The following is a 59,345-nucleotide window of genomic DNA, read 5'->3' as shown; positions in this document are numbered from 1 at the left end:
AAGGAAGGAAGGAAGAAAGGAAGAAAGAAAAAAATTAGTTTTATTAAACAAGAAAGGACTTGGGTTGGCTTTAGGATTGGGGGTAGGTGTGGGGGAAACTTATTTTGTTTTTTCTTAAGCCATTTTTCATTATTTCTTTTTTTTTTTTAAACCCTTACCTTCCATCTTAGAATAGATACTGTGTATTGGTTCAAAGGCAGAAGAGTGGCAAGGGTTAAGCAACGGGGGTTAAATAACTTGCCCAGGGTCACACAGCTAGGAAGTGTCAGAGATCAGATTTGAATCCAGGATCTCCCATCTCTAGGCCTGGCTCTCAATCTACTGAGCCACCCAGCTGCCCTCTTTATTTTTAACATGCATACCACTGATATCTAATTTTACAAAGGATTAGTCTTTGCCTTGGAGCAAAGACTCAGGATTGATTCTAAGACTGAAGGTAAGATGGCAATTATTTATATCAAAGTACTGAAGGAAGCATAGGAGAAAGGTGTACTAACCAGATCCACTTAACCAAAGCCACTGCACGGCCCACATGCACACAGAGGGTTGGCTCCAATTTGTGACCTAAAGGGAATGTGACCCTAGTTAAAAGGCGACCTAGTAGTGACACTTTTCCTACTCCTCTACTCTCAAATAGTTATTAGGATTGCTGACCCATTCAACTTGTTAACTTTCCATTCAGTTATGGATCTGAACATTTTATCCTGTTAAACATTTCATTTGGATAAAAATATGTAAATAATCTGGAAGGCTTTTAATGGTCAAAAATAATACTATTTATTCTTTAAAAATACAGACACATCTGCCTGGAAAAGGTTACATAATAAATGGCATTTGGATGCATAATATTAAAGTTAAAAGGTATTATTTAAACTTTATAAAACCAAATAAATATAAAAAATGTAAATGCTTAAAATTTCAAATGTTTTTTATTGTTCATAACATTTATATTTCTGAAGTTATTAAAGCTTAAAATTGCACTAAGACTTTTGGAACAAGCTGTGCAATCTTGGAATTCCCTGCCCTCTAGTAAACAACAATATTATATCAAAGGCCCACAGTCACAGACTTACACTTGGAAAGGACTTTAGTGCAATCTTTACATTTTATAGATGAGGAAGAGGAGGGACAGAGAAGTTAAATTCTTTGTGGAAGAGACTGAATGTTGGAAGATAGAAATGTATGTTGCCAGGTTCCTGAACTCATTACATATATGCACTAACCACTGAAAGTGCCTGTTCTGGACAGAACACTGTTAGTTGCTGAAGAGACAGATAGATATACTTCAATGGATAAATGATAGGTAGAAAAATTGATAACAGACCAATAGATGGACAGATGATAGAGGGCAGCTAGGTGGACAGAGTGCCAGGTCTGCAGTCAGGAAGACTCATCTTCTGAGTTCAAATCTGGCCTCATATACTTGCTAGTTATGTGACCCTGAGCAAGTCACTTAACCCTGGTTTTTTTTTTTTTTTTTTTTTTTGGTTTTGTTTTCTTATCTATAAAATGAGCTAGAGAAGAATATGGAAAATCATTCCAGTATCTTGGACAAGAAAACCCCAAATGGGGTCACAAAGAGCAGGACACAACTGAAAAATAATTGGACAGCAAAAAAAGATAGAAAGGAAGGTAAATAATTAAAAGCTGAGTTGACAGACACTTGAAAGACAGCTAGCAGATGGACTGTGGACCATCATATTTGACATCTCTGTCCTAGAGTTAACTGGCAAGTTAAGTAAGTTGCCCAACCTGACATGGCCAATATGTGACCGAGGTAGGACTTGAACACATCGTCTTCTTTTTTTTTTTTTTTAGAACCCTTGCCTTCCGCCTTAGAATCAATACTGTGTACTGGTTCCAAGGCAGAAGAGTGGTAAGGGCTAGGCAATGGGAGTTAAGTGACTTGCCCAGGGTCACACAGGTAGGAGGTATCTGAGGCCAGATTTGAACCCAGGACCTCCCATCTCTGGATCTGACTCTCAATCCACTGAGCCACCCAGCTGCCCCCTGAACACAAGTCTTCTTAGCTGCAAGGCCAACTCTCTATCTACTCTATCAGGTAGCTTCTCAGAGACAATCATAGCTACTTTTAAGCCCTTCAAACTTGCCATCCATAATTTTTGGCTTTGCAGAATAACTTGAACTCTGCTATATCATGTAGGGGTGGGGGAAAAGGTTTGAAATTTCAGCTGGTGCCAGACTTCCTGGAGTTCCATCATGTTCCCAAAATAGCCATGTTCCAGCAGCTTTCACCTGATACTGCCGCTGAGGCAAGGAGGGAAGAGGATGGATCAGGCCTTTCTAACGGAGCCAAGAAGCTCCTGGAGCAATTGGAACTGGTCACCCTTCAGACCCTCTCAGGTGAGTGTCAACCCCACGGTTTGGATCTTCCCTTGACTGACCCTATTGTGGGTTCAAATCCTAGTCCAGGCAAGGGTGGGGGGCATCCATTTTTTCTCCAACTTGTACCAGTGTGAGGTCCACTGCCCCAAATCATGCAGACAGCTGGCTCTGAGCAGAATGACGTGGTCAAATGTCTAAAGTCAGGGGAGGGCAGATAGACTATATCTAGGGTAGGCATGGCCTCTGAAGGACTGGATGTTACACGCTTAAGGGTTGTTAAATGGTGATGGGGAGAAGGAAGAAGAGGAAGACACAACCCTGTCACAGCTTCAGCAATACAGTCTTGCCTTGGCATAGTCCCACCATGAGGCTGAATTCTCTTTCAGAGCCTCCATCGGGCTAAAGAAATAAGTGGACGGAGCAGTCACATTGCTCCTTCCTGTGAGCCAGACAGTGGTATTTTTCTCTTTGTATACAAGTTTGTGTAATGAAAGAACACCAGCCTAGGAACATGAAAATCTGGGCTTTATTGGGCAATGCTGCTACCCATGTAACACTGGATTAGTCAAGGTCATGACTCTTTGGGACTCAGTCTCCCCATCGATAAAAAAGGGGATAACAATAACACATACCTGTTGCTACTCGGTCATTTTTCGGTCTTGTCCAACTCTTCAGAACCATCTATAAAAAAGGAATAACAATAAAACATGCTTGTTACTGTTCAGTTATTTTTTAGTCTTACCCAACACTTCAGGACCATCTATAAAAAAGGAGTAACAATAAAACACACCTGGTGCTGTTCGGTTATTTTTCAGTCTTGTCGGACTCTTCATGACCCCAGTTGGGGTTTTCTTGGCACAGATACTGGAGTGGTTTGCCATTTCCTTCTCTGGCTCATTCATTCCCTTCTGGAGACTTCTAAGCCAGATCTGACCTCCAGACTCCAAGCCTGGCCCTCTATCCACTGTGCTATCCAGATGCCTCTTTACAAAGCACTTTCTCTTTTTTTGTTAAACCTTTACCTTCTGTGTTAGTGACCGCCTTAAGACAGAAAGGCAAGGACTAACTGGGCCAAAAGAGTTAAGTGATTTGCCCCAAGGAAGAGTCTGAGACTAGATTTGAACTAAGGAAGATGAGTGTACCTGACTCTAGACCCAGCACTTCGAGCCACCTCATGGCCCCCCACATACATCTGTGTATGTGTGTGTACATATACACCCCCCAAAATGCTTTGGGAATATGAGCTAATTATTATCGGTGGACTAACTGGGTCTTTTATCTTCTGTACCTAAGGATCTGGGGGCAGAGGCAAAAGACAGCCAGGGACCTACACCTACGCCTAATTGCTCAAGCTTGTCTGCCTATGGGTGAAGCTTTGTTGTAGGTCTGGTTTAGCTCCATCCCACACTCACATTGCCTCCCCTCCTCCCCAAACACCTTTTAACAGCTCAAGTCAGTAACATCCAATCCAGGTAGTTCTGCTTTCTTGTCTAGAATAACCTAAACGGGGCATACCTAGGATTATAGAATCACAGGATTTAGAGCCCCGAAGGGATTCTGTATAGTCTAACTCCCTCATTTTGCACATGAGGAAACTGAGGCCCAGAAAGATGATGTTTCCCTAAGGGCTTGACTTTCCCAAGGTCACACAGATAATAAACAGTAGAGCTGGGATTTGAACTCAGGTCCTCTGATTCCAAATCACATGCTGGTTCTACTATATAGCCCTCAGCTTCCCTCTCCTCCTTACAAAAGCCTGGCATTCTTTATCAGCTACTCCCTAATCAAACAAAACCTTTCTTTCTTTTTTTTATTTTAATTTTGAATATTTTCCCCTAGTTACATGTTTTATCAAACAACACCTTTCATTATTGAGTACCCAGGAGATATATATATAAGGTAATTTACTCCTGAGGAGAATGAATATGGATTCAGCATAGTCTCAAATCCAGGTTCTGACACTGGTTAGTTGTGTGACCTTGGCCAAGTCAATTAGCTCATGGTGATAATAATAGTGTCTACCTCAAAGGGCTGTTATGAGGATAAAATGAGATAATATTTGCTGAATACTAAGAAACTCTCAAAGTGCTATATAAAATGTAGTTATTATCAAGAACATTTTTGTTCTATTTTCTTCACAGGTTATTTGTGAGGAAAGTGCTTTGTAAAGGGGGAGCTAGGAAGCACAGTGGATAGCCTGCCAGACCTGGAGTCGGGAGGACCTGGGTTCAAATCTGACTTCAGATACTTCTTCACTGGGTGACTCTGGACGAGTTATTTTATCCCATTTGCCCAGTCCTTGTCTTTTTGCCTTAAAGTCGTAACTAAGAGAGAGAGTAAAGATTTTTGAAAAAGAAAGTGCTTTGTAAAGAGGTAGTTAGGCGGCACAGTGGATAGAGGACCTGGGTTCAAATTAAGCACTTCCCATTGTGAAGTAAGTAAAAAACTCGTCAGCCTGACCTCAGAAGTTCTCCAAGATCTGATTCCAACCAGTCCTACATCTGGTTTATGCCCTATTTCTTCCACTTCTTGGTAGCCTAGCTAGCTATTAACTCCTGAAAAGCTTTTGATTATTCCCTGAACCCCACTCCCCATATCTCCCCCTCAAACACACCCATTTACACACCTGCTATATAATCTCATTCATCTGTCTCTGAGCTGGAAGATCCTTATGGATCGCATCTGGTTCAATCCCCTCTTTTTACAAATGAGGAAGTTCAGGCTCATAGCAGTTAAGGAACTTTTCTTCAGGGTCTCACATGATGCATACCAGGTCCCCAGGGTCCCATAGCCACTGCTGGAAGCAGATCTTCTTGACTTTTAAGGCCAACTTTTTGTTTCCCCACCCTACTGTGCCTTTCACTGGGCACACAGTAGGTACTTAGTAAATGTTTTTTGAATCAAATATGTGGGGGAGGACGTGTACTAAGTGGAAAGAGCTCTGGTTTTGGAGGCTGGGAACCTGATATGCATCATGTGAGACCCTGAAGAAACGTTCCTTAACTGCTAAGAGCCTGAACTTCCTCATTTGTAAAATGAGGGGATTAAACCAGATGCGATCCATAAGGATCTTCCAGCTCAGAGACAGACTCTTGGGTAGATTATCCACCTCAGGTTCCTATCAGCAAATGGCAGAGGAAGCTCTTCACTGGCAGTCTCCTAAGCCAATGGGATAACTGAGAGTCCTATTTCCTACCTCTCCCCGCTTGGGAGAGACAACGGGAACATGTGTAGCTACAGAAGATGCATTCAGAGCAGATACGACATAACCTTAGAAGGGAAAGTGCTGGCAGCTGCATGGACTCGGAAGGATTTCCTAAGGAACGACACAATAAAACTGTCTTTTTTTTTTTTTTTAAGCCCACATCATCTGTCTTGGAATGGGGATTAAGTGATTCGTCCAGGGTCACCCATCTAGGAAGTGCCTGAGGTCAAATTTGAACCCAGGACTTCCCATCTCCAGAGTCACATAGGTACCCAGAAGTGAGACTTGAAGGAAGTCAGAGAGCTCTCCCGGAGCTCCTGAAGACAGCCAAGAAAAGGCACAGAATAATAGCCCAAAACAATAATAATAGCTAGCGACTAGGTAGTGCTTTACACCTATTATCTCATTCTTTTCTCACAGAAATCCTGGCAGCTTTGTGCTATTGTTATCTATATTTTACAGATGAGAAAAATGAGGCAAATAGCGGGGATAGGTGACTTTGCTCATGGTCATCCATCTAGTAAGTTAGCTTAGTCTGAGGTCAAATTTGAACTCATGTCTTCCCAACTCTAGACAGAGCCAGGCTCTACCTACTGTGCCCACTTAGCTGCCTCTGAGGAGAGGTAGAATGCCATGTGTGAAGAGAAGCAAGTAAGCCAGTATTGGCTAGAACATATTGTACAGTAAGCCTTAAAAAGTAGGCTTAAGCCAGATTGCAGCAGGCTTTAAATGCCAAACAGAGGAGTTTATATTTGATCCTGGAATAAGGAGGCATTGGAGTTTATTGAGTAGATGAATGACCTAGGAAAACTTTCACTGTAGGAAAATCACTTTGGTGTCTGGATAGAAGATGGATTAGAGTCAGAAGAGACTGGTGGGAGGAAGGTCAGTTATGAGCTTTATTGCATTAGGCCAGACAAGAAGTGAGAAAGATCTGAATGAGAACAGGGTGTATATTAGATTGTGGAGATAGAAATGACAGATTGTGTTGTACTAGACAATAATACTGTTGTTATTCAGTTGTTTTACAGTCCTGTCTGACTCTTCATAACCTCATTTAGGGTTTTCTTGGCAAAGATACTAGAGTGCTTTGCCATTTCCTTCTCCAGCTCATTTTTACATATGAGGAACTGAGGCAAACAAGGTTAAGGGACTTCCCCCACCCACATAGTAGGTGTCTGAGACTATATTTGAACTCAAGATGAGTCTTCCTGACTTCAGGTCCATCACTCTATGCATTGCACTGTTCAGGGAAATGCAAAAGAGAGTTAGGTTTAGGAGGAAAGAGAATAGTTCTGTTTTGGACATGTTGAGTTTGAGATGCCTATGGGAAAACCAGTTGGAAATGTCTAATAGGCAGCCAGTGACGGGATCCTGGAGTTCAGGAGACTAGTTGGATATGCAGATCTGAGGATCATCTGCATGATGATAATTCAACTCTTGAGAGCCAATGAGTTCATCATGTGAGACATCTAGAGGGAAAGTAGAGAGAAGCCAGGATAGAGCCTTGGAGGCACCCACAGTTAGTGAGTATGACTTGGCTGATGAGAAGGAATGATCAGACTGGTAGGAGAAATAAGAGAAAGAATTATCATTAAAATTCAGAAAGGAGTGAAAGTTTAAGAGGACAAGATGGTCAACAGTGGCAAATCCTGAGACTGCAAATGCTGAGAGGTCTAACTGGATGAGGATTGAAAAAAACATTAGATTCAGCAACTGAAACCATTAGTAACTTTGGAGTGTACAGTTTTAGCTGAAGGATGAGATCAGAAGCCAGATTTGGGGGTATTTAAAGGGAATATGAGGAAAGGAAGTAGAAGTAACAAAAATAAGTGGGGTTTTTTTTCAGAGTTTATCTGAGAAGGAGAAGAGAGATATAGAATTATATAGGGCAGTGATGGCGAACCTATGGCATGGGTGCCAAAGATGGCACACAGCAAGTTCTCTGTGGGCATGCATGCCGCCCTCCACTCTACTCAGTGTTTGTTACTAGAGAAGCAGAGGAACTTGGGTGGAGCTGCTCCCTTCCCCCTGTCCACACATGCCTGAGGACATTTTTTAATATTTGCACAGCAACTTAATGGGAGTGATTTGTGATTTCCCCTTCCCCTATCTGGGATAAAGTGGGGGGGGTGAGGCACTTGGTCTGGGGGGCAAGGGGGTCTGGAACTCCCTCTCTAAAAGATTCACCATCACTGATAAAGGCGATAGTGGGATCAAAGAAGGGTTATTCTTTGTTGTTTTAAAAATGGCTGAGTCTAGAGTTGGAGTTGGGGAGGAGGTCCTGGGTTCAGGATCTCATCTCAGACATTTCTTAGCTATGTGACCTTGGGAGAGTTACTTTACTCCCATTTCCTAACCCTTACCACTCTTCCAACTTGGAACCAATACTTACTATTGCTTCTAAGAAGGAAGGTAAGGGTTTAAATTTAAAAAAAAAAAAAAAGCTGAGATAAGGACATATATTAGGTATAGAATGGAAGGAAGGGACCATAGAGAGACTGAAGATAACAAGTAGAGAGATTATAGTAGGGGAACCTGTTGGAGAAGACAGAAGAAAATGGGATCAACATGTAGAGGAGTTATTTTGGAAAGGAAAAAAGGAAATCTCTTCATGCGAGTCAGGGCTAAAGGAGGAGGTAGGAGGGATATGAGATGAGAAGTAAAGAAGCAGAAGTTTAAGGTGATAGGCCTCCATTTTTTTCAGTAAAGTATGAGGTAAGGTCTTCTGCTAAATGGGTGGAGGAAGTGGGAAGCTTGAGGGTTGAAGAAAATATTTGGAAGAGCCTATGTGGTTTGCAGGATAGAGAAATAATTAGAGGAAATAACAAGATTGCCTTTCATCAATGAGGGTCCAGTTGAAATTAGATAATACAAATTTGTAAAGAATCCAGTGAGCATAGCTTTATGAATTCTAATTCTATCCAGCAGCATGTGAATGGGAACAAAGGAGGTGTAGGATAGAAGTAATCTAGGGTTGGAATTTGGCAAAGTGTAAGTGACAAATAGTCTAGAGTAACAAGATTTCTTTTTCTAATCACTATCATTTTATTTCATTTTTTCATATTTCCATATTATTCATTTCTGCAAGAAAGTAATATTATAAAACCAAAATCCCAAAACACACATCCAAATAAACAAGTGAAAAATCATATGCTTTCATCTACATTTCTACTTCAATGGTTTTTTCTCTAGAGGTGGACAGCATTCTTTTTCACAAGTCCTCAGTATTGTCCTAGATCAGTGATGGTGAACCTTTTAGAGATGGAATGCCAGGAGTGGAGTGCAAGTCCCCACCCCACCCCCCAGATGGAGTGTCATGCCCACCTCTCCCAGAGACCTAGTACTGGGCAACCCCCATTTTACCCCACACAGGGGAAGAAGAAAGTACTCCTACTGGGCTGCTGGGCAGAGGGGTGGATGAAATTAGGAATGTCCTCAGAGAATATAGAGAGGAGGAGGGGAGTGTCCCAAGGGCTCCACTCCCCTCCATCTTTGCCACCTGTCAGCTCCCCACTTTACCCCCTGTGCACTCCCATTGGGCTGCAAGGCAGAGGGGAAGGTGATGTGAAAAAATATCCACGGGCACAATGGAGAGGGGGAAGGGAGCACTTCCTCCTGAGGTCCTCTCTCTGCCTTTCTAATTATGAATTCGGAGCTGGGGGGATGGGGAGTAGAAGGAGGGCAGCATGCATGCCCACAGAGAGTGCTTGGCATGGCATTTTTGGCACTTATACCACAGGTTCACCATCACTGCCCTAGATAATTGTATTGCTGTTAGTAGCAAAGCCTATCACATTTGATCATTCCACAATATTTTTTAACATTTATTAATATTCATTTTTTAGAAAAGTTAACATGGTTACATGATTCATGCTCCTACTTTCCCCTTCACCCCTCGCCCTCCCCGCTGATGCACATTTCCACTGGTTCATTCCACAATATTGCAGTAACTGTGTATAATATTCTCCTGGTTCTGCTTATTTCACTCCACATCAGTTCATGTAGGTCTTTCTAGTTCTTTCTGAAATCATCCTGTTCGTCATTCTTTATAGCATAATAGTATTCTGTCATCATCATAAACCACAATTTGTTCAGCCATTCCCCAATTGGTGGACATCTCTTTAACTTCCAATTCTTTGCCACCACAAAAAGTGCAGCTATAAATATTTTTGTATAAATAGGTCCTTTCCCATTTTTTTCAAAAGAGTACATAAGATTGAAAGGTATAGGATAGTATAGCCAGAATAGAAGCTAGGAAGGTGATCTTTGGAGATCACATTGAGGGCAAAAAAAAAAAAAAAGATTTAAGAGTAAGTATAAGGAGAGATAGAATGATAAAATATGATTGGATAAAGAGTCCTTAAAGAAGAAAGTGGAGCACTTGTGAATGATGGCAAGATCAAGGGGATAATCATCCTTGCATGTAGCTTGAATAGAATGGTAATGGGAATAGTAAGTAATGAGAATTGAGTAGGCTAAAAAGACTGAGAATTTTTATGGGTATAGAATTTGGGGTTTTGGTTTTTAAAAGATTACTCTATTACAAAAATGAATAATATGGAAATAGGGTATTACATGATAATACATGTATAACCAAGTGGAATTGTGTGTTGGCTCCAGGAGGAGTGAAGGGAAAAGGGGAGGGAAAGAACATTAATCATGTAACCATGGAAAAATACTTATAAATAAAAAAATAAACAATAATTAAATATTTTTAAAAACTAAGAATTTTGTGTTTTTGAAGAATCATTAATATGTATGTTGAAGGAGTTAAGATGGAGAGGGAGCCTGAGGCAAACTCATTGAGAAAGGAAAGGGAAAGTCCTGGAGATCAGTAAAAAATAATATAAGGATGATCTGGATTGTGTAATAAATTTGGAGAAAGTCAGCTTCAGAGGAGGATATGATAAGTGGTGGCAGGAGGAGCAGCTAGAAGTGACAATGGGGAACAAGAAGGAATTTGACTTTCCTACTAAGACTAATGTAAGATTGAGCCACTATTTGGAAAGGATGGCTGGGATACAATGTCATGGTTGGGGAGGGGAGTACCAGGTCTCAGTGAGCACCAGAAAATAGAAGAAACAAAGAGATCCCAGAAAAGTACTTTGCTAATTATATATCCAGAGAGCCCAGGTAAAAGCCTTGGAGACCTGGAATGGGATATTAAGTGAGTAGGATTCAAGAGGATGGAAATGAAGGAACATTACTTCCCTTTACCACCTCAGCCACATAAAGGGATGGTCACACCTCTGATCTTGCCATTACCTGAAGCATTATATTTTTGTGTTTCAAAACCTCTGAAATTTTTTTGTTATCCAGCCATGTCAGATTCTTCATGACTGCATTTTTGGGTTTTCTTGGTAGAGATACTGCAGTGGGTTGCCATTTCCTTTTGCAGTTCATCTAACAGATAAAGAAACTCAAGCAAACAGGTTTCAATGACTTGTCCAGGGTCTTGCAGCTAATAAATATCTGAGGCTGGATTTGAACTCATGAAAATGAGTCTTCCTGATTCTAAGCTGTGTGCTCCATCTCTTCCTATGCCTTATTCTTTTTTTTTTCTCCAAACCCTTACCTTCTGTTTTAGAATTGATACTAATATTAACTCCAAGGCAGAAGAATGGTAAGAGCTAAGCAATGGGGGTTAAGTGACTTGTCCAGAGTCACATAGCTAGGAGGTGTCTGAATTCAGATTTGAACCCAGGACTTCCCAACTCCAGGCCTGGTTCCTTATCCACTGAGCCATCTAGCTATCCCCTAAGCCTTATTCTTATATATATATGTATATACATATATATATATATAATATTTATTTATTTATTTCGAATGTTTTTCCATGGTTACATGATTCATGATTTTTCCCACTCCCAGAGCTGACAAGCAATTCCACTGGGTTATATATGTATCATTGTTCAAAACCTATTTACATATTATTCATTTTTGCAATAGAGTGATCATTTAACCCCAATACCCTAATCACATCCCCATCAAACCATGTGATTGATCATGTTTTTCTTCTGCATTTCTACTTCCACAGTTCTTCCTCTGGATGTGGATAACATTCTTTCTCATACTATGCCTTATTCTTAAAACTATTTCTTGTCCTCACTGTGACCAACAACCCCTGTAACCCCGCAGTCTTTCGCTGGGTCATTAGCCCTGCTTTGGTTATACTAACCTATGCTCTTGAAAGCTCGGCACCTTTGTGTAGGAGTTATGGGAATGGGGTGTTCTTCGATATCTTTCATTCAGTATCACTGGGATGGGGAATGAAAGGAATATACTCACGTTTGGGGAACATAGGGACAATTAGTGGATAGAGTGAAATAACAGTGGAAACTACTGGGGTTGAATTAAGGCCTTTGACTGAAATATGGTCTTGGAGGACACAAAGGAGATGGAAACAGAGGTCCCCAAGAGCAAAAAAAGGCAAGAAGAAGATGAAGTCAGTGAATAGAGATTGTTACATTTCTAAGATGTTCCTGCAGGGGAATTTGATCATAGTGGTCCTCAGAAACCCACTCATCGCTGGCAAGTAACAGAGCTGGAGGCTTCCCTTTCAACACTTCACTTGGCCCAATAAAGTACTCCAGGGATTCCCTTTTGTGAATAAAGTCTGGGGGAGAGAGACAGACACACAGACAGATAGACAGAGACAAAGAGAGAGAGACAGAAAGACAGAGAGACAGAGAGAGAAAGAGAGAGAGAGACAGAGAGAGAGCCATGCCTGGAGTCAGAAAGAGACTGGAATTCAAATCTGTTCTCAGACACTTACTGTATGTCCCTAGACAAATCACTTAACCCTCTTTGCCTCAGTTTCCTCAACTTTAAAAGAAGATGGGAAAGGAAATGGCAAATCACTCTAGTATCTATAACAAGAAAATCCCAAATGGGGTCAAGAAGAGCCAGACACTACTAAAAGGACTTAGCAACAACAAAATTGGGGAACAAGTATAGGCAGAGAATGAATGGCAGGGTATAGTACTGATGAAAGCAGGAGATTGAAAAGTTCAAAGTCTTTCAACCTTGGCCCCTGAAGTAGTGTTACTATGCCATTGGGTGTTGAAGCTCAGTCTTAAGGCAAGGTTAAGGAAAAGGTGGCTAGTTGTGTCCTGTAGTTTTTCTGAAGCAAGGACAGGAGTTATGTCCATATAGGCTATGGTGACATTCTAACTTGTATCTTACTTATTTGTGTACATCTTATCATCTTATTGTCTATAAGATATTATAAGCTTCTGGAGGGCAGGGACTGTGCCAGTTCCCCCCAAGTCCCATCTTTATCTCAACTCCTATCACCTGCCATAGTGCCCTAGTTAGTACTCTGCACATAGTAGCTAATTCATAAAAAATTCTAGAGGGAAAAGGCAGCAATAACATGCTCTCTTCAATGCTTTTCTCAGTGTTCTGGCATTCTACAGAACTGCCTAGTCAACTTGGTGGTGGTTGTCACCCAAACTTATGCCTTAGGCTCGGCCATCCGGTGGAAAGTCCAGTTCTCTCTATTCTCAATGGTTTAGTTTCTTGCCTGTGGATTACCAGTGGCTGGGATAAGTTAGTGTGTTGTAGCTGTGGGTAGAGGGGAGGAGGGAGAGAGGAGGAGAGGAAGTGTACAGATTCTGCCAAAGGTTTCAGCTCTGCTCATCAGGTGACATTCCTTGCAGGCTCTGCCCAGCACCCTCCTCTGGCGTACATTTCCAAAGGCTTCAGCCATGGGCGGCTGGTTGCACTGAATGTATGTTTAACTGGAACCGCCCCTGGCCCCTGGCTTCCTGGTTCTTAAGGAGCCAAGGCCCACCCGAGTAGCTGAACTCTCGTAAACACCCAGGAGGTAGGTGCCCATTGCTGGCCAGGTGCCTAGTTCCTCCTAAGGAGTCTTGCTGACCCTTATATGATGCCTGAAGACAAGGCCATTTATTTATTTAGGACACTAGCCTCGACAGTAACAGGTTAATGGTGATAAGGCAGGTGACTGGGAGCCAGGAGAGGTCAAATGCAAAATCTGTTTACTAGACCAGCTCTTAGCTCCTGCTTGGCACAAAGATCCAAGCTAAGCAGAAAGATATCTGGGAACCAGAGGCTTAGTTGATTCAGCTCCACAGTGTCAAAATCTGGGCTATGGCTGTAGTCAAAGGAGGGCTTGAACCCCACCAGAGGAGTTTCTTCTCTTGACAGAGGAACTGGCTTAAGGAAGATCATACGGTCCCTTCTGGCTAGAAATCTCTGAACCTATGCAAGCAGTCAGTGACACAACTGAGACTGTAACCTAGCCTCCCAAATAAATATTAATACTACCTTTTTTAAGGGGTATATAACCTCTAAGGCACCTAATGGCCAGCAATAGGGAGACTGGATTTCTAAATTCTAGTCATAGAATTCTGTTGTTGTTCAGTCATTTCAGTTGCGTCTGACTCTTCATGATCCCCATGATCCTATTTGGGTTTGGGGGGAAGGGCTTGGCAAAGATACTGAAGGGGTTTGCCATTTCCTTCTCTAGCTCATTTTACAGATGAGGAAATCAAGGCAAACAGGGTTAAATGACTTGCTCAGGCTAACAAAGGCTAAATTGGAAATCATGAAGATGAGACTTTCTGGTCTCCAGGCCCTGGTACTCTATCCACTGTGCCATCTGGCTGCCCCACATAGACTCCTAGATAGTTGGAAAGAATAAGTATTTAGCACCTATTACGTACAGACACTGTGCTAAGCATTTTTTAAATAACCCTTACCCTCTGTCTTAGAATTGATACTAAATACTGGTTCTAAGGCAGAAGAGCTGGTAATGGCTGGGCAACTGGAGTTAACTGACTTGCCCAGGGTCACATGGCTAGAAAGTATCTGAGGCCAGATCTGAACCCAGGTCCTCCCAACTTCAGGTCTGGCACTGTATCTACTGAGCCACCTAGCTGTCTGTAAGCACTTAAAAAAAAAACCTCCAAATATCTTATTTGATCCTCAAATCAACCTTTGAAGATAAGTGCTATTATTATCATCGTTGACAACTGAGGAAACTAAAGCAAACAGTAACTAAGCCAGGGTAAGATAGCTAGTAAGCATGTAAAGGCACATTTGAACCCAGGTCTTCCTGGCTCCAGGCCTAGTGCTCTAGCCACTGCACATTTTACAGAAGAATCAAGGTCTAAGGAAAAGAGAAAGACTTGCCCAAGGTAACAGTGAATTACCAAGGCACATGACTGCCAGATCTGGGAGTTTCTGTTCAGAATTCTGAAGGCAGAATCTTGACTTTGCCTCTTAATGGCTATGTAACCTTGGATAAATCACCTCCTATCTGGGACTCTGGAGTTTCCTCAGTAAGATTTGGAGGGTCACTGCTTGCTCAGCTCAATACTAGACACAATGGAAGGATTCAGAAGAAAAAAAAGATCCATTCTTTGGAAGATGAATAGCAAAACTATGTAACCCTATAAGGTGGTAAAGATTCAAGAATCAATGAGGCAAGCTTATTTGATGAGCAACTCATCATAGGCTAGTTAGGGAGAAGGCGGTATCTGGGGAATAGATCCCTAATTTATAAGGCAACAATCAGGAATATTAAAATGTCCTTATGAAATTTCCCATCACTCCATGGCAGATACTATACTGGACTAAATAAAACAAGTCTTACCCATTGTGGCTAGTTTCATATGTCTTACGGGTTGTTTTTTTTGTTTTTTTTTTTATAATACCCATAACTTCTATCTTAGAATCAATACTGTGTACTAATTATAATAAGTCAGAAGTATGGTTAATGCTAGGCAATAGGATTTAAGTGATTGCCCAAGGTCATCTAGCTAGGAAGTGTTTGAGATCAAATTTGAATCCAGGACCTCCTGTTTCTAGACTTGGCTTTCGATCCACTGAGGCACTTGGGTACCCCTCCCCACCAAAAATTTATTTTTATATACTATATTATTCCTATATAAGAGTCCTGGATTAGGGCATCCTCTCAGTCTGTAGACTTTTATATTTCCTTCTAAGCAACTTCAAAGAATGTTTCTATTCCATAAAACCATAAAACCTAATAGAAAAGGCTCTGATATGACTGCACCCCTCCCCCTAATCATCTATGGATGACCTGACTAACTATTGACCAATCAGAGATATCTTGGGATGTCCAAGGGAGGAAGTGAATAATGAGTTTCCAAACTGTATTTATAGGTCAGCATGAAGGGACTTCCTGCTCTTTGATTATTGAAAGCATCACTGATATTAATCTAGTTAAATGCTAGCCTAATCAATAAACTGATATTCTTACCCCCAAACCAATCTCTCAAATATTTTAATTGTAACAGGTGGCAACTCTGAGACCTCAATGTTACTTGATTGAGGGATTATGGTTGTCCTGAAGAGAATCCTGTTTCAGAAGTGATATGATGAAATGAATTAGGGAAGAGAAAGGACAGGAAGCAGTTATCATCAGTATGGGCCCCACTTTTCAATAGTTCTGTTCACAAGAATCTGCTAAGGGATGGGCAGGGAAGAGAGAATTAATGGTTCAGTTCAATGAACATTAAGGCTACTACGTGCAAGGCCCCGGGCATTAGAGACATTGGGCATAAAGTCTGTTTTCAAGAAGCTTATACTCTACTTCTTATCTTTCTCCTTAATTCCAGAACCTCAGTGGTCCATATCTTGAATTCAACAGTTTAATTATTATTTATTAAGCACCCACTGTGTGTCAGGTACTGTACTAGGTACCAGGGACATAAAGACAAAAAGGAAAAACCCAAGCATTTTCTCTCAAGGTTCTCAGATTCTAATGTGGGTATATGGCCCAATACTCAAGTAAGAAAGGAGTTATACCTGTCATTACATTGGCCTAGGGAACTCCAGAGTGCTAGTTGGCTCCTTCTCTGCAATTTATAGCCTCAGAGAGTTGCTGCCCTAGAGAATTGAGAATGACTTACAAAGGCAGTATGTGTTAGAGGCAGGACTTCAAATGGGTCTTCCAAGCTCCAATACCAGCTCTCTATATACTACTCTAAACTACCTCTGCTTACTCAAGAAAAATAACTAAATAATAGTTAACCATAGTAACCTCAAGAGGAAGAGATAAGGAAAGGACTCATCTGAATTAGATTCTCAAGGATGAGAAGGGTTCTATAACTTAAAGGTAAGGAGGGGCAAAGTGTTGAGCAAATCCTTCTTCTATCTTGAGTCGGGGACCAGGTCTATCCAAAAGGAAAAAAAGGTGGTACTCATCTAAAATAGTTTAAAAACAAATGGAGATACCCTGGGCAAATCACTTGTTTGCCTAATCCTTGCCTTTCTGTCTTAAAAGTTGTTACTAAGACAGAAAAGTAGGGGAGAGAGAGAGAGAGAGAGAGAGAGAGAGAGAGAGAGAGAGAGAGAGAGAGATAGGGGAGAAAGAAATGGAGATAGGCCAGCTAATTCAATAACTCATTTCTGGGTATCCTGAAAACATTTATTTATATTTGTCCTATCTTCTACCTACTTCCCTATTTTTCTCATCTCTTACACTGATGGTCATATAACTTCTTTAAATTGTTTTTTCACATATATTATTGAAAGACTCCCTTTGTCAGTGGCCAAAAACATAAGCTGGCAGGGTCATTCCAACATTATTCATCCTAGTTAATGAATAAATACAGAGGGCATTGTGATGGAAAGGGATTTCAGAGTCAGAAAATCTAGGCCCAAGTCCCAGTGTCCTTTACTGTTTTAATACTGCAACTGACTTCCCCTTTCTGGCTTCAATTTCCTCATCTATAAAATGAGAGCTTGAACTAAATTATCTTCAAAGTCCCTTCTGGCTGTAAATCCTATGACCAGTGCTCAATTTATTTTCCCCCCTCTATTTTAAAAATAAATTTTATTGATATTTTTTGTTTTAACATCACCTAAATTTCTCCCAATATCCCTTCCCCTTCCCTTTTCAAAGAATTATCCCATATAATTAGACTGTTTGAAAAAGAAAAAGTAGAGGAAAAAAATGAGCAAAAAACAATCAATACATTGAAAGGTCTAAAAATATATGCAATGTTCCACCTTTGCAAAGTAGGGGGTGGGAGGGAAGGTGTGTCTTCTCATATCCCCTTAGTCATGTTTATTCTTAGTAATTTTGCAACATTCATTTCCAATTGTTTTGTGATTTTTTTTTCCATTTACATTGTTGTAGTCACAATGCATACAGTTTGGTTTTTTGGCTCTATTTACTTCATATTGCTTCAATACAAAGGGCTTTTAAATGCCCTCCATGCTTCTCAGCATTCATATTCTTTGTTTCTTTGAAACACCATAATATTCCTCTACATTCCAGTAGGGCAATTTGTTTAGCCATTCTCCCAAGTCATAGACATTTACTTTGTTTCTAGTTCTTTGCTACCACAAAAAAAAAGAAATGCTGTAAAAGAATTATGGTACATATTGGGACTTTCTTCTTATCAATAACCTCCCAGAGGTATGGATTAGGAGTAGACTCTGAGGCAGAGTACAGTCATTTTACTAATTTTATTTGAATATTTTCAAATTGCCTTCCTAAAAAGGTTGATTCACAGCTCCCCCAACCATGCACTACTGTGCTATCTTCCCACTACCCTTACAACACTATTTCCGTCTTTTTGATATCTTGGCCAATTTACTAGATGTGCTGTCAAATCTCAGGGTTGTTTTGACTGCGAGGTTTATTTTTAAAGCAGCTACCTGTTCGTTCCTTTGTATGGAGGTTTGGCTGGCTTTTGCATACATACAAGGACAAGTAGGCATAAGCCCTAGAGAGAGTAGAAATGTTTGCATACGTGCATGCCTCTATAGAGGACCCCAAGTTTGGGGCAGATGTGGGAATTAGAGAAGCTGAGGCATACTTTGCAAAAGAAACGTATTTCCCTGGAGATTCCCAAGAACTTCAAAACGATTCAGTCTTTCCTCCAACTCTACCCCAAAAAACTTCATCTACCCTCTTTGCCTTCGGATTTCATTTTGGGGAAAAGCAGGGTTTGGGGAGGTTGGGCCCCTCATAGCCGGGCTCTGGCCGGTAAGCAAACATTTCCTCTCTCCAGGAGACAGCAAAGCAGCTCTTACATGGTGTGCAGGGAAGAGGCCAGGCTGAGGTTTATCGCTCCAGCAACCCGGGGTGATTCATTTGAGTTTTGACTCCTGGTTGTCATAGATAGGGGCAAGCAAACAAACAAGCTGCCACACTATCCCCTTACCCCTTTCCTTCCCGGTCCCCTCCTCCTCCCTCCAGCCTAGTTCCCGCCCATTCCCCCCACCCCCGGCCTCGACCAGCTGCTTTCTCCCCTCCCCCCATGCCTGCGGTCAGAGTTGAGCAAACACGCCCCACCGGCCCGTTGGCTCCGAGTGCGCTTTGCTGGCGATTCCCGGGGCAACCAGGAGTCTGGAGAGCTGGCGCCCCAGAGACCTACCTCTCCCCTTCCCAGTTCCCCATGGGCCCCTCTAGGTCCCAACACCATCTCTCTTCTCAGCAGCGATTGGGCTCCTCTGGGTCTTCTATGCCTTATTAACAAGGTCTCCTTGCTCCGTCACTGACTGCGCGTCCTACACCTTTCCCCAGCCGGGCCCCAAAGCTCCTGTGGGGAAGGCAGCCGGAAAAATCTCCCCTTGTTTACATGTCCGAGAGGGTGGAATTGGAGGCAGGTTCACGATTTCGTTTCCCCTTCCTTTGGTTTTCTTTGGTTCCTGGAGTGTGAAAAGGGTTTGTAAACGTCCTCCAAACCTCCCCCCACCCCCCATCATCCTCTGGAAGTGCCGGGGAGGACCAGGACTAAAAAGGATTCCAGCTCGAGAGGGAAGGAGAGATAAAAGGAGTCAAGGAAAGTCCTTGAAACGTGCGGTCGGCCCTTTTAAATGATCCTCTAGCAAAAACAGACACCTTAGGGCAGGTCGGCCCAGAGGAGAACGAGCGCGGGGGAAAGGTTTGGGGAATGGGAAGGATATCGGGTCCACTTTTCCGGGGAAATGGGGGAACTCTCCGATCTATTTCGGGAGGAGTAACCTAAGGGAAGTTTGGAGGGCAGTCCATTGTGTATGTGTGAGTGTGTTTGGGGGGAGGGTTGGAACCCTACGATCACTACGCATGCAACACACCGAGTTTGGAGCGGCCACCGTAGCTAAGTCTAGCGTTCTCTTGGAAAGGGGTGTCAGAGAAGGGAGGGAGGCAGACGAGGGGGGTGTGTTTGGGCGCGTGTGGGACGGGAGAGACCCGCCGAAGCGACAAAGAAAGCCTTTATGTGCAGCTGCCCCAAGAAAGCGGGTGTGGAAGTGTGTATACGTAAGTGTGTATACAAGTGACAAAGACTGTCTTTAAAGGGAATACAAAAGGGGAGCGCAACAGGGAAATAATGACTGAAGGATGATAAGGGACCTCGGCTAGGTTGGGTGGGCTTCTACTACACAGACACGTGTGCCAGGTAGAAAGTATAGAGTGTTTGCCCACGTGTTGGTGGGGGAGGGGGCGGGGAGAAAGGAGGGTTGTGAACAGTAACAACCCACAAACTAGCTTTTCCAGAAACTCGATCCCTCCCCCCCCCCCCCCATTTGCCCCAAAGCTAGCCTCTGGAAGGGGTGGAAATGAGTCCAGGGGGCGGCGGCCCTCGGGCAAGGTTTGGTGAAGGCGTAAACTGATTGCACATACCTGGGAGCGCGGAGGAGAGCTCGATAAGGGCCCCGAATGGAGGTGATGTCACGCTGATGCAGAAGCCGGCCCACCCTCTAGGAAGAGAAAGAAAGACGAGAGTGGGGCTGGGACAGAGAGCGGGAGGGAAGCAGATAAGCCAACCCCTCTCTCCAGTCTGGGCCTCGGGTTGAGACCGGCAACCCCTGACCCTCCCGCGTCCCAGCTCTGCACCCTCCTCCCTAATTCCCAGCGCCAGTGTGCCCGGGGATCCGGCGCTGGGACCTGCGCCCACACCCCGCTGAGAGTCCCTCCTCCTTCTCCTCCCTCTCTCCAATCCTTCCACTTGCGCCTAGCCCGGGGCCGCTGCTGGCCCCGATCTCCCTGCTGCGGTCCAGGAGGGAAAGGCGTCCCAGGTAAGTATGGCTTCCTTTCCGTTGGCTTCATTGGAGAGCAGTGGGGCGAGAGAGCGGGGAGCTCGGAGTCGAGGGTCGCAGGGTGAGAATGCACTGGCACTTCTTTCTCCCGGGGTTTAGGTGATTTCCCTGGGGCAGTTTCCTGGAGCGCTCGCTGTCCATTGGAGGGGCCAGGGAGGGAGCATTCAGGGAGAGGGGTATTCCTACGGTAGTTCGGGGGTAGAAGGTACTCTCAGCGGCTCCCCTGGCTGCTGCTTCTAGGGAGCCTCTCAGTCAATATTGACTCTTGTGGGTAGGATTTCTCTGGGCCGCCCGCTACCGGAGAGGGCCGATTCCCGTGCCTAAAAGACTGCCTGAGAAATCTGGCTGCCACACTGCATGCAGTAGCCCCGGTTTCTTCAGTTTGGGAACTGTAGAGATAGACCCCAGAAGCTAGAGAGAAACACTTAGGAGGGAAGACGGTAGCAAGCTTCCCCCCACCTCTCTAAGCCATTTGGTTTTTTGTCCTCTGGCCATCCTCTCTCACTCCGCCCCCCCACCCTTGGTGTCTTTGCTTTCCAAATTCCCTTACCAGCCGCAAACCACCCGAAGCTTCTCCCCGACCCCAGCTCTTGTATGGAAGAGTCACAGAAAAACAAAACAAAATTCTTTAAACTTTCTCTAGGAAACTACTGGCACAAGATGTGGCATCTTCCCCTTCAAAACAGTCGCAGTATCAGGAGTTGTGACTATGGCCCAGTGCAAAAGGCATGCGGGTCTCGGAAGTTTGGGAACTTCTGAGACTATTTAGATGCCCACCTTTGAAACCTGTTTCGTGTTCCTTGTTGACTTGACTGTCCCTTGTTTAATTTTGCTTCTTTCTTTTTATGGGGGTGGAAGGAAGTGTGGAAACAACTCTGGAGCCCTCCAGAATGAGAAATCTGACTACTGGGCTAAAAGCTACCCTAGGGATAGGAAGAGGTTGGCACAAATGGGATTAGAGTAGGAGGAAATGGTAAAGCTGTCGATATATCAATAGATCTGATTGGCTACTTAAGTGGTAGAGTGAGGAGGGGAAGGAATGGATAGAAAGAGATCCAGGATGGAGAGGAAGGAGAGAAAGGATGCTTCAGACTCAGACTTTCTAGACCTATCTATCCTTTGCTTTCCTCCTGTTGCCCTATTGTGTTGGAGGAAAGCTGGAGAAAAGGCTAAGGTGTGGAGGCTATCTCTGGGTGGTGTCTAGAATTTAAACTTTACAGATATTGGGATAAGGTGAGTAATAATAAACATCCCATTTGAAGGGGGAGTAGTCACAGAGAAATTAAGTGACTTCCTCATAGTCACACAACTAGTGAGTTTCAAGGTGCAGAATCCAAACTTAAGACTCCTGAGTTCCGGTCCAGCATTCTTTTTGACTGTATATTATGCTGACCCTCCTGGGTTTTTGTAATGGCTAGTGTTCTTTGAAATCATCCTTTTCCCTATGGGTTTTCTGAGTTTAAGGCAATGATGAGGCATGTAGTGACCTGAGTAGGTACTACAAATCCCAAAGATTGGGGATAAGATGGAATAAAGAACCTTTGCAGCTCTTGCACTAAAAAAAGTCTCAACAAAGCTAGTCTGGTCTGGTTTGAGTCTTGAGATGACTCCATCTCCTCTATTCTCCCCTCCTCCCTCAATTCCCTCCCTGGTTCCATTTACCTCCCTTAAGATGAGAGGAGGAAGGGAACTAGATTGGACTGGACTGACCAGGACTTATGTTGGGGAGCTGGGTGGCTTGATCTGAGATCAGCTTGATTTAAAAAGTGATTGAAAGCCCTTTGGTCAATTAGAAGCCACAGAAAGGAAAGCTACATCTATATAACTTCTGCATCATAATAAGAGAGGATGTCAGAGGGGTAGAAAAGATTTCTTCAATTCTCTTCTCTTGAGGTTTGGATTAATCAGTCTCAGTATCCTACTCTGAGCCCCAAAGCAAAAGCTCCAGGCTTGGAGTTCTTATCTCTTGGTCCCTTTTAGCAGTCCAATGAAGCCTATAAAGATGTAATTTTTTCCTATCCAATCCCTGAAGCCTGTCTCGTGGATCCCAGGTTAAGAATCCCAGCACCAGGCCTAGGTCTGGGGAGTCCCTTACAAAACACAAGAAACAGATCATATTAGCAATGAAAAGAGAATGCGTATCCCTATACTTCACCTTGGATTGCACAGTACAACCTGTTTTGTCTTCTCCAGCACCTCTTGTTGAAGGGAGAAATGGCCATAACTGAATTTGAATTCCTAGTTTCAATACCACAAACTGAACTACTCACTGTAGAGCTACCAGATCCTTACGGATGAGCTTCAGGTTGTCCCCTTTCTAGACATATTTAGTTAGAGCACAGCAACTCAGAAAACTTTCATTCTTTCACCTTGTGGAAATGGGCGACTCCCTCTGGCCCTCTTACCCCTCCCTGGTTTATTAGGGCTGAGTACTAGCGCTTGATGGGGTGAGCCATTTCTCTTAAAGGCCTCATCCTTCATACTTTCCTGGACACTTCCATAGTGATGAAGACAACAGTTAGGAAGACATTCCATTGGGAAGGCTGCTGGAGCTCCAGATGGGAGCAAAGGTCAAGGACCGGGAGAATTGCTTGATAACAGCCTGTAAGAAAATGGATGACTGTGGACTGAGGCTTCTTATCTTTCCTGTGGGTTCTTATGCAGAATTCAAAGAAGGTTCTAATCAGGTATTTTCCTGGGAGGTGACCGAGGCTAAGGGGACAGAAAGGATTGTCTTGTTATATAGGTCATCTTCAGTGTGGACAAAAGGATGGCCTGACTTGATATCCACCAAGTACTGGCTCTATGCAAAAAAACAACTTGGAGTGGGAGAGGACCAGTAAAGGTGCTCAGAGGTTCTCTGAAGGAGAAGCATTCTCCAACTCCTGCTTCACCTTCCCCAGCTCCATCCTGGTGTCCCATTCCCTATGGCTCACAAAAGCCCCTGTTAGGGATGACTATGAAGAAACCCTGCAAGAAATTTACCTTTACTTTGTTTTAAAAACCCTTCCCTTCCCTCTTCAAATCAATACTGTGTATTGGTTCCAAGGCAGAAAAGCGGTAAGGGCTAGGCAATAGGAGTTAAGTGACATACCCAGGGTCATACTCAGCTAGGAAGTGTCTGAGGTCAAATTTGAACCCAGGACCTCTCATCTCTAGTTTTGCATCTCAATCCACTGAGCCACCTATCTGCTCCCAAGAAATTTACCTGAATGGATAGGTTATTCTCTCTGTATGGGTTCTCCCTTCATGAGTATAGATCACAGCTCATCCTCATCTTTCATCCTGTGATCTATGTGTTCTCCCCTAAATTCTCTTTGTTTTTAATTTTTTTTTAATCCTTATCCTCTCTCTAGGAATTTTTATTAAGTATAGGTTCCAAAGTTGAAGAGAAGGGCTAACCAGTTGGGCTTAAGTCATTTGCCCAGGGTCACACCTAGGAAAAGTCTGAGATCACATTTGAACCCAGGATTTCCATCTCCAAGCCTAGATCTCTAACCACTGGGCAACCTAGCCACCCCTTGGTAAAATCCTTTACTTTAACATATTGTGGAAAGAATAGCTATATCAAGTTATTTCAGAGAGACCCAATTAACTTGTGCCAGAGACCAGGAAAGGTCTTAGGTAGGAAGTGTCATTGAAATTATACTTTGGAGGAAGCTTGGAGTTATGAGATGGGAAAGTAAGAAAGCTAAGTATGTAATCAGCTCTGCAAAGACTTGGAGCCAGGAGATCCGAAGGTTGTACCCGGTGAATAGTGAGGAGAACATTTTGATTTTTGTTTTTTTTTGTTTTTTTTTTTAAACTTTACCTTTTTTTGTTTTGGAATAATGAAGTTTATTTTTTTAAACTATGTAATAAAGACTATAACTCATCACATAGCATTTTCTAAACTTTGCTGTTATTTTTCCACACGTAAACTAATACATTAAATTAAGCCAAGGTTCTTTTTTAAACCCTTACCTTCCGTCTTGGAGTCAATACTGTCTATCAGCTCCAAGGCAGAAGGGCGGTCAGGGCTAGGCAATGGGGGTCAAGTGACTTGCCCAGGGTCACACAGCTGGGAAGTGTCTGAAGTTAGATTTGAACCCAGGATCTTAAGCTAAGGTTGTTAAAGATTCACAATAGTTTAGCATTCTATTAAGTGTTTTAAAACCAAAAAAATAAACCAAAAAAACCCTAGGTTAGTTGCATCATATCACATCTAGAATTCATAGCCCATGCATGAAATGCTTTCTTTCTATCTACAGGAATGGTGTTCTTTATATCACAATTGCAATTAATTACTGCTAGATGCCCAAAATTTCACAGGACAGTGACTGGAATCTGTTGATAGTGAAGTCTTGTGGTTTTTCTGGGTTTCAACATAAAAGATGTATCCCAGGTCCTAGGATCATGTCAGGGGTAGTGGGGAAAGGGAATCATTGATCATAGATACCAAGTATGATTTCAAGGCAGAAGAGCTGTAAGGGTTAGGGCAATCGGGGTTAAGTGACTTGCCCAGGGTAGCACAGCTAGGCACGATTAGGATTGATTAGAGAGGAGAGTGTAAGCAGGGGAGTTATCTAAAATAAGTCTGGAGAAATAGGTAGAAGCCAAGAGTGGAGAAGGCTTTTAAGTGCCAGGCTGAGGATTTTGTGTGTAGGGGTACATCAAAGATGTTCGAGTCAAGCTATGTTTTGGGAATATTAATTTGCAGATTGTGGAAACTGAACTGGGACTGGAAGCTAGCACACCAGTTAGAAAGTTATTGCAATACTTTAGGTTAGCAGTTCCCATTTAATGAGGCCATTGTCCAAGGGGTTCAAAGTAAACATTTCTTAATGGGACCTTAAGCAGTAGCTCCTGGTAGAATATTACCCTAAGGGGTCACAACACATTTTGTTGTTGTTAAAAAGGAGTTTCTGGAATCACTGGTTTAGGTGAAATGTGAAAATAGGAATGGGTTATGGTAAAGACTGAAAGGGGAGTTGTTTCTTGGGCATGCCTCTTTGTGACTCCCATTTGGTGTTTTCTTGGCAAAGGTACTGGAGTGGTTTGCTATTTCCTTCTCCAGCTCATTTTACAGATGAGGAAACTGAGACAAGCAGGGTTAAGTGACTTGTCTAGGGTCATACATCTGGGGGGGGGGAAGCACAAATGTGTGAGAAGTTATAGGTATATAATTGATATAAATTGATGCCTGGTTTGATGTGGGACTGTGGAAGAAGGAAGAATCAAGATTACTTCTAAAATTGAGAAAGTAGACATTTGATACTTTAATCAGGAACAGAGAAATTTAAAAGAATTTTGGAAGTTTGGAAGAAGCATAGTTTATAGTTTAGGAGGCAGCTGGTGACTCAGTGGATTGAGGGCACTGACTTGGAGTCAGAAAGACCTGAATTCAAATCCAATATCAGAACTAGTTGAGAGACCCTGGACAAGTCACTTAATTTCTTTTTGCTTTAATATACTTGAGAAGGAAATAGAATGCTCCTGGTGTCAGAAAACACAATCAGACATGCCTGAACAGCAACAACATAGTTTAGGAAATGTTGAGTTTGAGATGGCTGTCCTAGTGCTGGTGGCCAGCAAGGAGAAGTTGATAACAGGTACTAGAGAGATTAGGGCAAAACCTATGTATTTGGGATTCATCTGCAGATAGACAGATGAATCCCAGGTGGATTGATGAGGTTATCAAAGCTGAGAGAATAGAGAGAAAAGAGGGCCCCAGGCACAGACCCTGGAAGCATGTCTACTATTAGGGGTCAGAAAAAAAGATGACACATTGATCACAGCAAAGGAAGGAAGGGCCAGACAGACCAGGGACAAGGTGGGAGAACCAAAGCTGTCCACTGCTGCTTAGGTGCTCTCTGGAATAGGTACATGAGCAGGTACAGTTTCGGTGGGAAGACATTAGCAGAACACCCCCAGCTTTCTTGGGGATTGGCAGTATGCAGCTGGTCTTGCCCATCACCTTTTGGAATTGTTTGCAAGGCAAATGATGTTCATGCCTAAAAGAGTCAGTGTTTTCTAGAAATTGTGGGTTGCATTGTAGTTATTCCTTTTTTTTTTTTTTTTTTAACCCCTTCTATCAGTTCTAAGGAAGAAGAGTGGCAAGAGCTAGCCAGTCAGGGTTGTGACTTACCCAGGATCACACAGCTAGGAAGAATTTTAGGCCAGATACGAACCCAGGTACTCCTAACTCTGGGGGTGGCATTCTATCCACTATACTACCTAACTGTATCAAGGTGGTTATTCTTAAGATTTTTATATGTATGTGTTCTGTCTCCGTGTAAGTTTTCAGGTTGAATTCCCCAAATGAGGCTTGATTTCTTGAGTGTCTACTAACTATATCAAACAGGGCAACCTCAATGTTGTGATGTTTCGTTGTTCAGTCGTTTCATTGTTTCTCACTCTTTGTGACCCCATTTGGAGTTTTGTTGGCAAAGATACGGGGCTGGTTTCCATTTCCTTCTCCACCTTTTTTTTTTTTTAAAACAGTTGAAGGGACCCAGGCAAATAGGGTTAAGTGACTTGCCCAGGGTCACCTCCTGTTAGTATCTGATGCCACATTCTCCCTCCAGTGTAAATGTTCAAGGAACATATTTTGTTTTCTAATTATCTTTATTTTCTTTTTTGAAACATTTACCTTCTGTTTTAGAATCAATTTTGGTATCTATTCCAAGGCAGAAGAACAGTAAGGGTTAGGCATTGGGGGTTAAATGACTTAACCAGAGTCACATAGCTCCAAAGTATATCTGAGGCCATTTCTAATTCTTTTTTGAATTGCCTTCCTAGCCATATCAGACAGTACTGAACACAGCTGACCACACACATGGGAGAATAGAATTTAATTTGTGGGGTTCCAAGGCTGCAAAAATAACTCACTAATATCCCTCCATTGTGCACGAAGTCCTACGATCAAGAGTTATCATAGATCATATGTTGGGAGGGAACTTAGATCATCTAGTGTAGCCCTATCATTTTACAGATGAAAATGCCAGCTCAGAGTTTAAGCATCCCTCTCCTTTTATAGTTAAGGAAACTAAAGCCTAGAGGTTCAGCAGGCTTTCATTATAAAGATGAAGATATAAAGCCCACAGAGACTATGATTTACCCAAGGTCAAACCTACTAGGGCAGTTAGGTGGCACGGTGGATAGAGTGCCTGACCTAGAATTAGGAAAACCTACATTCAGGTCTGGCTCAGACACTTACTAGCTGTGTGACCCTGGGCAAGTCACTTCACCCTGTTTACCTCATTTTCCTCATCTGTAAAATGGCCCAGGGAAGGAAATGGCAAATCACTCCATTATCTTTGCCAAGAAAATTCCAAATGGAGTGACAAAGAGTCAGACACAATTGGAATTACTGAACATCAACAACTTTAATTTCTTTGGGCTGTTGTTTGAAGTTAGTTATTTTTTTCCTTCTGGTTACTTCTTTTGAGGGTCTTCTAATCCACAGTGTATATTACTGAACTGGAGACTTTCTCTATTCTAGCTTGTTTATTTCCTTTTTCTTTATCTGAAAAGGTATTCTCTTTAAGTTACCAACTCAATGAGTTGGACATGACTGAAAAATGACTCAAGAGACTTAGTAATAAAGGGCAGAAGCACGATTCCAACCCAGGTCCTAGGACTTGAAAATCAAGAGATTTTCCCACTATCCCATGTTGTCCTCTAGGCAAAGTCATTGAAATCTCAGCATGAATCTATTTATCTTATACATTCTGTAATTGACCGGAAGAATACGAATATTAGATGCCTACGAAGGTGGTAGGTATCCAAAGTGGAGAGACTTAAGAAGGGGACTGCTAAAGATCCATCTTGTTTAGTAGGATTTTTCTATAGTCTGGCCCCATTTTTGTCCACTGTAATTGCTTGATAAATATTTGATGAATGATTGCTTCTGGGTTGAAGGTTTTACAGGAAGAGGGTTTAGGGTAGTTCTGAGTACTAGTGCCAGAGGAGTTCTCTGAAAGAATCTGAAGGGAAAGAAGAAATGCTGAGTGAACAGTTTGGTTGTCGATAATGTCTCCAGCCAGACTGAGGTTAGTGAGTCTGCGTCCAATGTGGGCTGTACTATGTGATGAGCAATGATAGCTCCAGGTTGGGGGTAGGCAGGGAGGAAGAAGCTGCAAGGCAGGCAGTCATTCATCGAATGCCCCTGTCTGTGCTGTGCCAGCCCCCACTCCAGCTGGAACCTCGACAGCAGCAGGCTCTGTATGCTGCTGCGACATCCAGGGCATCCGGGCTTGTGGGAAGGAGGCAGATCCTGCCTCCCCAGGAGTAGGAATCCTCTTCCAGGGCTTAATCTTTAGAGAATGATAATTAATAATAATAATAATAATAGCTAACTTTTTTTTAGCCCTTAGTCTGAGCAAGGCGCTGTACCTGGGATGGATGGAACATGTTCCATCATTATCCAAGACAGATAAAGGTACACCACAATGAATAAAGGGAGTCTCTGGGAGTCCAAGTGGCCAGGAAGTGAGGAAAGTACTTCCCTGGCCTTGGAGCTTTTTAGTACCCACCCAGGATCTTCTTTAGCAGGAGAGCAAAGGAGGTTCAACTCACTGGATGGGGTGAAATGTGCTGGCAAGGAGAACCTGAGAGGATCAAGTATAGACAGATGGCCAAAGTGGGCCATGACATAAAAAAGGTTAAGAACCCCCTGGTGAATTTGAATCAAAATTGCTGGGTGGGATTGAATGAGGTACCTTTTTTAAAAATTTAACCCTTACTTTCTGTCTTCCATCTATACTAAGTATTAGTTCCAAGGCAGGAGAAGTAAAAGCTCTAGGCAATTGGGGTTAAGTGACTTTCTTTGTACAACAGAGCTAGGGAGTATCTTGAGGCCAGTTGTGAACCCAGGACCTGGTACTTCATCCACTGAGCCATCTAGCTGCTGTCCTGATACTCTTCTTAGTAAGAATAATAGTTGTTTAGTCGTTTTCTGTCATGACCAAATGTCCAGCTCTTCATGACTCCATTTATGGTTTTCTCGTCTAAAATAATAGAATGGTTTGCCATTATAATGATAGCTTGCACTTATATATAATACCTACTATGTGCCGAGCACTGTGCTAATAAGTGCTTTACAAATCTGGTCTCACAGTCACCACAAGAATTTGACAGTTGAGGAAACTGAGGCAGAAACCAGTGTCTTGAGGCTAGATTTAAACTCAAGTCTTCCCCAATGGCAGCCCTAGCACTGTATTCACCATGGCACTCCTTGGCTTCTTCCATTTTGGTCCCTGTATCTTCATAAGTGATCTTTTTCTACAGAAGCTTTGAAGTAACCTGAACTTAGATGCAGACCTTCAGTCACTGTATCAGCAAGTGCTAAACCAATCATTTTTTTAAAAAGTCATATATATATAGTCACATTATTCTCATTAAGACACATTTTGTGACATTTTCAGTGACGTTTTTGTCATTCGTAAATAAAATGAAGTATTTAAAAAGAGTATTTCATTATTCTTTCATCATAATTTCTTTTGCATATGGTTTACATACAGTAGCTCATGCATATACTTCATGTAAATCTATTGTAAATGGAAATCCATCTATCGAGAGTGGACTCTCGAATGTTTTCTATGGAGGAGTATAGTTGTCAGGGAGACTGTATCCAGCCCTGGGGGGATTTATTTTATGGAAATAGATTTAGGCTGAAAACTTTCTGCTGCATAGAAATCAGGGACAGTTCATTTTTGTTTGTGGTTTTTGCATTTTTACACTGAGAATATTAAAGGAATAATCATTGCTAAAAAAGTTGTTTTGTCATTAATATGTGCATGTGTATCTTTTCTTTAAAAGTTTTTTTCAACTAACAAGCATTTATTTTCTCTCCTTCTGGGAAAAAAAAAACAAACTCTTGTAAGAAGTCTGTATAGACATGTAAAACATTCTTACCTTGCCCATAAATGTATATTATTCTACATAAATTCTTGTATGTGGATGACCTTTGAGGAATTTATTCTTTCTCTACTTTTCTCTTTTCCAGGTTTCTTCCGGGACCCAGTCTGGACTGGCTCCAGAGCCACAATGGCTACCCCCCAGGCCCTCCTGTCCTGCCTGGGTACCTTGCTGCTACTCCTCCCCAGGAATCAAGCCCAGGTCCATGCCCCACCTGGATGCAGCCCGGACCTCAACCCCCTCTACTACAATCTGTGTGACCGCTCAGGGGCTTGGGGCATTGTCCTGGAGGCTTTGGCAGGGGCTGGGGTTATCTCCACCTTTGTCCTCACCATCATCCTGGTGGCCAGCCTTCCCTTTGTGCAGGACAGCAAGAAACGGAGCCTGCTAGGGACCCAGGTGTTCTTCCTGCTGGGGACTCTGGGCCTCTTCTGCCTCGTGTTTGCTTGTGTGGTCAAGCCTGATTTCTCCACTTGTGCCTCAAGGCGTTTTCTCTTTGGTGTCCTTTTTGGCATCTGTTTCTCCTGTCTTGGTGCCCACGTCTTTGCCCTCAACTTCCTGGCTCGGAAGAACCAGGGCCCTCGGGGCTGGGTGATCTTTGCTGTGGCTCTGTTGCTGGCCCTGGTGGAGGTTATCATCAACACAGAGTGGCTGATCATCACGCTGGTCAGGGGTGGGCATGGAGGGGGAGGCGGTCTCCATGGCAACAGCAGTACCAGCTGGGGTGAGGCATCCCCCTGTGCCATTGCCAATATGGACTTCGTCATGGCCCTCATATATGTTATGCTCCTGCTGTTGACTGCTTTTGTCGGGGCTTGGCCCATCCTATGTGGCCGCTTCAAGCGTTGGCGGAAACACGGGGTCTTTGTGCTGCTGACCACGGCCACTTCCATTGCTATCTGGGTGGTATGGATTGTTATGTACACCTATGGCAATGAACAGCGGAACAGCCCTACCTGGGATGACCCCACCTTGGCCATAGCCTTGGCTGCCAATGCCTGGGCTTTTGTTCTCTTCTATATAATCCCAGAAGTCTCCCAGGTGACCAAGGCCAGTCCCGAACAGAGCTACCAGGGGGATATCTATCCCACCCGGGGTGTGGGCTATGAAACCATTCTGAAGGAGAAGGGACAGAGCATGTTTGTGGAAAACAAGGCTTTCTCAATGGATGAGCCATCTTCAGGTATGTTGGGAGGCTATTGGGTCCTTAATTCTCTTTAATAATTAACACCTCTCATTGGGGGAATGAGTGAAGTGATGTACTTTTGTGGGCAGGACAAAAAGGATATATTGCTTTGTGGAAAATGAGGGATTCCTTGCAATTCCGTGAAATGTTGGCTACATGGCAGTCACTGTGCCTGTAGGTGCTGGATGGAATGGAGGAGTGGTCTAGAATGTCTTAGAATGTTGTGCTCTCCATGTAAGGCATTTTTTCTTTTTTACAAGTCATGGGGACAGTGGAATCAAGGAGCCAACTCCCTAATAGATCTAGGGTTTGAGCCTATTAAAGAATTAGTCAACCCTTTGACTGAACTTTGAACTCTGTGTACCCCCACACACACCTTGGGCACTTCTTTATGGAGAAAGTAAATAATGACAAAGGAGGTGAAAGAAGGCTTGATCTGAAGACTAGGCATCTAAAATTCCACCCCTAGGACTGTAGAGAAAGAATTTGTTTTGTACTTCACCTTCTTTTAAATATTTTTTTGGCAATCATCCACCTGATTTATCCCTCTTCTACATTCAAAGCTAAGAAATGTGAACTCCTGAAAATACTTTACTGCATTCCAGGAGGACAGGGATTGAAGGCCATTTTATTTTATTTCAAGTTAAAAATAAATCAATTCACCTAAGAAAAAATGGTGGCCCATCTTTTGACCACCTTGGTCATCACCCTTAGCCCCTAATGTTCTCTCTGTTCATGCTTGCCTTGACTCTAGGTCCTGTGATTCAAGGCTGCCTCTGGGCTTCTACTGATCTGTGAACTAAGGATAGAGGGATTAGTCAGGAGGAATTTGGGAGAATAAAGGGAGATTCCATAAATCCAAACCAAATCTTTAGTGGGTAAGGGGAAGGCAGCATCTTCTTAAGAGTCTTGGTCAGGGAAGATCTCAATGAAACCAGCTTGACTCACCCCATATAGCTAACCTTTTATCTGAAGAAGTTAATATAGAATGATCCATAAGACCCAAATTCTAAACTTCCTTATTATAGGAACTAGGACAGGGACTTCTGAACCTGATTCTTGAAGGAGTAATACTTTTAGCCTCATGGCCAAAGGACCCTTGGGAATCCCTGATTTGTAGATCTCTTTCCTGTCCCTTCACCAAAGGCCATAATCACCCTACAATCCTCAAGGGGAATGAACCATGATCCATGTCCATCCAACTATTTGACCTTTAACCCTTGTACCCCCTAGGCTGCAATACAGGCTCTTCAGGAGTTCACATTTCTCAGCTTTGAATGTAGAATGTGGAATAGATCCAGTGGGGGATTGGAAGTTGGCAGGGAATGATGGGAAATGCCATGGAGTGATTAGAAAGAAGCCTCTGGCCCCTCCAGTATGCCTGCTTGCCTGCTTTCAGCCCCTGTACCCAGTTTGCCAAGGCCAAACAGCCCTGTGCTTTTGTTCTCTCAAAGTAAACACTTCAGGAAATGCAGCTTGTTGGGGGATTTGTGCATATGTTTGTTTTTCAAAATGGAAAAATCAATAGACTGAGCCTAGCACTTAGGAAGCCCTATATAGGTTGTGGTCCCTTAGCTTGTGGACAGATAGCCTTGTCAGGAGCCAGCCATTTGAGCGTAATCTCCTGTAAAGCCCCAGGGGCTTGCAAGCATTCCTACCCAAACAAACAGGTAAATGTCCAACTAGGGGCGAGAGAAACCAGGGAAACCAACTCCCTGTGGCAGAGAGAAGCATTCTTGTGCTTGAAAGCCGCCCCAGAGGCTTGCCAAAGGGCCCTGGGATAGGAGGCAAATAATAATAGCTAGCACTCCCGAGTTTTACAAAGCACTTTATATATGTGTCTCATTTGATCCTTACAATATTAGAAATCAATAAATGGAAATTGAAAGAGGTTGAAGAAACTTTGCCCAGGGTCGCATAAGCTTCCAAGGGTTTTCTGACTCAAGCCTGGTGTTCTGTTCACTACCAACAAATCTCTTGGTCCACAGATAGGGTGGGCTTAACTCTTGCCTCGAGGCCAAAGGGGTATTTTTTTGAATCTGCAGCTGGTAAGGAAAGCTGGAAATGAAAATTGGGCTATTTCTCATTCTCGGCCACTGTCCACCAGGGGCCAAAGGATGGATGTAAAAACAGGTGGTTGGAGAGCTTCTGAGAAGTGGGACCTGGGGAGGACTTTGTGAGCAAACAGCTCCTGCAGGAGATGGTCATCTGGGCTTTGGGGCTAATGGGAGCAAAGGGAACCACTGACAAACACCCTTAGTGCTCTTGTTTGACATTGCCACAGACCTCCAGGTAAGGAGTAACAGAGAGGATGGTGGACCATGTCAAGTTCCAGAAAAGAGTAAAAATCTACCATGAGCTACTTTGATGTATCCCCATGTTATTACCCAGTCACATCTGACTTAGCAAGTGTCCTTAATGGTTGGGAGATGACCCCTCTTAGTCTACAGATACCAAGCTTTCCAGAGCTTCCATACTAAGCAAGGGATCATTGTCAAAGGAACACCATCCAGCCTGCATCTGAACTAAGCTCACCCCTTGCCTTCAGGGCAATCCTACTTGGTCCTTGAAATGGACAAGGAGCCCCAAACATTGACTCTCCATCTACCCTCCTTACTTCTCCCTTGCAGCCAAGAGACCTGTATCACCGTACAGCGGGTACAATGGCCAACTGCTGACAAGTGTGTACCAGCCAACCGAGATGGCCCTGATGCACAAAGGCCTGGTGAGTGCCGTTCTTTGGGATTGGGTCCAGAGCTCACAAAGACAGTCACAAAATAGTCAAGCAAAACAAAGTCCCACCTTGGTGCTATATGAAGGGCAGTTCTTTCCTCCCCTCATCCTTTTTTTGTTTTTAATCCTTCCCCTCTATCTTAGAATCCATATTAAATGTCAGTTCCAAGGCAGAAGAGCCATAAGGGCTAAGCAATTGAAAGTTAAGTGACTTGCCCAGGGCCCAACAGCCAGGAAGTGTCATGGGCCAGATTTGAACTTGGGATCTCCTGATTCCAGGCCTATCACTCTGCTGAGCCACTGAGCTGCCCCATCCCTATTTGTTTTAAGGCTTGTGAAGGGGGAAGGACTGTTGCCTCTCCTGGGAAACTGTCCCATATAAGACCTGAGTGGTCAGAACTTGTACTAGGCTGAGTGGGATCTTTTTGGGGCTAAGAATGGGACAGGGTGGTATGAGTACTCCACCATATGTAGTGAGTTCAATTTAGGAAACTTACATTCCTGACACATTCCTCTCTCATCTTGAAATTTCCTCTTTCTGGCTTCATGAATTTGAATTTCAGTGCTCTGGGGGAGGGATGGAGAGTTAGCAAGAATGTATTATTATTATTATTCCCCTGTAGTAACCCATGATAGATATCTCCACCAATGTCACCATTAGCAGGGATGTTGATAGGACTGGGAAAGGTAGAGCATTTGCTCTGGAGAAAGAAAAAAGCCAGTCCTGATTACAATAATAGATTTCATTTAAATGACTTTTTAAAGCTTACCATTTCCTTCCCCACCTCCTTTTACAGACGAGGAAACTGAGGCAAAGAAGATTAGTGACTTGCCTAGGGTCATGCAGCTAATAAGTGTCGAGAGGCCAAATTTGAACTCTGGAAGACTTATCTTTCTGACTCTAAAGCCTTTTCCCTAGGTTGGGGCTTTTGGCAGAGTACAGATCTCCTCTGGCATCTTCTTGGGGTACCTATTACTAGAAGACGGTAACTCTGAAATCCAGAGGTGAACTGCTATTTGCCCTTTTTCTGGGTACTTCGAAGCTGTAGGACGACAGAGAAAGTGTTATATAATTGGCTATGACCCTGGCCAAGTTAATGCTACTATACCTCCTAAGAGCAAAGGATTTGGAGTCTGGAAACCTGGATTCAAATTCCGGCTCTGACATATACAAGAGCAAGGCACAAGTTCTTTGAGGTTCGGCTTTCTTCATCTATTAAGATGAGTTACACTACCTTCCTTACAAAGTTTCTATAAAGAAAGTAGTTGGTAACCTGCAAGGTATATATCATTGTGAGCTTTTATAGTGATACCTTGTAGGGTTACCTAGTCTCTAGAGGACTCCTCAGCTTTATACCTTTTACAGATTTCTCCCCATAGATAGACCAGCTAAGCATGGGATGGTGGGAAAAGGAACTAGACTAAACTGGATTTGGTTCCCACCCACTCTTTTGGAGAGTTGGCAAGAAACTAGGAACAGGAAGCAAAGGGTGGTCGCTGGGGTTCGGCTTACCTTCTCTTCTTTGCCTCTATTGGGAGGCAGGTTGACTGAAGCCTTGGAGGATGGTTTGTGAACAAGAGAGCTTCTTTCCCTTTGTACTCCCCCCTCTACTTTCTGCTTCATTCTCCAGTCCCCTCCATTCCTGAGTCTGTTGGCTGTGATAGGCAATGAATATTCTGAAAGATAGGGAGGAAGGGAGGATAGTTATAATTAGATGGTGCAGTGGATAGAGCTCCTGATCTGGAGTAAGGAAGACCTGAGTTCAAATATTGCCTCAGATACTTACTAGCCAGTGACTCTGGGTACTTAACCCTGTTTGCCTCAGTTTCCTCATCTGGAAAAGGAGCTGGAAAAGGAAATGTCAAATTATTCTAGCATCTTTACCAAGAAAACCCCAAATGGGGTCACCAAGAGTCAATTATGCCACGCAAAACACACTTCCATATTGGTCATTGTTGTAAGAGCAAAGTCCCAACCGAAACCTCAAAATAAAACCAAAAATACTTTGACATGAAAGGTGACTCCAACAGTTCTTTCTCTGGAGGTGGAGAGCATCAAAAGTCAATTATGGCTGCATAACAAAAAAAAGGAGGAAGGGAATAAGTATTTATTAAATGCTTACTATGTGCCAGGCATTGGGGTAAATGCTTTACAGATTTGATCTTCACCATGCCCTTGGGAGGTCGGGGCTAGTGCGATTTCCCATTTTACAGAGAAGTGACTCGTCTGGGGTCACCCAGCTAGTAAAGTATCTTGAGGTTGAATTTAAACTCCCTATTTCCTGACTCCAGGTGGCTGGCTCTGATTTTGAAAGGTTGAAAAGGATTTTTGTTCTAGAAAAAGGCTTGGTTGGGAAATAAATTCAGAGAAGGGACTATTTACTGATCACGTGGAAAAATGGAATAGTGTTTCAAGGCCCTTTCTATGGAGAATGTATCCTTCCCTTTTAGTGCCAACTATATGCCAGGGAGACAATTACTTATATAAATCTTGAAATCACTGAAAGCCCGGGCCTAACCCAGAGGAGGGGAAAGGCTCAGGTGCATACATACCAAGGAAGAGGCATCTCAAGAAAGTATGTAATCATCTGGGAGTGGCTTGGGATAGTTGAGAATGTTCAAGTGAACCTCAGAAAGTTTAGAAATTCAGGAAGACAAAATAATATCATTGGGGGCAGGTAGGTGATTTCAGGAGATTGGGAACCAGGCATAGAGATGGGAGATCTTGGGTTCAAATGTAGCCTTAGATACCTCCTAGCTGTGAGATTAATTCCTATTGCCCATCCCTCACCACTTTTCTGCCTTGGAACTGATATGTAGTATTGATTCTAAGATAGAAGGTAAGGGTTTTAAAAAAAAAAAAATCCACAGGTGATCCACCTTACAGTCTATCCTGGAATCATGGGTTGTCTTGGAAACCCATTTGTCTTCTGGGTTTGTGTTGGAACAATGAGATGCTGGTTTTAAAGGAAGTACTCTGGGAAGAACATGTCCTGTCCCTTCTGCTCAACTAGTTTAAAACAAAAGATATACCATCATATCAAAGGCTAGCTGCTCCAATGACCGAGTCCAAGCAAAGGTGCTAAAGATCAGTCCCTTTCTTGCATAGGGTTCTAGAAATCAACTACAGTCTTATCAGGTTGTGTGCTGGTCATCCTGAGCACTCTGGTACATCCTAGGATTAAGGGAAAGGAGGGATGGAGCAGGTACAGACCCTTCTGCCTCCTGGGAATCTGAGTGTCTTTTTCATCACCTCCTGTGATCCTTCTTCATCTCTGACCAAAAGCCTTCTGTTCTTTTCTCTCCAGGCTGAAGGGCCCTATGATGTCATCCTCCCACGGGCCACTGCCAACAGCAGCCAGGTGATGGGAAGTGCCAACTCGACCCTTCGGGCTGAAGACGTGTATGCCACCCAGAGCCACCAGGCAGCATCACAGAAGGATGGCAAGAATGCGCAGGTCTTTAGAAACCCCTATTCGTGGGATTGATCCCCATAACCAAAGGGATGGGGAGATTTTAGAAGGGGAGTGGGCAGAGATGCCCTCTGATTTGGGGCCTCAGGTGGGGATTGTGAATGAAGCCCTCTCCCCACCACTGACTAGGTAGGCAGCCTTTGACTCAGGTCCCTCCTGCCAAAATTGGTGTGGTCAGCCCACCCACCTCCACAGTGTTTGTTTGGAGAGCAAAAGGGCCTGCCCTGTGTGCCACCAGCACTCCAGCCATATAGTGTTCTCTCATTGTTTGGCCACTGGATTTGGGCCTCCTGTTCTCTGGATCTGTTTAGAGAGAACTCTATAGCCTCAGGAGCTTTCATGATCTCTTCTGTTCTACCTCTTGCTCCTCTGTGAGGAACAAGGGCATCTAATAAACATATCTATGCTTTATTATTCCTTTCTCTGGCCATGTTGTTTCTGTCTTCATTACTCTGGAGACTCTTAACTCTTATCTTCCTTTTCACCATCCCTTCTCTTTCCTGTAGACCATTTCCTTCTTTCACCACCTTAATTTCTCTTCTAAATTCTGCTTCTGATCACAGGATTTTAGACTTGACCCGGGGGTTTGTTTAGTGCACTCTAGTCAAGATTCACTCATCAGCTTGGTATCGACTCCCCTCATCTTCCTCCTTCCTAGCTCATTTAAAATCTCTTTAGAGGGGCAGCTAGGTGGCTCAGTGGATTGAGAGATAGGAGGTCCTGGGGTTCAAATCTGGCCTCAAGACACTTCCTAGCTGTGTGAACCCTGGGCAAGTCACTTAACCCCCATCGCTCAGCCCATACAGCTATTCTGCCTTGGAACCAATACACAATTTGATTCAAAATGGAAGAGAAGAGTTTTTAAAAAACCGTTTAGATCTATATGGTGTTTAAGGGCCACTCGGTGGAGAAATGATCCCACCGCCCCTTAGTAGAAGCAACTTACACATTATCTTAGAGAAAAATCAGTCAGCTCAAACAATACTGTGTATTACAGTATACAGGAATTCTGGATATTTCTGCTTCCCCCCTCATAGACACCCAAATGAGTGTGACTTTGAATACGTGGCTTCTTCTTTTGGGCCTCGGTTTCTTCCTCTGAAAAATGAGAGGAATGGACCAGGTAATCCCTGTGGTTGGTCTCTCTTAGCTCTCACATTCTACAGTTGTAAAAACACTGGAGTCACTGCACAGGTTGACTGGATCAAAGCCCAGTTGCCCCCTGGGGGAGTCCCACCTTCCGTAGAAATAAAACTTCCTCATACAACAATGCACTGTGTGAGTGTTATCAAACCCTCGATCCGGTCGTGTTGGAGGGAGCAGCTGCTATTTCCCTATCTACACTCATCTAAGCTATACACAAGGGCCCCCCACAGTAACTCCATATGTTGAAGGCACTTGGAGAAGACAATGGGACAGGTAGCTCAGGGTGAGGCATCTGTAAAAGAGGGACTGATTTAGCTTCTCTTTGGGAAAAGCTTTTGATACAAACCCTCTGGGAGTAGGATTGGAACTGGAGAGCCAGCATTTAATTTATGGGAGGCAAAGGCTTCAAACACACGGGATGGTAGCATTTCTCATAGCTCCTGGTATTCAGGAGAAAATGATGCTAGCTGGTTTTATTATCAATTTCTGCTTCATTCTTGGGAAAGGTGGGACTTAGGGAAGGTAGCCAGGCTTTGATAAGATCACCTGTGAGGTGACCCAAGCTTTTTATACTGAGAATATCGAGTAGAATGTCAGAGCTAAAACCGACTAACCATAGGGACAACCTCGTCCAATCACCACAGTTTTGCAGAGGAGGTAATTGAGGCCCAACTAGAGAAGACACTCCAAATCACACATGTATAAGAAAGAAGTATCCAGAATCACCTCGAAATTCTAGTTAGGAGACTGGCTAGTATCCTGGGTATTTGTCCCATCTGCTTTAGGCAAGTCGTGTCACCCTAGACTTTTGGAATGTCCCTTCCCTGCTAGCTAAATGCTGTGCGTTTCTGGCACTGTTTCCAGGGAAATGTTTTGATTGAAAGTGTGGGAAAGATCAGAGGAGAAAATAAGGAAACTTTTCCAAAACATCTTGTTTTTTTTGTGATTGTGAGATTGCACAAACTTCCTGGGGCCTTAAAAAAAATTTTTTTCCCCTCCTTAGGGATGAGGGGTAAGAACCAGAATGATTCAAACTTTAGTAGCCCTGTCCCCTTTTGATTATTGTTCTCTCTCTTGGTTACTTTAGGAACACTCCCCTTCCAATAAAACAAGATGGTAGACTCCCTCCTTCCCTTGGACTTCAAGCTTCTCTGATGTCCTCATTCCTCCTTACACAGGCTGTGCAGAACCCAACACCTTTCCAGGCCTTGTAAGGCAAACTAGGAGTGACCCCGGATTCAGCAGATCTGAAGCAGTGGACTTAGGAGGGCGTGATGGATGTCTGATCTGGGAAAAAGCAGGACTCACTTCCCCATATCCCTTTTTTACCTGTCCCTGGGCTTCTCTGTCTGTCAGGGAGCTACAGGCCATAAGGATCAGTCCCAACCCCCTACTCCCCAAAGACACAATCCCTTCTGGAGCTACTCCTAGCTCGTCAAAATGAAGGAAGAATCCCTGTGGTTGCCTTTCCTCTAGGTTACCTTTGCCACTGTGAGCTGACATCTCAGGTGCCTCTTTCTTCTTTGGCCCACATCACAGGACCTTACTGATGTAGCCATGCCCTTTGCTGCCCACTCCAACCCTCTCTCCTTCAACAGACCCTCTTTCTTACAGTCCTTTTCTCTGGAAGGGTCAGGCTCCTGGAATTGTCTTGAGATGGAGGTGACCCTGCAGGTAGGTAGTTTAAGCCCTGCTCCCCTGGGTTTGCCACCCAGGAGGGTGAATGGTTGCCATTTGAATGGAAGGAAGCAAAGGGCCAGGGGTGAAAGGCTTCCTGGGCAGGAAGCGGGCCTCTTGGCTTACATCCTTCTGGAGAAGTGACATTTTTTTCTGCTGTAAGTGATGCTCCTTGGGCCATGGTTCCTGGATCTGAGCCATTTCAGTACGGCATTCACTCCCCCCCACCTACATTCTTTGCCACTAGTTTTCTGGATCAGATTCACACCCCTGGGCCATGAGGCCTTTAGTGCTCTCTGGCCTCCTCACAACTTCATCAGAGGGGATGCTGACTACACAGACTGTCCTACTTGGAAGCTCGACACCTTGCCTCCCTAGCCCCTCTGCCTCTTCCTGGAAAACTTGGCCAAGAAGGATAGGGAATTTGCAGGGCTTGGCTGCCTTGAATGATGCAGAGATGCTGTTGGATGCCCATTGGCTTTCTTTTCTGTGAAGTTTTTTCCCTTATATCCTCTTTTACTTTGTCCTGGAATCCTGGTCAGTGTAAATGGCCAAGACTCCCAACTGGAACACAGGAAGCAGCAGGATTAATTGGACATCCCTGGACTAAGACTGGAAGAGGGTCCTTAAGAGACACACAGATGGGAGAAGGAGCGATGTGTTCTCTCTGGACCAGAATGGGATAGGGACCAGAACTCGGGTGTAGGGCATTTGAAAATGGATTCTTTGTACTTATACGGTCTGGAATATACTTTTACTTCCTACTAGTCAGATATCAAAGGTCCCTGCCCCCTCCAACTTGCCCTTATGTTGTGTGTCCACTGGGGGAATCGGGACTTAGTTACTTTGAAATACAAGTTCCCACCCAGAGAAGGGAGTCAGGTCAAGGGGCTTACTGTCATATGGTCACCTAGGAAATAGTACAATCCACCCAAAGATACAAAAGCAAAGGTTTCCCTGTGAAACCAAAAGGGGTTTATACCCTTAGCATCCCCACTCCAACCGAGCCTCACCTGCCCACAGTAGGGCTTAGCTATGGGTGCTAGCAGGTACAGAGTTACTCCCACATTATGCTCTTTTGCCTCTAGCACCCAAGTACTTTTCTCGGTAAACAGTATTCTTCTGGGGCTAAGCTTAATGAACTTAATAGTATGGGGGACAAGGGGTCAAGGAGGTGAGGGAAGGGTGGATAGACCAAGAACACAAGAGGAAGCCCGTGATTTGGATCTGGACCTGCTGGACGAGACCTGCTGTGCCTTCATCCTCTGTTTTACCTGTAACCTGGGTTATATATAGGTAGACCCAAGTATTACTTCCTCTCTGTGGGAAGGGTTGGGTTTGGGATTGAAAGGCTTCCTTGTTCAGCCCCAAGTTTCTTCGACTTTAGTTAGTGGCCCAAAGATCCCTTTGAGTGAATAAAGTTTTAATATGTTTTGTATAAGTCATGTTTGCATCTGACTGCTCCAGCCATGGATGGGCCCATCAGCCACAAGGCTGGCCAGGGGAGATAGCAAAAGTCCCTTGAAGGATCTCTGAATGATTTTCTGAGATATGTAAACAGGGAATAGAGTGGAGAGGAAAAAAGTACAATCCAAGCCAGAGACCCCAGAAACCGAAAGCCATTCAAGACAAACTGAGCAGACTGGGGAAATGGAGCTACTCTTTGGGAGGGGAGAGAAAAGTGGCACTTTTTTTTGGAAAGACCCTTAGTATTGATTTTAAGATGGAAGGTAAGAAATTTTTTTTTAATTTGACACTAGGTTCCAAAGCCAACAAGAGTAAGGGTGACTCATACAGTTAACTGACTTGCCCAGGGTCACACAGCTAGGAAGTATCTGAGCCCAGGATCTCTCATTTTCAGGCCTAGCTAAGGCATTCTTGATGGTAGACCTGGACTGCACAGAGAAAGCTACAATGAAAGAATTTATGGGGTCAGATTTAAGAGCTGGAAGGGATGTCAAAGGCCATGAATTAGATGAGGTACAGCTCCAGAGAGGTTAAGTAATTTGTCCCAGGGTCAAGAGCTGAGACTTGATTCCAAGTTTGGTCATCTTAATGCCAGCAGAAGAACATGAATTTGAACAGAGGTTCTTTGATTCCAAAATTAGTATTCTTTGCATGCTGGATCCCACTGAGAATCCCTTTACCTTTTGGGGGGTGGGAAGCATATAGCTAGATATCCAGTGGATAAGAGTGCTGGACCTGAAGTGAGGAAGACGTCTTTCCTGTGTGATCCCAGGTAAGTCACTTAATCCTCTTGGCCTCAGTTTCTTCATCTATAAAGAAGCTTGAAGAAAGAAATTCTCGAGCCACTCCAATATCTTTGCCAAGAAAACACCAAATGGGGACACTTGAAAATCAAATATACTGAAAAGACTGAACAAAATGTGACAGGCACTGTGGTAAGCACTGTATTCTGTTATTGAGTAGTGGGGAACTATTCTTTCCTGTGAGCTACAAATAGATTAATATTAATGCAAACTTAAAATTTTATAAATGCATCTGTGGGTAGGAATTCATTGCATTTATCTAGCCATTTAGGGTTTGCAGAGCATGTTACATTATGCTAACATCATTTATCTTCCCAATCCTGTGATAGTGGCACTTTCAAAGGTAGAAAAATGGACTAGAAGAAGTGAAGTGGATTGCTCAGGCTCACACTTAGTAAATAAATATGGAACTCGGTTTTAACTTACAAATTCTGTATCACCTTAAATGCATGACTGACTACCTATTGCTAAGTGGCTTTGAATTAACGTTGAACCTAGAGTTGAAAAGACTCATGTATTCTCTTCAAATTTGGCCTCAGAGATACTAGTTTTGTGACCCTGGGCAAGTCACTTACTTTATCCTGTATGCCTTCGATTCACGTCTGTAAAAGAAAATGGCAACCTGCTCCAGTCTCTTTGCCAAGAAAACTTCAAATGGAGTAAAAAAGAATCAGATATGGCTGAAACAACTGAACATCTATGAAGAGAGCTACTGAGGCGTTGGTGGAGAGGTTATATGGAGTAAGAGGAGGCAACTGGCAAGAGTCAACTTTTGGAAAGCATTCCTCACCTGGATCCATGCCTGCTTGCTTTAGGCTCCAACCCACCCTTCTTACTAATACCATTCGCCTTTGTTTAGCCTTCTAGATCTGGAGTGCTGGTTGATGATTTCCAGAGGTCAGGTCTTCCATTGTTGGTTGAACTCTTAACCAAATATGCTCCAGAGGCCATTGTTGCTTACACAATCAGGTCCCCACTAGTTCCCTGGGAATAGAAAGGGAGCAGTGGAACTGCTTTGGTCCCCAGGAGATGATGTCCAGGGATTTAGGGAAAAGCTAAAGCACTAGCGAGGAAGGGAATAATTGAGCGTTTTCCCAGCTATACCTGCGATTATCTTAAGTACAACCTTGAGAGCAGAACTCAGATCAGATCATCCATTTAGAGCTACCAGGGACCTCTGAGGTTATCTAGACCAGAAGTGTCAGTCACAGGGCAAGGCTACATGGCGCCCTTGACACTCCCTGGTGTACCCTGGACCAGATTAAAATGTAATTGGGAAATATTTAACAAAACAAGCAGAAACACAACAGCTAAATCAATATGCAGTGGCAGGGATTTTTCTGTAGAGATTTCTTTTTTAACCCTGACCTTCTGCCTTAGAATCACTACTGTGTATTGGTTCCAAGGCAGAAGAGCAGTAAGGGCCAGGCAATGGGTGTTATGTGACTTGCCCAGGGTCTAATGTTATGTGACTAAGCCCAGCTAGGAAGTGTCTGAGGCCAGAGTTGAACCCAGGACTTCCCCGTCTCTGGACCTGGCTCTTAATCCCCTGAGCCACTCGGCTGTCCCAAGAGATTTCTTTAGTTGTGTTGTCACAATTGACTCTTGAGACCCATTGGGCCATATACTGTTCATTGGGTTTTCTTGGCAAAGATACCAGAGTAGAGGGCAGCTGGGTGACTCATGTATATGTGTGTGTGTGTACTGAAGTAGTTTGCCATTTCCTTTTCCAGTAGATTAAAGCAAGCAGGTTAAGTGACTTGAACAGGACCATACAGTTCTGTCCACTTGAGCTACCAGCTGCCCCTCTGTAGAGATTATTGGTCCCCATTTCTGTCTTACTTTGACATTACATTATCTTGACCATGGAGTCTTAGCTTTTTGTGTACCTTGGATCCCTTTGATAATCTGGTGAATCTGATGGACTCCTCAGCTAACATAATAAAATATGTAGGATTAGAAAATAAGCCTTTTTTATCAGTTAACATTAAAATACCCAGTTAACCCTCCCTCTCCACTCCCCATTAGAGAAGGCATTTAACAAAAGATACATGTATATATAAAGCTGTCTTGTTTCTATACATCAGTTCTTTCTCTGGAGACAGACATATACGAATCAGTCTTCAAAAACTATTTCTGTCTATATATGTATGTATGTATATAGTGCACAGATCTTAGGTTGTCCTTGTCATTTAGACCAATTCCTGCATTTAAAAATGAGGAAACTAAGGCAGATGGAGTTAGGAGTTTATTACAAGAAAGACAGGCCCAGAAGAGTAAATAGCTTGTCCAAAGTTGCACCCTGAGTGAGTCCTCTTGACTTCTAGTACTCACTAGGTTTCCCCAGTAAAGAGTACCTACCTCTTTTCTGTCCCCTCCTCCATTTTCTCACCATCACCTCATATAAAGGTTTTTTGGATAGCAGTGATGACTTTAGAAGGATGAGACACTATCACCTGCAAAAGGGAGAGGCTTGGGGGCAGAGAAAGTCTTAGGTTCAAATGTGGCCTCAGACACTAGCTGTGTGACCCTGAGCAAGTCACTTAACTCCCATTGCCTAGCCCTGATGCTCTTCTGCCTTGGAACTGGTACATGGTATTGCTTCTAAGATGGAAGGTGAGGGGTTTAAAAAAAAAAAAAGGAGAGGCTTGGTGCCATTGCAACCGTAAGTCCTATCAGTGAGTGAATGGAGGCTGGAGGAGTCATGGTCCCAAGAATGATTTGTGTGGATGTTTAGGAGGAAAGATGTCCCAAGGTTAAGCAAGAATGCCTGATTGGCTTACTCTGCCATCTCCACCATTGCCCTTCAGGAACCTGCTCCCATTAAGAGAAACCCCATGAATTATTGAGAGTATCTGAACTAACTCCATAACAGTGCTATGACCTCATCCTCCTTGAGTAGCTCAGAGGCTGAGGTTTAGAAGAGAGAGTCATGAACTTTTTCTTTGGATATCGGGGTAGGGAAAGATTAAGGATGCTGGGGGCAGTTCTGATACTCAAAGGACCCCTTTACTTCCTTGTCCACTGTCTCATTCCTTGTATTTCTGTGAGGTCAGGATTGTGGTTCCCCAAAGGATGATGGAGCATGTGCTGGGGGAGGGAGCAGAAAGGAATGATAGAATCCTAGATCTGAGCTGGAGGCTAGGTAGCACAATGGATAGAGTGCCAGGCCTCAGACACTCACTAGCTATGGAACCCCGGACAAGTGGCTTAATCTTGTTTGCCTCCATTTTCTTATCTACAAAAAGAGCTGGAGAAGGAAATAGCAAACCACTCTAGTAACTTTGCCAAGAAAACCCAAATGGGGTCATGAAGAGTCAAGTATGACAAGAAATTTGACAGACTGGAGCAAGTGTATTCTAGGCACGGGGAACAATGTGAACCGTGGTGCAGAAAGAAGACAGCATGAGACTCATCCCAGGAAATTGAGGTTGGAGCACAGAGAATATGGCAAGGAATAAAATTAATTAAGGCAAAGAAAGTAATAGAGTGATCAATTGTGGAGTGTCTTGAATACTAGACTAAAAAATCCAAACTTTATCCAGTAGGAAATGAGGAAGCCATCAAAGGATTTTGCACAGAGGAGTGGCATGACCAGATCTATGCTTAAAGAAGTATAAGGATAGTAATCTGGTAGTTATCTAAAGAGTAGAATGGAGGAAAATCTACCAAGAGATTTCTGCAAAATCATAAAGGCAGGTAGGATCGAAGGACCCTGTATTGGGGTAGTAGTAGTGAGAAGAGAAAAGAAGAAATGGATTTGGTGCCTAAATAGAATAGTTGAGAGAAAGGGGAAAGTCCTGGAAAAAAATATCACTGTGAACACACAGATAATCTGATTGATGAAGAATTGATGGTGCCATTAACAGAAATAATGAACTGAAAAAGAAGAGCAAGTTTGGGAGGAGAGTAAGCTTTGGGCCAAGTTGAGTTTGAGATGCTGGCAATATATCTTGGGTGGAGATGTCCTTGAAGTAGCTAGAGATATAAGCCTGGCAGGACAGGAAGAGATGTGTAGACTTGGGAGTCATCTGTGTGGATGTGAGCAATGAAATTGTGAGAATATATTAGACTGCTAAATAAGAGAAGAGAGCTGAGGATACTACCTTGGAGAAAACCCTTTTCAGGGATTTGGGAAAAAGAAAATCCCCAAAAGGAAGCATTCAGAAGGCAAAAGAATCAAGAGAAACTGAGGGAAAACCATATGCAGAAAAATGGATATTGAATAGAGCCAAATGCTACAGAGAGGTCAAGGGGGATGAGAATTGAAGAAAAATCACTGGATCTGTAGACATAGCAGTTTCTAGCTGAGTGATGGGCCCCAAAACCAGACTTCATAATGGTAGAGAAATAGAGGCATCCGATGTGGACTACTTTTCCAAGAAGTTTGTCAATAAGGAAAGGGAGAAAAGGAAGAGAAATCTGCATGAGATTAAAATTATTGAGAGAAGAGGTCCCAAGTTCAAATCTAGTTTCAGATACTTCCTAGCTGTTTGACCCTGGGCAAATCACTTAATCTCTATTGCCTAGCCCTTGCCACTCTTCTGCCTTAGAACCAATACATAATATTGATTCTAAGACAGGAGGTAATGTTTGTTTACTTATCTTTTTAATGACTGGAGAGACCCAGGAATGTATATAGACTGATGAAAGGATCTGACAGAGAGGGAGAGATAACATGCATGTAAGCAGGAATAATTATCATTTACAAGAACTTTGAGAACATGGGACCAAGGACATGACTTGAGGGTTTTTCCCAGCAGTCAAGTTAGCAAGAAGCATTTGCTAAGTTCTGGTGATATAAAGAAAGGCAAAAAAAGAAAAGGTTCTTGCTCTCAAGGTATTCAGTTTACTGAGGGAGACAACAGGCAAACAATCATACAAGATATAGTTAGAATATATTGGAGATAATCTCAGATGGAAGCTACTAAGATTAAGGAAGATTTAGGAGTTCCTGGCACAAATAGACCCCAAATAAATGCTTTTTTTCTAATTTAACCAGCTGAGGAAAAGTACCAGCAAAAGTGTGACTTGCTCAGGGCCACACAGCTAGGGAGTTTGAGGCGAGTTTTGAGCCTGGGTTCTGTAAACTCCAACCTTGGAGCTCTATCCACTGAACCTCCTCAATAATTTTTAAAGGTTTGTATTTTTAATCCCATTTTTCTTTAATCCCATGATTTCTCTTCATTTTAGTCCTTTCTTTTTTTGACAAGACTTCTTACAGAATGCAGGACAGTAGCTGAGACATTAGGGAAGCCAGGAGGTAGGGATGAGGTGGGAGAGAATTCCAGGCATAGAGGACAGCCAATGAAATTTTTGTGAGCAACAAGGAATAGGATTATTTTTTGAAAAAAGGAGGGAAAGAGAGCAGAGTGGGTGATGAGACAGATGTTTTGAGGATTAGAGGGAAGATGGGAGTGCTCTTGAGATAGCTTCAGTTTTCTCATTGAAAAAAAGTTAGGTCATCTGCTATAATTTTTAGAGGATGGAGGTTGAGGCAAGAGGAGGAGGTTTTTAAGAGTTTGTGGAGAAGAATGACATAGAATAATAGGACAGGATTGCTGAGCATCAGAGGTTACAATTCTATAGTATCCACAAACTTCCAGAATGCTAGAACTGGAAGGAAATTTAAACCAATCACCTAGAAAGGCACCTAGGTGGTACAGTGGATAGAGCTCCAGGGTTGGAGTTGGCAGGACCTAAGTGCAAGTCTGACCTCAAACACTTTCTAGCTGTGTGACCCTAAGTGAGTCACTTAACCCCCATTGCCTAGCCCTTAACACACTTCTATTTTATTTTATTTTTTAAACCTTTACCTTCTGCCTTAGAATCAATGCTATGTACTGGTTCCAAGGCAGAAGAGTGGTAAGGAATAGGCAATGGGGTTAAATGACTTGCCCAGGGTCACCCAGCTAGGATGTGTCTGAGGCCAGATTTGAACCTAGGACCTCCTGTCTCTAGGCCTGGCCCTCAATCCACTGTGCTACCTAGCTGGCCCCTCTCACTTCTGTTTTAGAACTGAAACTAAGACACGGTAAGATCAATTAGTCCAGCCCCCTGATTATACAAAGAAAATGAAGTCAAGAGGGAGAGTGGAAATTGAGTTACTTAAAGGCACAAAAATTAGTAGGTGACAGAGTCACATTTGACCTCAGATCTTCTGATTCCATCCATGGGTGGTTCCATCCTTGTTAAGTTCCCCATTTTGAATTCTCATTCTGGATTCATGTTGGATTCTCAGATCTTTGTAGTAGCCTCCCCAGTGTGTCATCACCAGTAGTCATTGCCAGGCTGGGGAGTCGTGCAATCCCATGATAGACTCATTTCAACTTATTGTTTTCCCAGTGGGCTCAAACAGTTTCCTAAGCCAGGCAAGTATTTCATATGATCTGTATTGGCTTACATGGCTTTCCTCCATGTTTTCTTTAGCCACTTGCCACTCTTGTGGATCTCGAGAGATGATGGTGAGGGCTGGGATCTGGGACAGAACCTGAGATGGGGGCTAATAGGAAGGGGGGGGGGATGAAAGATGCCAGAAGTTTCACCTGAACAACAGTATGTCATGCTTTTTGTTGGGTGGAGAGGTCGGGGTTCTACCTCAGTGATTTCATTTTGGGAAGAATTCTTGTATTAAAAAATCCCTCCACTCATGGGGAGATGCAGAGTAATTACTCTGTTGTTTATAACTGAGAGTCTAAGTTGCTGGGACACTGAGAGGTTATTATCCAGGCCAATACATCCACGCAGCCAGTGAATCTCAGAAACAGGATTTGAACTCTGGTCTTACCAAATTTAAGTCTAGCTGAGTATTATACCTGCATGCAAGCATGCATGCGTGTACACACACACACACACACACAGAGGAGGAGGAAAGAGAAGACTGAGAAATCATCTGTGTGTATGAGAGTAAGAATAAAAGAATAAAACCAAGAGGAAATTAGTCAAGTATGCATGCATTATATACCCAAAAATGTGTGTGGGTGGGTGTAAAGTAAATCATGTCTTTCAGATTAGAAGAGATATCAAAGGTTGTCTTGCTCAGCTTCCTCATTTCATTTATTTGTTTATAAATAAACTAAAGCCCTCACTTTCCTCTCTTAATAACAACTCTTAAAACAAAAGGGCAAGGGCTAGGCCATTGATAGTGAACCTATGGGGCATGCAGAGCCCTCTCTGTGGGCACACAGCCACCCCACCCCCAAAAGGCAGAGGGAACAGAGTTGCTCCCCTCCCCTTCTCCATGCACCTGATGACATTTCTTCACATCCCCGCCCCTCTGCCCAGCAGCCCAATGGGAGTACTTTCACCTTCCCTTATGTGGGAAAAGGGGGGAGGGGGAGGCATACCCAGCATGGCGGGGGGGGGGGGGGGAGCCCGGCACTCTGTCTCCAAAAGATTCACCATCACTGGACTAGGCAAATGGGGTTTAAGTGACTTGCCCAGGTTCACACAGCTGGGAAGGGTCTGAGGTCAGATTTGAATGCAGTCCTCTCAAGGTCAGTCTGGTGTCCTATCCACTGTGTCACCTAATTGTCCTGTCTCCCCTCATTTTAGAGAGGAAAATAATGAGTATAGAGGTTAAGTGACTTGAGCGAGGTAACACAGTGACAGAGATAAGATTTGAATCTTTGTCCTGACTAGAGCAGAGTGGTGGGAGAAGGAAAGTGACCATGGGTTTGAATGTATTTACAGCTAATTTAAAGATATATTCTAGAGATAATTTAAAGAGGGGTGATTCATGGAGTAGTGTCATAGAAGAATATGAAATATGGAATATGAAAAAAAGAGGAAGGAAATCTCTGGTGGTGGACTTGCAAGGTGGTCCAGTCCTATTGGATGTTTTAAGTAATTACTTAAATGAAGACTTAGAAGACAGGCTTATAAAATCTGTAACTATTATAAAGCTGGAAAGGATAGTTTAACATGTTAGTAATAGAATAAGATTCCAAAGCGATCTTGACAGGTTGCAGTAATGAAATGAATTGAACAAGGCACAATTTAATAACTATACAAAAAGAGCATGAAAGATCGAATGTTTATTTTTTAATTAATTTTTTTTTCAGTTTCATATCCTCCCCCATTCATACTGCCACTAAATGAGAAAGCAAAACAAATGAAAACCTTCTCTGTTATATACAGGTATCTTTTCCACATCATGACTTTTCCCATCTTGGTTTTGCTATCTTCCAGTGGGTTGGCATAAGAAATTAGTTGAGACTTTGGGGGGAGTTTTGCAGAAGCCACAGACCATGCAAAGGCCAGCAGATGATACGGTAAAAGTTTAGAAACTCAGAAATGCAGAAATGTATAAAATATGAGTATAGCGTTGCATAATATCAACATTTTATCTTTCAGTACCATAAATATACACAATTTCTTTTATTTAAACACTTTGTAAACGAAAAAGGAAAAAATAAACCTCAGCCTCCTCTGGTAACAAGGGAGGGCCAAAAAATTTTACTTGGATTTTCCAGATTGTGATGGTGCCACACTCCTAACCCTCTTCCATGTGGAAGATATAATTGTACATGTAGTCAAGCAAAACATTCCTGCATAGGCCATGTCCCCCCAAAATATATTTCTCCATCTACATTCTCCACCAACTCTCTATCAGGTGGGTAGCATCAGGAATCCTCTGGAATTATTGCTGGCCATTGTGTCAATCAGAACTCCTAAGTCTTTTAAAAATGTTTTGCCTTTTATTTTTCTTAAAATTAAAGGCTGGAGGCAGCTATGTCATTTAGTTCAAATCTGGCCTCAGATAATTCCTATCTGTGTTACCCTGGGCAAGTCACTTAACCCCCATTGCCTAGCCCTTACTGTTTTTCTGCCTTGGAATCAATACTTAGTACTGATTACGAAATGGAAGGTAAGACTCTAAAATTCTAAAAAAAAAAAAAAAAAAAAAAAAGAATCTAAAAAGAATCTTAAAAAAAAAAAAAATTAAAGGGTATGAGGCAGCTAGGTGGCTCCTGAAGTCTGGAGGACCTGGGTTCAAATCTGGCCTCAGACACTTCACAGCTGTCACTTAACCTCATTTGCCTAGCTCTTGCCCTTCTGTCTTAGAGATGTTATTAGGATAGAAAGTAAGGGTTTAAAAAAGCGAGAAAAAATGATCTAGGGGCTTTTAATGGACTGATTAATCAAGATGACTATGGCTCCTCACCCCCTGCCAAAAACAAACCAAAACTGTAACACTTTTCAGACTTGTGTAAGAGCCCATTCTACATTTTAAACATATCCTTCCCTGAGGGTAAGGTGAAAGGGAGAAAGGAGGAGGAAAAAGAAAGAAGTATTGGGAGAGAATAGGAATCCAGTTAGCTACTGGTTAATGAATGCTTTTCCCAGGAGCACCAGAGGTTTGGAATCCAGACAGGGCAGGATAGGGGTCAGTAGGAAAGAAAAACTAATAAAGATCCAGGCTTCAGTTTAATATCCTTGGATTAAATGCACCAACTAGTCAAAGTGGGAACTTTATTCATGGGACCCAGATTGATTCTGAAAGAGAACAGTTTAGGTGTCTCTTTCTCTGGCTCTACAGTCATTCCAAAGTAACTCCAGAGAAATCTCTAGAAGAAAACTTCGATGTAGCTTCCTTCCAAGATTTCTCCATAAGGTGGATAACAGAATCCTTTCTAGAAAAGGTTTTGTTGTTAAGTTTCCATTCAGCTCTGACTCTTCATAATCCTAGGGGGTTTTCCTGGCAAAGACACTGGAATGGTTTGCCATTTCCTTCTTCAGGGTCCTCATTTTAGAGTTGAGTAAACTGAGGTTAACAGGGTTAAATGACTTACCTAGGATAATACAGCTAATAAGTGTCTGAGGCTGGATTTGAACTTGTTTTCCTGACTACAATCCCATTGTTCTATCCATTGTGCCACCAGCATAATGATTAGAGAATTTAGAGTCAGCCATGAGTATTCCATAGGGCAGGTGGGTTTGGGGGGAAGAAAGAGAGGAAAAAGGGAGTTTGAGAAGAAGATCTGGCAAGACAGGACACACTCCATTCCCTATAGCACCTTACTGGGCAATGAAGTCAATATACCAGATCTTTCCATCCAGTCCAGTCTAAGACACAGCGGAACTCTCCCAGAAGGCTGCAGGGAAAATGTCCCAAGATGAGATGAAGGAAGTGAGCAGAGACCTAAGAAACTGGAGGGAAAACAATTCACAAACATTAATTAAGCACCTACTCTGGGACCAGCACTTTGCTAGATAATGGGGAGGGCATATGCCTGATATAAAGGGCAATTTGTTAATTTTGTTCAACATTTCAGTCATGTCCAACTCTTTGTGATCCGTTTTGGGGTTTTCTTAGCAAAGAACTGGGGTGGTTTGCCATTTCCTTCTCCAGCTCATTTTACAGATGAGAAAACTTGGGCAAACATGGTGAATTGACTTGCTCAAGGTCACACAGTTAAGTAAGTGTCTGAAGCCAGATTTGCATTCGAGAAAATCAGGCTTCTTGACGCCAGTTCTAGCACTCTATCCACTGTGCCACCTGGTGAAATGGAAAGCAAAACAGAAGGGCAGGAAAGAGCAGGACAACACCTGAGGGATGGGGCTGGCATGGACAGATATTACAAAACAGATCATGATGACCAGGAAAGCCCAGGCAGCCGTTCAACATTGAATTACAGGGATTCCGAACAGAGCTGTAGACAGGAGATTGTCCAATCCTCCATGGTATCAAAGAGTATATTGATTTGATTATCAAGCACTAAGAAAGATATGGAAAGCAGCTGGTGTGCAGGGTAGTCGAGGCATGTGTTGGCCAGACTTGATTCAGGCTGGTCTGTGGTTCAAATTCAAAGGTGCAATGCAATGTTGGCTACTCAGCCATAACAAGGGAAGGATGCTCAAGGAGGAGGCAGTATTGATTCAGTTAAGCATAACTTTCTTGCCTTTGTTTTGGCAGTCATGGTGGTATGCCACTCAGACCACTGAGGAAAAGTCTGCTGATTCCTTGTTCCATGGCTTTTAGAGGTAAACTACTTGGAAGTCACTCCAGTGGCCTGAATCCTTAGGTTCCCATGCTAATTAAGTCATTTTTTTTAAAAGTAACTTAACCAAGATCACATAGCTAGTAAATGTTTGAGATTAGATTTGAACTCAGGTGTTCCTGATTCTAGACTCAGAGCTCTATCCACTTTACCTAGGTGCTCCCTCAATTAAGTCTTTTAAAAAATCTTAATCTTCTGTCTTAGAATCAATATAATGTGTTGGTTTCAAGGCAAAAGAGCAATAAGAGGCTAGACAATGGAAGTTAAGTGACTTGCCCAGGGTGACATAACAAGGAAGTGTCTAAAGCCAGATTTGAACCTCCCATCTTTAGGCCTGGCTCTCAATCCAATGAGCCACCTGGCTGCCCCCTCAATTAAGTCTTTTTTTTTTTTTTAAACCCTTACCTTCTGTCTTGGAGCCAATAGTGTGTATTGGCTCCAAGGCAGAAGAGTAGTAAGGGATAGGCAATAGGGGTTAAGTGACCTGCCCAGGGTCACACAGCTAGGAAGTGTCTGAGGCCAGATTTGAACCCAAGACCTTGCTATCTCTAGGCCTGGCTCTCAATCCACTGAGCCACCCAGCTACCCCCTCAATTAAATCTTAATAACAGTTTCAATACTTTTCAAGGAAAAACTAGCCTAACCTACTTGGCAGATATTATTCCTACCATAGAGGTAGCAATAGAACAGAACCTGTTCCCAGCAGTGGCCTGAGTCTGAGTCCCACAAGATAGCCTGTCCTATGTATAAGAAGGTCATTCTATCCTTGCCCAGAGCCCAGATAAACAACCCTTTCTCAGGGAGGATGAGATCCAAGAACCCCTGTTACTGAACCCAGGTAATCAATTCCTCTGTATTTGAGTCTCAATTACAAGTCCCAAAACTTTGATGCCAATAAGATTTTCAAGCAAATTGTATTTGGGTATGACTCTTCCTTCTCTCCACCTGCCCATCTCTCAGCTTCTCCATTCAGTTTTTCCTGGAGCCAATCTAAAAACTCATAAGAGACAGGTTTCTTTGAAATGGGTTCACTGGGGAAATGACACACTGTGAAGGCTAACATGTTTAAATCCTAAACTCTGAGCAGGAGTTGTGTGGCCCATTCCTCATGCTTGGGATGCATTCTCTCCTGACTTCTGCAGCATGGAGGTACCCCCTCATACAAGTAACCTGTTGTGATCCCCCTCACTTATTAGTAGCCCTTTGTATCCACTATATATCATTAGCAGCCAAGGCTTAGCCATGCTTTCTGGCTCCCTCCATACCATGTGTCCCTTTCTCCCCTAGGACATGACTTTTTCTCCTAGCTACTTCCTTGGTCTCTCCCCACCGGGAAGAAGAGATTTCCCCCTTCAAAACATCAGAGGAAAACAGTGAAGGCTCAACCTCTAAGACCAGTCTATACCAACTGAACAACCCCACCCTGCTCCTCCAGCCATCACTGACTCATTCCTTGCCTAGAGGCATCCTTGTATAAGTATTCTCTTACAGCTCAGAAACTGTAAAATGAATCAGTCATTCTATTTTTCAGCTCTAAGCCCCCAGCCAGTGGGTTGTTATCGATATAATACAGCCATTTTAAATCTCTCTCTCCTGGGTATTCAGTGATTGCCCCACTCTGTTGCAGTTACATATAATACACACAAAGGTTAGCCAAACATGTTTAGGATGTCTCATTTACTGGCTTAAATACTAAAGTAAAACCAAGGAGTAAACAAAGGAACATTAAGAAACAGAGATCATATTCTTGGGAAAGGAGAAAAAGGGGAGAAGGAAAATAAGAGAATTATGGCATTGCCTCTTTCCTACTAGAAGGTTTTCAGTATAATAATGAATTACCACTGCTGAGACTTTGGGACTGGAGCACTGCATTCTTCTTTCTTCACCAAGAGGGCCATTTAAGCTCTAGACCCATTCACAAGGACTAAATTCAGTCCTGGGAGAACCTGATTACCTAAAAGAAGGGTTATTTTCCTTTTCTCTACTATAAAAGGGAGACCACTGGAGGAAATGATTTAAAGCTCATGTCTAGGACTGCCCACACCAGGAGGAAGCAGAAAGGTATTCAAGTATAGGACAACTATGTATTTCTTTTTTTTTAACCCTTAACTTCGTATATTGGCTCCTAGGTGGAAGAGTGGTAAGGGTGGGCAATGGGGGTCAAGTGACTTGTCCAGGGTCACACAGCTGGGAAGTGTCTGAGGCCAGATTTGAACCTAGGACCTCCCATCTCTAGACCTGGCTCTCAGTCCACTGAGCTACCCAGCTGCCCCTATGTATTTTTGCTACACAAAAGAAATGCTAAGAAACATAGACTAATTGTGGGCATTAATGGAAACTTAAAACAGGATACAATATCATAAGTATTATATTTTCGTGGGAAATTTGAGACATAGTTTGCAAGACTTCCAAATAGATATCTTCCATTTCATCTTAACTCTGCACTATACAAATGATTCCCTCCTGGTCCATGACTTCTAGCAAGCTAGTACAGGGTTTGGGCTCCTGTGGCTGGTAGTTGTCTTTTCCTCCCAGAAATGCTGCGATGTTGTGGATGTATAGAAGTTACTTCCCACACCAGTTGAGGATTCAGCATCTTAGAGACTCTCAAACTAATAAAGTGATTCTCTAAGGCTTAAAATGTCTATCGCAGAATTGATTCATGATCTATCCGTGATTAGGCAAAGAAGCTGACAACCTTGTTTTATGAAACCTTTGGGCACCCCTGGATTACCCTAGAGAGCCAACCTTACAACTCTCTACAAAATGCTAGTTTTCATTACTATTTTTTATTAGCCTTTTAAAAAAAGGTCTTTTTAAAGATCCACTGAGTCAGAGTCTCTCCTCGCATAGTGACCAGGAAGGGGGTTGCTTTCTTATCTCGAATTACAAAGACCTTCTGGATTGAAGCATCCTTATTCCTCATGTCCCTGGAACTTTACAAGGAAGCTCTGGCGCACACTTCATGGAACAGTCCCAATGAATCCATTCTCACACATGCTCCATGACCTCTAAACCCCGAAGTCACCTTTTTTTTAAAGTTCACTTCCTAGGCCAATTACTGGTTTGCTGACTAATTCTCTTTGACATAACTTTGATGTGACCTGGAAGGGTCTGGGTCCAAGGGATCATACACTGCTGTGCTAATTTATCCAAAAGTGACAAGTCCTTAGAGGCAAGCATATGTTTTCCCAGAAATGGACAGGGCAGGAGGCAGCTGGGTAGCTCAGTGGATAGAGAGCCAGATGTAGAGATGGGAGGTCTTGGGTTCAAATCTGACCTCAGACACTTCCCAGCTATGTGACCCTGGGCAAGTCACTTGACCCCCATGGCCTACCCTTACCACTCTTCTGCCTTGGAACCAATATATAGTATTGACTCCAAGATGGAAGGTAAGGGTTTAAAAAATAAAAATAAAAATAAAAGAAATGGACAGGGCAACTAAGCACATTTTCCATGGGATGGCCACTATAGACTCATGCCCACACATGTGCTATAATTCCATGGACCATTAGAGCCTATTAAATTTTCAGGGAGCATTTACACTTCAAAAATCATCAAACAGTACAAAGCAGGGTTTAATATATTGTTTTGTTGATTTTCAAGACTTAAGGAAGTGATAGAGGAAATGTTTGTGCACAAGAGATTTAAAAATATATTGTGGGTGGGGACAGTTGGGTAACTCGGTGGATTGAGAGCCAGACCTAGAGTCAGGCTGTCCTAGGTTCAAATTTGGCCTCAGACACTTCCTAGCTGTATGACCCTGGGCAAGTCACTTAACCCTCATTGCCTAGCCCTTAGTTGGAAGGTAAGGGCTTAAAAATAAACAAATAAATAAACAAACAAACAAACAAATAAGTAAATGAGCAAATAAATAAGTAAATAAATAAATAAATAAATGGGAATAGAAATATATGTACATATGTATATATTAATATATAGTGGGGTCAGCTAGGTGGATTAAGAGCCAGGCTTAGAGAGAGAATGTCCTGGGTTTAAAATGGGCCTGCTGAGTAGTGTTTCTAGAGAAGGGTGTGTGGCTAAACGCTTGACCACTGTGGGTGGGGAAATTCTGTGCCCACACTTTTAAAGTTACTCTGCATTATTAACACTTTCTTAAGTCCAGAAATCATCAAAACAATAAGTTAAGCCCTAATTTGTAGCAACTGTGGATTTCTGAGGTATAAATGCTTTTACTGAAAATTGAATGATCCCCTAACAAGCTGGTTAGAGCTGACTCCAGCACACTCATCCAGTTCCACTCTCCCCACTCCAAAATCTCAGGTTACCCTTCCCACTCAAGGCCCTTGGAATTAACCTTCAGGGCCAGTCTATTCTTGCTAAAGAGGTGGAGAAACCTCTACTTGAAACCAGCTGGTATCCAACTCTTGTGCCCTGATGTGTGTATGGAGTGTATGTATACATATACACATGCATATGTGTACATATTTATGTGTTTAATATTTTGTGTCCATTATTGATTTCTCTACTCTTCTCCAAATCAGGGACTTTTTAGTTTTTTTGGTATCCCAGGTGCCTAAAATATAGTAGGGACTTAATTGTGTGTTGTTGGTTTTTTTAAAACCCTTACCTTCCATTTTAAAGTCACTACTGTGTATTGGTTCTAAGGCAGAAGAGCTGTAAGGGCTAGGTAACGAGGTTTAAATGACTTGCCCAAGGTCACACCACTAGGAAGTGTCTAAGGTCAGATTTGAACCCAGGATCTCCCATCTCTAGCTCTGGCTTTCCATCCAGGGAGCCACCCAGCTGCACTCAGTAACTTAATTGTTAACGAAACACACCAGACTAGGTCCCAGTAGGGTATCTAGGTCCCATCTTATAAGGATGAGTTCAGCTTGTTCTGTTCTAGAAAAAAAAAATCATACTACTCTGGCCAGAACCCAGACAAACAGCCATGTTCCCAGGAAAGGGAAGACACCGGAAGTTTGTTTGGGCACATCCCCAGGAGGCTGGACCATCGTGCAGAGTGTTCAGGAGCCCATTTCTGCTGTTTCCCACCCTGGGAAAGTGCAAAGGGTCAAGGGTCTTTCCCCAGGGCACCAGGCACATGCCCTACCCTTAGGAAAGGAAGCAAAATAGAAGAGACTCCAGGATCCTGGAGGGCAGGGGTGATGGGTGGTGTTATGAAAATCTTCCCATGGCCAGGCTGGGAAGAGGGCAGAGACTGGAGCTGGTCCATAAGTCAATCCCAGTTGGGAAAGGTTAAGGTCAATTCCTTTCCCAGTCCTGGGTGTGGTCAACAAGACATGGGGCAAAGCATTGAGAAAATGGGGACTGGAGGTCTGTTGGGATAGAACATACACATACACACACACACACACACACACACACACACACACACACACACACACAATT

At 43.1% G+C, this 59,345-nt stretch overlaps 1 protein-coding gene across 4 annotated transcripts; it reads left to right on the top strand.

Moving 5' to 3' along the window:
* Positions 1-1,947: 1,947 nt before the first annotated feature.
* Positions 1,948-42,137, top strand: GPRC5C (G protein-coupled receptor class C group 5 member C). 4 transcript variants are annotated; one of them, XM_044674111.1, is made up of 5 exons: positions 1,948-2,364; positions 30,570-31,664; positions 34,298-34,392; positions 37,709-37,858; positions 40,198-42,137. In XM_044674111.1, the coding sequence occupies exons 1-5, from the start codon at positions 2,238-2,240 to the stop codon at positions 40,231-40,233; spliced, it is 1,503 nt and encodes a 500-aa protein (XP_044530046.1). In that variant the 5' UTR covers positions 1,948-2,237; the 3' UTR covers positions 40,234-42,137. The 4 variants fall into 4 exon arrangements, with proteins under 4 accessions (XP_044530046.1, XP_044530047.1, XP_044530048.1 ...); XM_044674112.1 differs by lacking the exon at positions 40,198-42,137 and adding an exon at positions 40,107-40,189; XM_044674113.1 differs by lacking the exon at positions 1,948-2,364 and adding an exon at positions 19,564-19,802.
* The last annotated feature ends 17,208 nt before the right edge of the window (positions 42,138-59,345 follow it).

This window comes from Gracilinanus agilis, chromosome 4, assembly GCF_016433145.1.
Source record: "Gracilinanus agilis isolate LMUSP501 chromosome 4, AgileGrace, whole genome shotgun sequence".
NCBI classification, from domain to species: Eukaryota; Metazoa; Chordata; class Mammalia; order Didelphimorphia; family Didelphidae; genus Gracilinanus; species Gracilinanus agilis.
This window is presented reverse-complemented; position numbering and strand designations above follow the sequence as displayed.

Excerpts from the sequence above, each read along its gene's own strand:
- GPRC5C (XM_044674111.1), top strand. The coding sequence starts at position 2,238 with ATGTTCCAGCAGCTTTCACCTGATACTGCCGCTGAGGCAAGGAGGGAA. Across the intron at positions 34,393-37,708 it reads CCCTGATGCACAAAGGCCTG|GCTGAAGGGCCCTATGATGT; the intron begins GTGAGTGCCGTT and ends TTTTCTCTCCAG. Across the intron at positions 37,859-40,197 it reads AGGATGGCAAGAATGCGCAG|GCTGTGCAGAACCCAACACC; the intron begins GTCTTTAGAAAC and ends CTCCTTACACAG.